The sequence below is a fragment of the Hemibagrus wyckioides genome, linkage group LG19 (assembly GCF_019097595.1).
Source record: "Hemibagrus wyckioides isolate EC202008001 linkage group LG19, SWU_Hwy_1.0, whole genome shotgun sequence".
NCBI classification, from domain to species: Eukaryota; Metazoa; Chordata; class Actinopteri; order Siluriformes; family Bagridae; genus Hemibagrus; species Hemibagrus wyckioides.
The window spans coordinates 12,623,182-12,695,270 of NC_080728.1; the positions used below are offsets into that span (position 1 = coordinate 12,623,182).

Consider the following 72,089-nt stretch of genomic DNA (forward strand, 5'->3'; position numbering starts at 1 on the left):
ATGGTTTATTGTCTTCAACACAACATAAACATCGCACAAAGTCACACTGTGTTTTTCTGTATCCAGAAGTTCCGTTTAGGTGATTAAGGGCAGGAAGCACAAGCTACCGGCTTTCTGTTGCCAAAAAGCTCAAAAAGCATAGGTGTAAGCCAATCGGGTTATGATAGCAGAAATTCAAAATAAGTATTCATTTAAGATTCAAACTAATTGTGAACTTTTATGTTACTTATAAAGTACTTATTAATATACAGTACATAAGCATTAAGAACTTCATAGGCTCAACATTGTTTTAGACAGATTATGATTATAGCTGACTAAAGAGGCTCTATGTGGAAATGCAGAGTTGAAATTGAATGACATTTCAGGGTGGTTTTATATTTTCTTTTAAAAATGTATGTTGAACAGCCTATAGTCTCAACTCTACAGACATTTGTTTCTAAATATATTTGAACAATAAATTAGTTAGTATTCAGAGTTGAAGAGTTCGTGTCTGCTTTTCATGTCCAAACAAGGGTGCTTTGGCTTTGACACATAAACATGACTCAGGCATGCACTATTTGTTTATGTATGTCAGGAGAAAAGTACCCAATGACGACATAGAGTGTGTCCTCTAGTGGATTCAGTTCAATATGACTGCACGTCCCTCCAGAAAGGAAAAGTCCTAAAGGCGTGGCTTTATCGTTGCTCAGACACACACCTGCAACCAAAAGCCATTAAGGACGCTGCTGTAAGTGACTCTGCAAAATAGATAAATATATATATTATTTTGATTTAAAAAATGTGCAAATGAATGTAATAGCTTAACTTCTGTTTGATAATGGATATTTGTGTTACAGGGCGGCGTCCATTTCAACCTACAACTGAGGTACGTGTTTATGTTGTTTCTGCCTTTGTAACCTGTTCTTTGTCAGCCAACACAAAGATGGCTGCTTGTCACACCATAAGCTGTTGTTCCATTTACAACATGCTGCTACATCAAAGTAGTGTGTTTATTTTGAGGCTGGCATAGAATTAGTGTGTTCAGTATGAACCTGGAATATCAGTATAAGACAATTGAATGCAGTTTGTTGAACAATCATTTTAAAAATCTTTTTTAGTGCTTATAGCAGGTTCTGGATGTAGGAAAACAACTACAAAAACAATTCCACTTGTAAATTACAGTGCGCATGGTATACGACATATTAAGAATTTTTTTTATTTTAGTGTGTTAGTTGGGGAAAAAACAACATGGACGAATGTGTTTATTTCATTTTTACTCAGCTCTGAACAGTTTGGCTGATTTGAATGTATATTTGCATTAACCTTTTATCTAGGAACACACGCGAACAAAAGGGTGGCATACACAGCATTACTCAATGTATTTACACTTTATAAAGAACACTTTTTTTAGGAATACTGTACTAAAAACTAGTATTAACACAGCATCAATTCTTCCTGGCATGGATTCCATGAGATGCTGGAAACATTTCCTTGAGATTCTGGTCCATGTTGACATGATTGCATCATGCAATTCCTTCAGGTGCGAATCTCCCATTCTACCACATCCCAAAGCTTTCTACTGAATTTAGATCATTCCAGTAACTGGGAAGACCACTGAAAAATGCATTGTCATGTTCATGAAACCAGTTTGAGATGACTTTGTGATATGGTACGTTATCATTCTGGATGTAGCCATTAAAAGATTAGAATTGTGGCCATAAAAGGATGTACATGCTCAGCAACGATACTCGAATAGTCTGTGGCATTCAAGCGATGATTGATTAGTATTAATGGGGCAAGTGTGGCAAGAAAACATTCTCCAAATGCCAACAAGGCAAAGCTGGTTCCATGGATTCATCCTACTGGCACCAAATTCTGACCCTACCATCTGTGTGCCTCAGCTGGAATCAAGATTCCTCAGACCAGGATAAGTTTTTCCAGTCTTCTGTCCAGTTTTGGTGAGCCTGTACAGACACAGTGTTCTATTCTTGACTGACAGAAGTGGAACTTCTGCTGTCGTAGCCCATCCGCCTCAACATTCGACATGTTATGCATTCTGAAATGCCTTTCTTCTCACTAAAATTGCACAGTGTTACTGTAGCCTTTCTGTCAGCTCGAACCAGTCGGGTCATTCTCTATTGACGTCTCTCTCATCAACAAGACATTTCTGTCCGCAGCAACTGTCACTCACTGGAAGTTTTTTCTTTATTGTGCCATTCTGTAGTGTTAAACTCAAGACATTGACGTGTGCGGAAATTCCACAAGATTATAGAAATATGTCTTGCTGATTTGACGCATTGCATGGCTGCCAAACATTTGGCTGATTACATAATAATTGGCGAATGAGTAAATGTACAGGTGTTCCTAATAAAGTGTTCAGTAAGTGAATATTGCCTAGAATTATAATTTAACAGCATTATATTCTTTTTTTTTTTTACATTTTCTGTGTATTTTGTATTCATCCTTCAGTTGTCATGAAGACAAATGAAATCTGACTGTTTATAACTAGTGTATTTAAAAGGAAAAGTAATAACAACAACACTTAATAAGGTGTGGAAAAGGGAACCTACAGTGGATGAGCTCATCTTTTTTACTCTCCACTTGCAACACAAAGGACACACCCAGTATGCTGAGGAGTCATGTGACTCTGTGTTTACATGGCGAGAACAAGTTCGTTGAAAGCCATAAAAAAAGTCAACCGCAAAGGGCACAGTACAACCCAACGTGGCTCTTAATCAAATAGCCACTTACAGCAGGTTAAAAGGAAAACAATGGAACTGATACACAACTGTAGGATATATAGATGCTGTTTACATACAAATAAAATATAACTTATTCTCTCTTTAGAATACAAAATGGTGGAACAAGCACTACAAGTGAGCAGTGCCATTTCCCCTCAGGCTGGACCTAGCGAGGTGGAAAACTACATTCTCTCCGAGATCAACATGAGGTAGGAAAAAAGAAAAATCTCAAAATCCATTTTACTCAGTTATATATTAATATTTTGCTTTCTTTAATGTTACAGATGGAGCAGATTGAAATTAATCCCTTATGATGATACAAATTGTTTGTTCTAGGAGAGCTACTCAACAAATTGGTCGTCACCTGGCTCAGATCGGAGACGAACTGAACAGCAGGTGGAGGGAGAAGCTCCCTCAGCAACGACACCTAGACTGGCAAGTTTATCCAAACTTACTGATCTGGAGAGCCATCAATGGGTAAGTGACATCTTTTAGGCATACATTAACTACTTCTCATTAGTTCTCATTTATTGAGAAGAAAAAACATAAAACAAAGTGTTAAATGTGTGATACAGGAGGATCATTGGCACCCTTCAGTGGTCCAAGATCATTTCGATGGAAAGAGCATCCAGGCTGGTTCCAGAGCTGCACACACAAGCTTGCCAAGCAACTATGAAGTGGATCAACTGGGTAAGCCAATGTACTATACATGAATATCAAGAAAATCAAAAGACCAGGGATACCTAGGAATGAGTGTAATGCTCCAATCTGATTGCCTCAGCTTGTTTATTGATTACCAATTTTCTATTTTCTCTCCACGCAGGTCAAGCCACACTTTCCTGGTTGGTCCTACAAGACAAAATGTCTTCTAGCTTCTGCTGCACTGCTGTTAGCTGCAACTGTCTTTACTGCAACTAAGATTTAAGGCACCATCCAGAAAAAAAGGCTGAGCGGGTCTTTGGCAGGTCTTCGAATGGGTCAAGAAGGATAATTACGTGTTCATTTTTTATATAATTTTATATGATTGTTTTCTACCCGAGTGCTGGTTCACAAGATTTTTGTAAGTTGTTTGATGCCGTTGTTGGTTTACCATAGGGTCTGTTGCTGGTTAATTGGGCCGTTTATTCTCTTACCTCTTCCTTTAAAAGAACTGCTATACTATTATAGGAAGCTGGACTTTCAATCTGATGTTTTCACTGTAATGCAAATAATAATAAAAGTTGTTGGATGGAATATTCAGTTGTGTTTTTTATTCCAGCGTTTGAAAAACATTATAAAAAACATCTTGACATTTATTTCTGTCTTTCTTCAAGTTAAATATTTCACACCATTTTGTCACAAATGCAGATAAACACATCGTAATTTAAACTGATAAGACTTCAAGAAGTGAAGCAAGCTAACAGACAATTTTAGTGAATTCTGAAAACCTAACAGAATGATCTGGAATATCCGAACCCGGTAAGAGAGTGCGGCAAATGGGAAAATCTCATTGTTCTATTTCACTGCCGTTTCCTAAATGTCTCAGTCATCTTGTGGAAGAGCCACATCAATGTGTGTGTAGTTCTTAAAGGCCTTCATGTTGCACTTCTGCAGCGTAGCCCCCAGTTGTCTCCCAGGTCCCACCTCATACGTGTGAGGAAATTCCTGGCCCCGTGTCCGCTCATAAATCTCATGCATTGTCTGCTCCCACTTCACCGGTGACACCAGCTGCTTGACCAGCTGCTTCTGCACATGTTTTTCTTGCATGTAACGTTTTCCGTCGACGTTTGAGTGGACAGCGATCTCAGGCCGGCGCACCTCTAACTGACGTAGCACGTCGCTCAGAGGCTGCACGGCCGACTCCATCAGGTCTGTGTGGAAAGCCCCGCTTACTGGCAGCAGCTTTGTCCGGGCAAAGTGCAGCTGTTTTGAGTTTTTCTGGATGTAGTCCAATGCCTAGGGAAAGCAGGAAGAGTCAGTTGAATCCTACTGCACTTTAATGCTCCTCCTAAAGTTGTTCCAGCTCATAAAGGGCTAATTCTTACCTCAAGATGCCCAGCAATGACCCTCCCATCTGGAAACAAGTAGTTTGCAATGGAGCAAACAGGATTCTGTATACCCAGAGACAGACAGTGCTGTCTAGCTTGAAGGCAGGCGTAGTTGTAATTGGCTTGAGGTCTACCAATTACAGATAACATTCCACTTGGGGTTGCATCGGAGGCTTTCTGCATGGCTTCTGCCCTAACTTTCACTGCGAAAAGGGCTACACAAAATTCTGCCATTAGTCATTATTATTAAATAACAATCATGATGCGGGTCAGATTTACATACAACATTGCAATTTCATTTTCCTGGAGAATAAACAAGCGCATGACTCTTACCTTCAGCAAAGTCCATTGCACCTGAGAATACCAAAGCAGCAAACTCCCCAACACTAAAACCAGCAGCAGCAACACAGTTCTCTATCGCCTGAGGAAGGACAGACGTGGTTACACCTGACTGCCATTTTCTCCATCTGTATTCAGATAAACCCCACCTATTCAGATAAGACTGACTATTCAATAGTTATTCTAGCTATTATTTCCTTTATTTCTATATAAAATATGAACTCCTTCCACCAAAGGGGGGTCGGGGCATTAACCAAGTGTCGGACATTGTGTACGAGGCAAGAAGCACGAGGAACCTGCGTTGTAAATGTAAAGTACCCGTATGTCATATTACCTAATCCAGGGGCGGGGCTTCAGCAGGTTACAAGGTGATATCCGCAAGCACGTGCTTATTACACGTACAGTATGACTTGCTTTGTACAGAGCAGAAATTTGGATGCTCATCAAATCTTTTATAAACGGTTTAAACTTTGTATAAATTGAATAATTAGTTTTAGACCCTTTCGAAGTTCACCTGCAATCAAAACAATGCTTTTTGCACCCGTGCTTTGGAGTTGTTTTTTGTATTACGTCACTTACTATAATAAACAATAATAAACTACTATGATTTCAAACACAGAGGCCGGGTGAGGGAAATAAAATAAAATAAAATAAAATAAAGGTTATTTTGACTACATTGATGTGTTTAAACACTTACAGCAGGGTTTTCATGATTCAGTCTTTCCACAGCAGCTAAAGAGGTGACAAATACAGCCGGTTGACAATGCACAGTCTTCATCAGATCCTCCTCGGGTCCGTTTAAGCACAGTGAGAGAAGGTCATAACCCAGCACTTTCTCAGCCACAGTGAACATGTCCTTCACGTTGCCATACTTGAGCAGTCCTCTGCCCATGCCCACGAACTGACTGCCCTGTCCGGGGAACAGCAGCACGGACACTTCCCCCGGGGGTTTCCTTACCCTCTGTCTCTCCTCCACTGCTTTCTCTTCTCTCGCTCCGGGTGACGGCTGAGATTGATCCGGTTTCTGAACATGATCGCTGAATTTTCTGCAATGACCAGCAGCTTTGCTACAGAAACACCGGACTGCTGCTGTCCTGCAGTTAACCAGAGCTACAAAACTCATGACAACACGCGTGGTTGGACAAATTAACGCTATACAAATCTCTGCGTTTATTGATTCATGTTAAACTCTTTCCTGAAACTTTTATTCTTTTAACAAAAAAGCATATTGCAAATTAGAGATAATGTCCTGTACCCTTTACTATCATTTTTGGAATATTTACCATGTGTATGATTTTTCTCTTTTTCTGTAGTTAATCAGCATGCACCAAACACACACAGCGCCCCCGCCTGGCCCGGATCCTCTTCCTGTTCTTTACTTAATCGTGTTGTGTTTTAATATTTCTTCCTAATAATATTATACCTGGATTACGTGTGTATGATGTTAGTTTAAACGAATCATTTCCTCCTATTTACAGGTCCTAAAAGATACGAGTTATCTAAGGATGGTGTACAGCTTAAAAACCTCCTGCACTCTGTCGCCCACTATTGGTCAAACTATGATATTTACACGAAAGAAAGAAAGAAAGAAAGAAAGAAAGAAAGAAAGAAAGAAAGAAAGAAAGAAAGAAAGAAAGAAAGAAAGAAAGAAAGAAAGAAAGAAAGAAAAGCCTAGCTATATTCGGATTCAAAAGCCTTGTATGCTGATCCATAGGGTTACAAGAAAATTCCACACGTTCACATGGTTCTATGGTTTACCTTTCCCAGCTCACTGATTCAGAGTCAGAGACTCACTGGCTGTATGACTGATTCATGTGTGTGATGAAAATAGATATAAAAGACATGGCTGTACACCCATCAGGTATAACATTATGAGCACAGACAGGTGAAGTGAATAACACTGATTATCTCATCATGGCACCTGTTAGTGGGTGGGATATATTAGACAGCAAGTGAACATTTTGTCCTCAAAGTTGATGTGTTAGAAGCAGGAAAAATGGACAAGTGTAAGGATTTGAGCGAGTTTGACAAGAGACAAATTGTGATGGCTAGACGACTGGATCAGAGCATCTCCAAAACTGCAGCTCTTGTGGGGTGTTCCCGGTCTGCAGTGGTCAGTATCTATCAAAAGTGGTCCAAGGAAGGAACAGTGCTGAACCGGCGACAGGGTCTTGGGCGGCCAAGGCTCATTGGTGCACATGGGGAGTGAAGGCTGGTCCGTGTGATCCGATCTAACAGACCAGCTACTGTTGCTCAAATTGCTGAAGACGTTAATGCTGGTTCTTATAGAAAGGTGTCAGAATACAAAGTGTGTGATGGCTGTTTTGGCAGCAAAAAGGGGACCAACACAATATTAGGCAGGTTGTCATAATGTTATCCCTGGTCGGTGTATGTACAGTATTATCAGACTCCTGAGGCCACAATGAAAGCCATAAAGAAGCCACAAAGTTTAAGCCAAGTGTAAATTACTGCAGTTTACCAGCCTGATTTGGGTTCTATTGAATGTTGATCTTTTGGTTTGTGTCTATTAGAATTAAGTTGTAATTTCGGTGCATATACAATGTGATAAAGATACATTTAAAGCAGTCAAAAATCTGACTTTGGCTGATTTTTTTTTTTTTAAAAAAAGTGATATAGTGTAAATCATTATGGAGCAAACAGTTATAATTTAATAGAAAAAAAGGCCACACCTCCTTTGGGGACTTTGGGGATTTTTGACTATACACACTAATAATAATATCTCATTTGTGTTAAAGGTTTATTTCACACCTTGCACACAAGTCCTGTCAGAAGTGTGAGATCAAAAATGTTGAAGACATGGATGACAGCAAGCTGAAAGTGTTCAGCAAGATCTGTGAGTAATACACATGAAATCTAACCCATCAAGGATGAAACCCTATGCACTGTGAAGGCCTTTTGTTTTGTATGTAAGCCAGACAGTCCATAATTCTTTTCACCTGGAAACATGCTGGATAGAACTGTGACTCTGACTAAGGAACAGGAATTAACACATAAGTAATTGTTTTGTTTCAAACATTTATATTTTACTGTTCTGATTGACAGACAGGTTTGTGCTCAACAGTGAAAGACACGGATGCCTACTTGTAAATATGTGAACTCCTTAAATTCTAAAACTTTAAGAGTATAAAATTCAGGAACAACTATGAATTATTTACAAGCTTCAGTAAAACTAGTAAGAAAGTATTGCAGTCTGGAAATCCCAAGGGCCAAACTGAGATGGCTAGACAACTGGATCAGAGCATCTCCAAAACTGCAGCTCTTGTGGGGTGTTTTCCGGTCTGCAGTGGTCAGTATCTATCAAAAGTGGTCCAAGGAAGAAACAGTGGTGAACCGGCGACAGGGTCATGGGCAGGCCAAGGCTCAGTTATGCACATGGGGAGTGAAGGCTGGCCCGTGTGATCCGATCCAACAGATGAGCTACTGTTGCTCAAATTGTTGAAGTGACTTTAAAAAAGTGTCCAAATCACTGCTGATATTCAATACAACAGCATTTTTATGATATTGCTTAAAATAAGCATGTAGAACATTATTATTATTGTGTGTTTGTACATCTGACTTCAGTGATATGTGTATTGTATTGCTGCCATGAGTTTTGTAATGCAGTGGTGGCCTTTTCCTGTTGCTCTTCTCTCTCATATGCTGGAGTCTGAGTCTACATTTCAGGGATTTGGCAGATGCACTTATACAAAGAGACTTACATTGTATCTCATTTTCTACAATTGAGGGTTAAGGGCCCAGCAGGTGCAGCTTGGTGGACCTGGGATTCAAACTCATAACCTTCTGATTGTTAGTCCAACACCTTAACCACTAGGCTACCACATTCACATGAGTCGCTTAGTCTCTTTTCCCAGCTCAGAATCAAAAGTGTGTCCCTGAGCCCACAACCCACGGTACCTTCCAGCTATGTAATGCATGCTATTCCTCACATAAAAGCCTTTAAAGCCTTTGATTTCCATGTCATCAGCGTCCAGCTAGTGTCAACTTTCTTCTCTTAAGCTATTCCAGCTAAATAAAGTAACAACAAAAGAGTAACAAGTGCCATGTTTGACTCTGATCTAGGAGAAATAAAAAGATGAAACGAAGTGTGTTAATGACTGTGTGTGTGTTACGGACTTCAAATCCAGCTGCAATTCCAGCATATGGGGAGAGAAGAGCAGCTGGAAAAAGGACACCACTGGATTACAAAACCACTGAAGCCAGAATGTGCAAACAATTAATTTTCTTCATGTTTAATTGAAGCAATATCACAAGAGTGCTGGTGTACACAAATTCAGCCCAGCAGTGATTCAGCTAAAGGCATGAAGCTGCATGTACCTTAAAACCTCTTGGTTTTCCAGACTGCAAATCTTTCTTACTTGTTTTACTGTAGCTATTAAATAATTCACAGTCATTGCTTTTAAGGTTTTCTGTTGAAGTCAAGATTTGAAGGTGGTCACAAATTACAGATCCGTGTCTTTCACGGTTCCTTTAAACACAATCGTGTCTGTGAATCAGGACAATAAAATAAAAACAGTCTGTAGTCAGTGTGACCGTTCTATTCTTGCAGGTTTTCACTGAACTGAATTATGGGATTGCTGGGAGCCTTATAATGTCTTCCAATGGGGCAGAACATATTTTGCTGCCCAGTAGAGAACATGCATGAGAACGATGATATTATTACATGTGAGAATCATTTAGAATTGTGCAACATCCATTATTCATTATTGTGAGATCATCATAAATTGTTTGGCAATTATCATGATATAAATTAAAAATAAATGTCAGCACAAGCTTAATGAACATGAATAAACACACACCCAACCACAGCTGTGGCTCTAATCTGACTAAATAACAAAGAAATATAAATAACATCATATTTCATCACACTTATTTGGAATATTAAATAGAAATTCAATTAAGAAAAAAGGCTTGTAGTAAATGTATGGTCGCAACATTATGGAAACCTCAATTACTAACTGGGAATAATGTTAATTAAGTGTTGTTTTTATAATAATACTAATAATTACACAAGTGTTTCCTTCGGGCATTGCATGAGTGATGAGAAGCAAGCAAGTTTCAGCACCAGAGGAATTTATGTTTCCTGAAAACTGATGATGTTAACGGTCATGGATGAACATGTTTCTAATAAGGATGTGACATGATGTATGTAAATGGTTGTGATAAGTGGGAAAAAAAGAAGTTAGACTGTGGCTATGCAGAATCTCCTGGTTGCTGAGGATTTGTCAAGACACTCTTTATGTAGACAGAAAGTTCTGGAAAAGAAAAGGTTTTCAGTTTCAATGATTCCCCTACACAGACAGAATGACGTCCATGTTATGTATTGTATTCAGAGATGTACACTATGTGGTCAATGGTTTGAGGCAGAACCATCCATATGTGGTTCTGCCACAATGTTGGAAGCACACATTTATATAGAATATATTTGGATGGTGTAGCATTAGAATTTTCCTTTACTAGAATTAAGAGACCCAAACATGTTTTCATAAAATTCATGCCAATGCCTCTGTGCACAAAGCAAGATGCATGAATACATGATTTGCCAAAGAGTAGAAAAAAACATGCCAGAATACATGTATCTGATGACCTCTTTGTGAATAGCAAAATAACTTATTATTCTTTACACTCAGTGTCCACCTGCACATTCATACAGTTATCTAATCCCACTATCATGTGGCAGCAGCACCATGCATAAAATCATCAAGGTCAAGAGCTTCAGTTAACTGAAAATCCGAATGGGGGAAAAAAAAAGAATGTGATCTCTGTGACTTGTAACTGTGGCATGGTTGTTAGTACCAGATGGGCTGGTTTGAGTTTTCCAGATCTCCTGGGATTTTCACACACAACAGTCTGTACAGTTTACACCGAAGCAAGATGTATTAAACAAAAACAGAGCAATATACTCAGAGCAAAATATCCTTAGCCAACTAAGAAAGGGATTCTTTGCGACAGAATAAACACCTAAACAGTGCTTACAGGTTCTATAGTTAACATACACTATATTGCCAGGGTCAGGGTCATGGGCGGCCAAGGCTCATTGATGCACATAGGGAGTGAAGGCTGGCCCGTGTGATCCGATCTAACAGACAAGCTACTGTTGCTCAGATTGCTGAAGAAGTTAATGCTGGTTCTGATAGAAAGGTGTCAGAATACACAGTGCATGATGGGTTTTGGCAGTAAAAGGGGGACCAACACAATATTAGGCAGGAGGTCATAATGTTATACCTGATCAGTGTACACTATACTTTCTTTAATTGACTCCAATAATATCTGCAGAAAATAAATTGACTGCTCTGTGCCTTTACAATTGATGTGGCACTTAAATCCACATAAAGAACCCTGTTTATGTGCTTTGCACGAGTGATCTATCAGGAAATTCAGGGCTGGAACAAAATCAGCATAGCTAGCTAATCAATAAATCATGCTTCATAAGAGAGGCTACAGGAAGGCTGTGATTATCCACAACTGTTCTCGCATCCCTCGTACTTTCATTTATCTATTTAAAGAATATCAATTTAACATCCATTGCTTTTCTTTTTTTTCCTCTCAGGCCCTGATCATGTATTGAAGCAACGGTGTCCGATCGTATCCGCAGAAGGCCGGTGTGGGTGCAGGGTTTCACTTCAATCAAGCAGGAGTCACATCTGATTCCACCTGTTTAATCAGTTCATGTTGGATTCCAGTAGACTCAGGTGCGGCTGCTGTTTGTTTGGAATGAAACCCTGCACCTTTCCGGATAAAAAAAAATTAGACACTACGGTAAATCACACATTTCTGTTCAGGGTGTCAGATTGTTGTTCATGCATGCAAGTGACATTAACAACAATCTCGACCTGACTGCATGCTTTAATGGACAAACATTTGTGTATTTATGTGTACACAAACAGACAAATTCTAATAATGAAGCCATCGTTTTGACATGCCCATTAAAATACTTCCAAATTTACTCGAATTTGAAGTCAATTTTCACATCTCTCTAGAAACATAATCTTAAAACAAGTATCATCATTAAAGCAAATGTTAAACTGATTTTATTGACAGAAGAACTGTGAAACAATACACAATCAAGTGGCAGAACTGGCTTCTTGCAAGCCCTTGCATGGCAATCCAATTTATTGAACTACAGACGCTCGATTATACAAAATTGCACCACTTCAATTAAGGCTTTTAAGTTTACATTTGGCCAACGATCCACCCTCCCACCCTCTTCCCCCGACTCTGTTTCACTTCAAATACTGCGGCTCTCTCACAGGTTCAACCTCACCGTGATTTTGTTTAAAAAAAGAAACCCCAAAAACAAAACAAAAAACAAACAGTATTCCAACAAAGCATTTGATTACAGAATCACCAGAACAAAAATCTCAATGTTAACCTTCATCACACGTTCGGCATTGTTTAACAGATTTCTTTTTTTTTTTTTAATCACAGTTATCTTTTTTTTTTTTTTACTGAGTGAACCTCTATAATGCATGCATAAAGCATCCATGGTGCACTTGGAGCCAAAAAGACACATGAATTTCAATGCTGGGAAAGACACAAAGGCTTGATGCCTCACAGTTCATCTAAATCTCATGAATGCTTTATGGACGCCTCATATGATTGCACGTGTTACAATAAGGTCTTTTTTAATTTTTTTTTTCTTCTTCCCGTTAAACTCTTGTTCCCTTTTCTCCCTGCTCAGTAAACACAGCGTCCCCCACCCCGACATTCACTACAGTAATTCCCACAGAAACGCAGACAAAAAAACAGTTCAAACCAAGTTTTACAAAAGTGAAACAGTCACTAACAGGCAAGGCGTATTATTATTATTATTATTATTATTATTATTATTATTATAATATATATATATAAAGTTTACTGACAGGATCCAAAATGATCAGTTGCATTCGCAGGCAAAAGGGAGGGTCAGGGGGAAGGTAATTACATTTAGAGAGAAGATCAGTAAATGCAGTGTAGACACTGATATTACTGAAAATTTTTCAATTAAAATCTCGATATTTTAGATGAAACCCATTTTTTATTAATCATTACAACTGTGCTCATAATTCTGGGTAAATTGGTAATGATTCCCTGTAACTCTAATAATGTCACATAATGCTCTAATGAAGCTCTGTAAATAATTCCATGAGAATACATAACCATGGTGTTGCTGTTCATTATGCTGTACTCCACAACCTTTATTTTTTATTTTTTTACTATTAACAACATATAAATAACTAATATGAACAATTCTAGAAATATGATTATTATTAAGCTCAAGGTCACTGCTCAGTGTTTCAAGTAAAGAGAATGTTTAAGTTTTATTTAAACAATTGTTATACATGTTACAGCTGCTTTAAATACTCAAAGCTAATCTTAGTTATAAAGGTTGTGTAGTACACCACGAGGCTTTATAACGAATAGCCGCAGCTGTGTTAGACGATTATGTATACTGCACATGATTAGATCTTTATGAAACATTATTAGCCTTTATAAAAAGAAATCATTACCGACTCAGCACAGTTGGAATAATTAGCCACTATGGCTTAATAGAAAGTGTTACCTTTAATTCTTTAAAATGTACTTCCTGTAGTAGTTTAGGAGAATCCTGTGAAAGGGATTGGACAGTTGATATTTCATAAACGAGAGATCACGTGTTGCGAAGCCGATTTATTACGTTTCGCTCTTTCAAGGTGAAGCGTGAATGTCCCTTTCAGCAGTGCCCCCCGCCCCATGTGAGCACCCCAAACTGTACAAATGTCTCTGTAAACAAGACAAGAAACCTGGTATGAGAGATCGATTAAGTTTTTTTTTGTTGTTGTTGGATTCACCTGGAAGGGAAAAAAAGGTCTAAATACATATTCGAAGGCATTTGAGGCTAAGAACAACATAATAGTGACAGAAATCATTATATTTTTTAATTTTTACACATACATGTATCCACAGGTTTTTCCTAAAGATAAAACTCATATCAATAGTTCATGTGATATACCATCTTGGCAGAGCAAAAAACTAGTAACATTTAAAAAGAGAAAATGCAGGAAGGAGAAAAAAAATTAGGATGGAAATAAAAGAAAAGAAAAGAAAACAAAAAAAGAACAAAATGTTACAAAAGACAAAATCTACAGAAAGAAATGCACAGAAACCAAGGAGCAAAGTTAGCTGTATGAAATGGACTATATAGGTGTCTTTGGACTTCCTCTCATCTCTGGCTAAAATAGTGGTGCTTATAAATATCGCATCATTGTAATTGCCATGGCAACGTGCACAGTCAGGTTCAACACACGCTCCTTACTTTTCCAACGGTGGCTGACTCCGTTAGCAATAACACTGTGTGTAGGCTCTGGGTTTTTTAAAAATTCTTTTTAGGACTTTATTCGTTTATCCACGGAATTATTGGTCTATTTTAGTTGCATACAGTTAGAATATATATTTATATATTTATAAGTAAAAATCTTTCTTGCAACTCTGGAAAGTGTTGATGGTTATCTATGTGCAAAAAATATGATACTGTAGCCTTGAATCTGTCGGTTGGTTTTCTTTAAAGGGGCATCACCACACAGGAAAGTCCATTCGATGTTAGGTTTTTAGTAACGTCGGAATGCTGGCACTGCTGACAGACACAGCAGCAAATCAGACCTAGAGACAGAGGAAGAAAAAAGAAGGATGGAAGGAGAGAGAATGTGAGAACTGACAGAACAAACAGGGGGGGGGGAATCTAATCAGATGTAAGCCTTTATGTATCCATATCTTGCATTCACTTGATTATTGGGTTTATTCTAATGATGAACTTAAGCAGGCAGAACTGATCCTGAATCAGCCATGAATTCACACACCCACTCAGTACAATCTGTTCTCTAGTTCTCACCTGGCTCAGAGCAACAGAACAGCTGTGTATTAGAGCAGCTGACAGTTGGACTTTTTGCGTGCCTTCCCAGGTACTGGGGTTTTCCTGTTGATTTGCCGGACCAGGTCATAGAAGATCTATGAAAGGAGAGAGTACAGGCTGTTATGCCACAAACACTTAATACAACACACACATTCGAAATAGAGTTGCGCTAATTTCCCATCTTTTCATCCAGTTACAGTGCCTTGCAGACGTATTCACCTCTAGCTCTGCAGGCAGAAATATCATCTCTATCAAAGACGGTAGAGATGATAGGTAGCTAAAACAGCCACTTGTTGCAACTGTGATGAGCAGAAAGGCAACTCAGAAGACACAACATGGCAAATCTTGAGGTAGATAAACTACAACAGCAGATGACCACAGTGGTTTCCATTCCTGTTATCCAAGAACAGGAATCTGAAACTAAGTAGAGTGGGGTGAGGCTTACCGAAACTGGACAGCTGAATATAGGAACCTTCAATAAAGCCCAGCTTTGTGGAGTGACCAGGTTATGCTTATCCTGTAAACAGCTTCTCCCATCTGATCCTGGATCTCTTCAGCCCCTTTGGTTGCTTCTCTGACTAATCCCCTCTCTACCCAGTCAGTGATTTAAACAGCATCATCTAGCATCCTTTTTTTTTTTTTAATTTAACAATGTGGGTGACGTTCAAAGTTTGTAAAACTTTTCCATAACTTTGTCCTTAGTCTTGTTGTGGTAGCTCCTTCATCTTTATCTCACTCTCTTTTTTTTGGTATTTTATTTAACAAACTTTGTGGTATCCATGAACGTGACAATATACACTTATGCGTGTCATTCAACTATTTTTAACCATTTTCAGATTATCATCACAAACAAAGGTGACGTAGAAGCTCAGCAATTAGTGCTCTGGACCTCTAATCAGAAGCCACCAAGCTTTCAAGGTTGGACGCTGAGCAAAACCCTTAACCCTTATCTGCTCAGAGAAGCCGAAGTGATAGAAGGGCAAATAAATAAATGCGGATCTCTTAGGTCTTTATCTCTCCGCAGGCTTACAGTGCCAGTGACCAAGCAGCATTAGATAAGTCAGCCATTGTGGTGAGACTTGCACAGACAGCATGATTGGCACCAGCAGTGGACAGCGAGTCTGCCCATAATGCATACACTCGCAGCACAGAGAAATCATCCCATTTGCTAATGCGGCTGCTTCAAATCACATCTGTTCCAGTCCATGTGGAGCTAACTGCTTTTAGTGGTCACTTCAGGAAAGCAGAAGGAATGATCAGTTGTCAAGTATTAGTTCATTTATAAAATGCTACTAATCATCCACAACAGTTACAAAACGGTGACTAGGTGTCACTGAACCTGTTGCATCTGAACAAGAGATGAGATTTAAAATGTAATCAAATTATATAGCAAAACCGTGACACATCCCAGAGGTGTGATTAAAGTTTCATATTCACATGCAAAAACTGCACAAGTGACTTGTGTAGTCATTTGCAAACATCACTTGCATTCTGAATAACTCAAAAATGATGAAAAATCCAGTTTTTATTAACTGGATTTTTGTTTTTTTTTTGTGAATACTTCATATCATTTTCTAAAGTAATTTCTGACTGAACACATGGAGGAGTGGTGATTCAGTAGAATTCTCGCAGCAGCACTTTAATTTACTCTGCATATAGATTTTTCTAAAAGCTTGAGACTAGGAACAGGGGAGGCCAACTGTGATCCTGAACATCCAGAGATAAGCAGTTTGGCGATGTCCTGCTTAAACACAGCTGATTCATCTCATCAGCTAATTACCAGTTTTAGCAAGTCGGTGTAAATGGGGGGGAAAAAAAAAAAAAAAAAAAAAGAGAGTAAACCATGCTGAACGTCTGTCGTCCTGGCTTCCAATTGTGCACCTCTGGCTTAAGAGACTAAATGATGATAATACACAACCAGACAAAAGCTCATCATGGCTACAGATACTCTTTAGCAGTTTGGTGCAAATTCTCTGAGGCTGAGAAAAGGTAAACATCATCTTTCCACTCCTAATTAAAAGCAGCCTGGCTGAAAGTCTTGGAGACATTGATTGATAGCCCTGCATTCCTAAGACAGCGAGTGTCTTGGAATAAGACCTCACTACAGCCCTGATTGAGATGTTGCAGTCTCTGGATTTTCGATTACAAAAAGCGACAGGTAGATATTAAGCGTTTTTTTTTCCTAATGCTGCCATTTTGACAGGAATGAATGAATCTCACGGCACAGATGCCACAATGATGATATTAGATCATTTCTTTCGGCTAGCACCATGAAGCGTGAAACCTACTCCGGTGCACTGTTGGGATTTCATATCATCTAGCGCTGGAAATGAAGGATACCAGCATTGTCTGAGTGATCAGATAAAACTAAGGCTTCATGCTGACAGAACACAAAACAGCACCATGCTGTCGAGTCAGCAGCGGCAGAGCCAAGGCCTTCGTTCACAGAGCTTCCTCTGTGTGTGTGATGCAGCTGACTGCCTGACATGGTGGCTATGTGACTATGGATATATCCAGTGACGGCACAGGTTGACCCCCGACACCATCAGCTGATCAGGAGAGCACTGTACACCCTAGCACATGGATTTTGTTTTAGGACATAATCCAATACTATTATCTGTTATTTATTCATGGCATGACGCAAAACAGGGATTGTTGACTGAACAGAATAGTGGGTGTGCTGCATTGTTCAGTCTAATACTTAAGCAAGGTACAGATAGACTTTTCAAGCTTGTCAAGAGCTGTGACAAAAAACAGAGGTGTTTGACAAGCAGAGCACAAACAATACAGTTGACAGACGCAAAATCTGCTACGGATAGAAAAAGTGTGTAAGGCTCACCTCATTGACGTTAATCTTGGATTTTGCAGAGGACTCGAGGAAGGCACAGGAGTTCCACTGGCGGGCCAGGTTCTGTCCCTGTTCCTTTCCCACCACTCTCTCATCCTCCAGATCACACTTATTCCCCACCAGGATCATCGGCACCTGCAGGATATTGGCGGTTAATGAAAAAAATTTCTAAGCCTTTCACTTCTCTCTTACTCATGAAAGAGAAACTAATAGTATATTGCATTTATGGACCACAGGAAGTTGCTTTAAGACTACATTGGAAGCATGGCTGCAACTAAAGGTTCATTAAAATGCTACAATGAAATGTTTTCCTATTTGTCAATCAATTTGAATTTGAACATCAATTTTGTTCAAATTCAATATTTTATCGAATCACTGAAATATCGTGCTGTCAATTAACACAATCGGTACTCAACAGACAACGCAGCCTGAGAGAAGATGGGATATTATGACAGAATCAAGTACACTGTAATAGACCAAAGATGAACATTTACTGGTCTCTCCTGAATGCATGGCTTCCCTGGGAAACAATGTGTTTATCATAATTGGGTTTAAATAGGGAAAATATTCTGAAATTTATTGGACAGTACATTCTTCATAAATGCTACTTATGGTGACTGAGAACTCTCAAATGGTCTGATCCTTGTAAACAAATGCCAATCACTGAAAAAGAAAAAGTAATGCACAAGACATTACCAAGATTTTAACATACCAATGCCAGTCAGTCAACCACAGACTCATATAGGGCTCAGAACTGTACTAGCAGTCAGTTTATTTCCCTAATAGCACTTTTACAGAGTTTTATACAGCATGCCATTTATTTCTGCATTAGAGAGTTTAACAGGCAGGCAGGCCATTACCCAAAACTGATTTAACGGAGGTCACTGAGGTTCTTTCAGCTTGGTACAGTAAAGTTGGTTAGCTTGATTGGTGCTATGACCATGCTCGTGTGTTGGTGTCCATATCTGCAAGACAGCTTTTCCTCCCTTATTTAAAAAAACCAGCAGCCATCACTGCAGTGCATGTTTTGCAGTTCATATGCAAAGAGAATTTGTAAATATTGGAATACTAACACCACCTTAAAGGTCACCCTGATTGACACAAGCCAAAACTTAAAGATAGAGACAAGAACTAGAGAAAACAAATATTTTAATACACAAAACCAACGTTCTAGGTTCTACAAATATCCTGTCCTTCCAAGTATTGCTCCAAACCTTACATGCACATTATGTGGGGATTTCAGATAAGCTAGTCTAACAGAGGCTGTTACATTTCCTGTTTCATTTGTAAGTCATTCAAAACAGCTGCTGGAAAGCCTGAGAATTTAACATTGAAAGTGATTAGAAACCCCCTGCTGAGCTAGACTGTGCTGACGTGGAAGAGGAAGATTGAAAAATTGAAATGAAAAGCTCAGACGAAAAAAACGTCCTCGACTAAAACTCTGTCGTCCCAATTCAGTTTTCGGTTTTGCTGTGTGGAGAAGTGAAACTATAAGACAGACTTGGACCTGGCTGTACAAAGAGCTTTTCTAATTCATCTATAATCAGGAAGAGGACTGAAATAGAGCATGCCAGAGGGGGCCGTGACACCGTCTTCCTTCTCGGAAACATTCTGAGCGAGCCTGATATGCGCATACACACATGCGCACACGCCTCTTACACTGGGGTTCATTTCCTGAATACGCACATATGCTTGTATACACACAAAACTGAACTTTGGCCTAATATGACTATGAAGTTAGTAAAGCTATAATTGTATCACCAGCTACAATGATATGGTAGGGATAATTAAAAGTAACAGCATGGTCAATGGTTGTGGACGATCTCACGTGTATGCCCTAAACATCTGCACTTTCTAACAGTTTATGCCATCGCTTTTAGTAGACAATCCCTCCCGGATACTATGAATTGGTACCATATAAGAATTACTGCTGTAATCATAAAGACAGTCCTGTACACACCCCAGGCCTCCCATCACACAATATTTTCACACTGGAACATCTTTTCAACACAATGTAATGTTTTCTAAATCACACTATTGGCTGGGTTCCCTCTGTTTCCTCTCAAGCTTTCTTCATGTTGTTTTTGTTGCTACTGTTGCCTTCAAGGAGCTACATCTTGATTTCTGTAAAGCTGCATTGAGATGATATCAATTGTAAAAAGTGCTATATGGATAAAACTGAAATTAACTGAACAATAAAATATTTGAAGAATGAAGATTTGATGTCAGTGTCTCAATGGCCTACAAAAAAGGGACACATATATAAGTATTGAATCTATCAAACAATCCTATGAGATTAAAGCCATCTAGAAAGGAACAGAGCCTGGAAGGGGTGAAACATGATGGGCCGCTGATAGAAAGCAGGGCTTTATATAAATGATGAATGAATGGCTGGATGAAGGGATAATGGACATGAGAACTCACATCATCAGTGTCTTTGACTCGCAGGATCTGTTCTCTCAAGTCCTGCAGGTCATTGAATGTGGACTGTGCAGTTATGGAGTATACTAGTGCGAAGCCCTGGCCGTTCTTCATGTACAGGTCCCTCATGGCTGTGAATTGTTCCTGTTTAGAAGGGGAAAAAGATATTGCAACATGAGGATTGTGAATGAAAACATCAATGTAAAGACAGTGACCCTAGTGATGAATATCTACTGTGGTCAATTTTCAAACCAGAACAATGTGAACTTCTAACAATGGCTTGCACACTAATAATTCAAATACGGTCTTCGTGAATCCTATTGTGATTAGACATAGATTTACACGAGGAATTTATATTTTGCACACACTTTCCAGACCCTGGCACAGACTCAAATCCTGGCTGTATTACAATAATTAATAAGACTTTTTCAGGCCAGAGAGTGGCAACGGCGTCTTAATTCAAAAAGGACGACAGGGAGTAGCCAATATTTATTAGTATCATAACAAGTAGAAAGCCAAAATGTAGCTTTAGCCCTCATAAATTCTGAATTTCATTTCTGCCTGCATACTGAGCTATTGTCCTATTCCGCTCATGCTGGGTGGGTGGTTGCTAAAGACAAAATATGAAGTATGAGAAGGCCACATAGTGGATATAATTACTTGTTTGCCCACAGGACAGGATTGTACTTGTATGGGCCTTGTGATTTACTCAGCAGAAATAACATGTCCATGTGCCCAGTCAGGCAAACAAACGTCACAGAGGCTGCGTGGTGAACAGTCATCTAGCCTGAAATAGTGCAGGCGAATGTGACAGTCATCAGGGGGTTTTACTAGCTTTGTTTTGTGCAATATATAGACTATTGCATACACAAAAACCTCTCTCTTTGCCCCCACCTTATCCTGTCCGGTGATCAGCTGGCCTCACACAGCCTGGTTATTATTAACTTAGTCATCTCAGCACTCACAACATGAACACCACTTCAATACATTTAGTATGCCTTTACTTCCACAGCTGTACACATTCTGGATTTATACTTCCACTATTGAGCGTCACCCTGAAGAGGATGGGTTCTCTTTTGAATCTGGTTTCTCTCGAGGTTTCTTCCTCATGTTGCCTTAGGGAGTTTTTTTCTTTATCACCAACGCCTCTCACTTGCACATAAAGGATGTAAATCTAATTCAGGATTTCTAAAAGCTGCTCTGTGACAACGTCTATTGTTGAAAGCACTATACAAGTAAAACTGAATTGAACTGAACTAACCGAATGTAAGAGCTGCTCTGTACTCAACAGACATACTCGTGACAGAGACTAGGGTTTCACAATCCATACAAAAAAAATAACTATTTTTTGCCAGCATTGCAATTTTAATTTAACTTGTAATCACTTTTCTTCTATTTTTTATTTTACACTAACTGCACTTTTTAACTGCAACACTTTTTAACTGCAACAACACAAAATTAAAAACTGCATATCAAATACGGACAAATAAACATTAATAAAGTTGCGATTTTTGATACTGTCTGAGTTGCTGGTATAGTTTTGTGGTGTTACACTGTTTATTGGTGTGTTTTGTAGCCCTGAAGTCCAAAATATTTCCAGATGTTTGAAATACAATTTTGTTTGGTTGTAAAGTAGTCTTTGCTTGTTTAGTTGGATTCAAATTGACTTGTTGGACCAGGCTTACTGCTCTGCCAAGCTGCTAAATAGTGCTTGCACCATTTACATGACGTCCTCTCATAGTTCAGCTAGGCTACGCATCACGTTTAGCTAGACCTTACACTGCCAGTCTACTTGTGTTTTGTTATTTAAGGGGTTGCATACTTATGTGGTGAATCAAACCATCAATCACACCTATTGCGGTGTATGAACTGCACTTTTAGAATTGCAATAATGATTAATCTTAGAGCCTTAACACTCGAGGTAAACCTTCTATCAGGTGCCTTTTGGGTCGTTTTGGCTTTAGCCTGTTTGACTGTGAAGCAATTCTGGAGCAGAAAGCCCAAGGACAGTGTTGGCCATCTGTTAGCCAGGGCTCTGGGGCTATAGAGCAGAGAAGTGGTAAACAGAAAACATGCCTTCCTGAGGCCCTTTCTACTCTATCTACACTTCCACTCTATCTAAGGAAATTCAAATACAGAATAGCAAAACTAAAAATCCCAACAGCAACAGTTGGAGGATGTTAACACTAGGAAACAGGAGCCTAAACGAATCTACTGATACGTCCAGTCATGCTTAATTTTATCAGTAGAATTCATATATCATGTTATTTCAGATGCACCATCAACTTCGAATGGCATTAATATGAGCATACAAATGCTGAAAACCTGCCTAAAGGAAGCCGGGGAAAAAAAAAAAGAACTGCGGATTAAATTGCAGGGTCTCTTACAGTGACCTCTGTTTCCTTGAGATAATCATAAGTTCAATGAGTAGTGTGCATGTGTTTGTTTTTGAGGTGATGTTGAGGTGTTTCTGTATGTACTATATAGTACATACAGTTTTTGGTTTTGCTGTTGTTGTTTTTTCTGATTTGTGGTCGAGTTTATGCTTCGCTGATGTTCTACAGGCCCCTATAGTTAACCACACATAATACTAAAACCTGTGTGCACCTACAGATGCATCACAATGACTAGATGAAGCGTACTCTATTCTAGGTGAACCTTTTTATATCAATCCAAATATGATTGTCCATATGTAAAAATAATAATAATAAGGTGCGGCTGCACTACAGTAAGTGATGTGCGGGTAACCGACACGGCAGACAGGAATCCATCTATAGTAAAGCAATAACATGCAGCATTTAGAGTGTTAGACAACTGGACTCTGAAGTGCTGAATGATTATTTCAGTATCGTGTTCTTTACCGTCCCTGCAGTGTCCAGGATCTCCAACATGCACTGCTGGCCATCCACCTCCACTTGCTGAAAAAAAACAGAAAGAAATGACTCAAGAAGATGCAAAACAGACATTAATGCTTTCTCTACAGCATGTTTAGACTATATAATGATATTGCCCATAAAACACTGCAACACTGTTATCTAACTTCCTGCTGGCATGCAAGTGATGCACAGAGCAACAAGCTGGCTCTGCTAACTGCTAATTTAAAGAAAGCCCACAGGGGGCCACTAATTCTCTCACAGGATTGTTCGGGGTAATTTGGCTAGTGAATTTTTATCAATCCACATGCATGAGACCAGGATCTAAATAAATCTCCTTGCTTTGGATGGATGGCAGTACTACTCTGGCACCTATCCAGCGCTGTACAGCATTCTGTCAGGACCGGTAAACCTCACCCACAGGAAGTGCCCCTGGGGCACCAGCGTGCAACGCAGCGAGGAAGAAGGGTGGTGACCCACATGGGACTTCCTGTTAGCATTTGGGAGAAGCTACATTTTTAGTCACAGCTGTCATCTCAGGGCCTTGTGGTATGACCATTAATAAACACAAATGGCAGTGAACATGACAGGAAGCAGATTTATGTATGGCCACGCTCTTTCCTTCCTCTCAGATCCATCTCATTACCCACGCAGCTCAGGTAAATCACTGCACAGGAAAAGAGAGTGCAGTCCATTGAGTGTGCCCCCAATGCATGCACAGGAACAGCACCGCAGATACACACACTCACTTTCTGACACATTACAGATGCAATGCCTAGTGACATTCACACGCCTGCAGTTGTTCTAAAAGGAAGTCGGTGTAGCACTGGGGAGAAAACAAACTGAAGCTGGGGTGTTTAGTGATATTATTTCCCTGGAGGAGAATATCCAAAAGCAGAACCAGGAAGACATCCAGCTGCTCATTTGTTAAGAAAAGTGACCACATATAGTGCAGGGGGAACACTGCAGAGTATGAGAATTAAAAGTGTATGAATTCACTTCAATCAAAAAAAATGACAGTCATGCTGTTCCTTTATAATCGAGAGCAGCATTACATTACTAATCAAATACCACAAAGATGTTTACTCACCTTTCTATACGAGTCTTCTATTGTGGGGTCATATTTCTCCACAAAGATCCCCTGAACAAACTGAACAGTCTAAAAAACAGAAGAAAAAAAAAAAGAGACAAACAGAGAGAGAGAGAGAGAGAGAGAGAGAGAGAGAGATTATTCAAACTGAAATTCATTTACAGCATTTAATATTTAATTAATTCCAAACAACACTGTTTATGTATTAGAATTGAGCTGTACATGTGAAAAGAGACATTGAAGCACAGGTTTTCCCACTAGTCCCACTTAATTTATAACATTTCATTAGCTATGTAAACTAGGAATGCAACTTTTAGGGCAGATGCTGCAACTATTTGTTCAGGTTTCAGCATTACACGGTAGCTCTTTCAGTATAATCCTGAGGGGGTGAAAAAAAACACTTCCTTCGATCAATGTTTGGGATGCTCCAAACAGACATCTAATAACTCAACAGGCAGCATAAGTCTGAGTGAACTGTAAACGTCCTCTGACAATTGGAAAGAGATCATCGGCGATGACTGACATTTTTAAACATTTAAGACTGTACGTAGATATGCAGAACGATCTGAATGATTAACAGTACGGACAAATTCAACTGTCCATTTTAAACACTGCTTTAAATTTTGCTACTAAGAATGAAATACACCGATCAGGCATAACATTATGAGCAGTGCCAGGTGAAGTGAATAACACTGATTATCTCCTCATCCTGGCACCTGTTAGTGGGTGGGATATATTAGGCAGCAAGTGAACATTTTGTCCTCAAAGTTGATGTGTTAGAAAGAGGAAAAATGGACAAGCGTAAGGATTTGAGCGAGTTTGACAAGGACCAAATTGTGATGGCTAGACGACGGGATAAGAACATCTCCAAAACTGCAGCTCTTGTGGGGTGTTCCTGGTCTGCAGTGGTCAGTATCTATCAAAAGTGGTCCAAGGAAGGAATAGTGGTGAACCGGCGACAGATTCATGGAAGGCCAAGGCTCAGTGATGCACGTGGGGAGCGAAGGCTGGCCCGTGTGATCCGATCCAACAGACGAGCTACTGTTGCTCAGATTGCTGAAGAAGTTTATGCTGGTTCTGATAGAAAGGTGTTAGAATACACAGTGCATGACGGGTCAGGGCTGTTTTGGCAGCAAAAGGGGGACCAACACAATATTAGGTAGGTAGTCATAATGTTATGCCTGGTCAGTGTAGCTGCTTTATAAAACAGCAGAGATATGTTCCTGTACCTGTCGGAACGGGATGAAGTAAGGACAGATAATAGACATGGTTTAAGAAAGGTGTTGCTGACTAATTCATCCCTGTGCAACTGTTTCTTAGAAAATACACTTATTTTAAGGGCAAAATTTGGCAATTTCAGCCTGATTTTTAATCAATCTTTTTTCTTTTCTTTTTTTTTTGTAAACACCATCATTTAGACCAATATGTCTGAACATAATACTTGGATCAATCTGAATACTAAGGGGGAAAAAAACAATGTGTAATTGTTTTGTCGTTGCTGTAAAACATTCAGACAAAACATCTGGAGGGGGGAAGCAGCACGAACCCACTCTCACAAATCAGCGATGAGACTGTAATAGCATTAGCGCTGACTTTAAGTGGATGCTTGTGTATATCGAGGCCGAGGACAGTTGATAACACAGCGGGGGGATAAGCACTTAGATTTGGATAATGACATTTCAAAGCTATAACTTGTGCTCTGATGAGAAAAAGATCCACCAAAGAGTGGAAGAAATGAGGAGAAAAATTCCATATTAGTGCATATTATTGATGTTAACTGCATCACTTGCATTGCATACAAAAACACTCATTTAATTTATATTGTTTAATGGAGAATGTAGGTAGATAAAAATTGTTGGCGAATTTACTTGTTGATAATCGTCAGACAGCGACATGCGACCCTCACAGGATTGAGCACTTCAACGTTTCCATAGAAACTTCTAGACTGAGGGAGTCGAGACAGTGTTGGAGACCTCTGATCGCTCCCTCAAACACGCAATAGCCCCCAAAGACCTCAACAGTGCTTTATTAATGACTGTAGAGCATTGATAAGTAGCTTCCCCCACTCACATTTAGAGCACTGCACAATAGAACAGTAATTAAGATGCTGATTATTAGTGGGAGGCCAAAACAGACAGCCAGAAAGAGAGAGAGAGAGAGAGAGAGAGATTAAAATATGCAATTGCTAGTGTAAGAAATTTTAAAAGGAAAATCCCCCTGAGCAACTTGCATGTTAATCTTTATAATTAAAATGCAATTCTGAGCTAAGTATTTTTGTTGACAAAGCAATCTATTTTCACTTAGGTTAATGGTTTCCCATGTTAACCACAATGCCATTCAACATTGTATAAGAGCTTCAGTCCTTAATTCCTCCTTGTCTATACACAGTGCCCATATAGATCTGCTCCCAAAATGCTGCCATCAACAACATCCGCTAACTGACCAAGCCGAGTCCTCTGCTGTAACTCGGCTCTCTTTCCTGTTAACCGCCCGAGTGTGAGAGACACCTGCTAGCTTCTCACAGAAATAAATAAAACAATCATATTTAATGCTTTTCGGGGTGACAGTATCCTTAAATGTTAGATAAAAAAAATCAAAATAACTAATCCAAAGATTAGGCAAAATTATATATAATACAAATGTACTCTGTCAGAGGGGAACCCTCAGGCACTTCAGATATCACACTGTGGAAAAGTCGGATCATTGTTTTATTCTGTACATAACCAGTAGAAATGAGTGACATGCAAGTATCTAATGAAATCCTAATGAACACAACTTCCAGCACAATCCCAGGTTCTAAGCACAGGAAATCATCCGTCCTCGATATCTGATTAGCATATGATCAGTGTTCACATGGTAATGGGGGGGGGATTGCTTCTAACAGGTGTTAAATCATGCAGTAGGTCTGAATGCAAAACCTCTTACAAGGCTGGACAAGAGCCTGAGCCACAGTGTGTGTGTGTGTGTGTGTGTGTGTGTGTGTGTGTGTGTGTGTGTGAGAGAAAGAATCGGGTCGATAACAGTGGGTCACTACATGGAGGTGATATGTGCTGATGCAGCAGGATCTAGCTGATTGATGCGTGAAAGGGGGTCAACAGAGAAAAACCATGTTCTGCATGTGTGTGTGACTTGTACACAACCTGCTACACACATATACGCATACACGCACACACAAGCAAGCATCCTAGTCTCTCACCACCTACTTAGCCAAGGTCAACAACTGTTAAGTAAACATACACTGACAAGCTGTCAGAGTGTGCCATATATGGCCAGAGAGAAAGAGAGAGAAAGAGAGAGAGAGAGAGAGAGAGAGAGCGTGAAAGCAAGAGCAAGACAGACAGAGAAAAAGAAAGAGAGAGAGAGAGAGAGAGAGAGAGAGCATTGTACACCAGGGGACAGAGCTTGGGTAAGAAAGCTGTGTGTGTTAGTGTGCACGTTGGTGACGGACATTGCTCTGTTCTGATTAAATCTTTTGCACACTGAAGGAGGAATCCTGTTCGTCTCGGACCACACAGTGTGGTTTTTTGGAATTGAATTCAGGTGACACATTTAAAAAGTGCTGTACCCATCCTCACAGCTCAATGAATTGGAAACATTTAAATAGATTAGAGCTGAGTTTTACACACACACACCCCTCTCTCTCAAACCCTCCACAATCATGCTCAGTGGTTCAAGTAGCACAACCTTCGAATAAGCCGCCTACAAATGATTCAGGCTAGTTGCAGGAGTTGTTTTTATTTGTGAAAACACACACGATACAGACCAGAGAAGAGGAAATCAGCATTTTAATCTACAAACGCCTATGTGCCAATTAAGACAAATCAATTTAATCTTCTGCAGTTTAGAGCCCTTATGGCTCTATTAGCCCTGATCTAATTTACAGCCGTAGCCACTGAAACTGAGCCACAGACGCAGCGCAGAAACGGCAACGTGCCCTCAAACATCTAACATGAACTGGAAAAGTGGACTGGAAGTTTCATAATTGCCCCAACCCAAACACACACACACAGGACTTGGCCTAGCAAGTTGGGTTCATGGTGGACGTGTCCTAGTCGTGTCCACACTGCACAAAACAGCACCTGACCAGCTAACTTCTAACTGAGGCCCACATGCTGCTGTTCCATTTACACAATCAGCATGAAGAGTGTTGAGCTATACACGCAGAGTGCACTATTACACTGTTACAGGACATGAGGTTAACCTGACCACGTAATGATCCAATTTTATAGATGGCCTTCAGCCACTGAGCATGAAGCAGAAAAGGGATTAATGCGAGTGCATTTACTCATGGAAAGCTTTTCACGCAGAGCTGCACAGAGCTCCAAATAGAGCTAATGGACAATAAAAGTCTGTGTACTGTGCACAGAGAGAACTCTGCCATCACTGGAGAGAGAAAGGCAGGGTCATTAACACGCCCTGCACAGACAGACACAGACTCACACACACACACACACACCCGCACGTAGGCACGCTTCTCGGTGGAGGTGACTGGGATGAGTCACTGTGGCAGTTTTCCAGGAATCTTCTATTTAAAATCAGCTTGTCAGAAATAAATTGGGTAGTGTTCAGAGAGGATAAAGTCCCCATGAACTGGCTTGAGAGCCACGGTTTGTTTCTGTATGTTGGCATTTCCTTTTGAAACAGGAAGTCAGAGTGAATGCGTGGTGCTGTGCTTGACTGATTTACACAACAACCAGTGTTCCAGGTCTGATACACTGCCATCTGATCTAAATAAACTTAATGGTAGTTTTAGTAAACTAGCTTAAATAGGAAGAAGAGTCAAAAGAAGGCTTTTTTTTAACTGACAGCTGCCTTCACCCACACCTGTACACCTAACAAAGAGTATCCCAAGTATCGAGATGCCTTGTGATTTTAGATGTTGCTGTAGATCAGTAGCAGGGTCATCACCATGAGGCATGTGATACATTTCCATGGAGTAGCTCTGATGGTGTATAAAGATGGAATTGCGTTCTCAATCCAAGTTGGAAAAAAACAAAACAAACAAACAAAAAAAATTCCAACTTCTTTGCAACAAAGGGATGGATAGAAAAGGGAATAATGTTTTCCTGGAAGGAAAGGAACAGAAGGAACTATAAAACCAGAACATCTCTGAAAAAGTTTTCTCCCCTAGATATATTGTCTGTAACACTGAGTAATGACAAATGAACAAAACGCTCTGAAACACCGATTTTTGATTTCAGAGGTGCTTTAAGGATGGCAAATCCGACTCCTCTATAATATAATGCTCATCGGGACACCACTTATTTTTGTTCAGCTATAACTGCCTTTAATTGATGTCAAGCTGCTCTCTTTTCTTTGAAAGGCAGAAGACTTGCTGCTTAATTCATGCAATTTAGATGAAAAGCTCTTGAGACGTATATTACTACTTCAGGTTTAAAGTTGCTGTTTTTACTCTTTAGTTGCGCTTCGTCGAAATGACTCAGAGAAGACACTGGCATTTCAGTGAAGGATGGCATACTATCTGCCTGCTGTGCCGTTACTATAACTCATAAAGAAGTGTACAGTAAGGCATTTGCAGAGTCATTCTGCTACTCCTCTGACTCAGCGTGGTGAGCCTAGACAGCAGCCAGCTCTGTTCTCACAACCTACTATTGACCCGGCTGAAGACCCGTTTCCTCCGGGGACACGCCCATTCCTGTGTGACGGTCAAATTCCTCTGCACTTCACACGACACATTTCTTAATCGGGATTTTGTGTGAAAGACAAAGAACTGCACCATGGCACTGAATTAAATGTGCTGATCTAGCCAGTAAGTATCCAGATGATTGCAGTCACATCAACTTCCGTTGGATGGATGTTGATGCATAGCAATTAACACGCAACAAATTGGAAAATTTATTTGCTGGTAAAATACAACGGTGGACAGGACTAATTAGATCAGACAGACATCTGTGCTTATGCATTAAAAACATGTCTGCTTTTTGTACATCATGCAAAGTTCATTGAATTTAAGTCTTCATTTAAATCAGTTCCATGTGGCTGAATGGATTAACAGCATCACAATTAGTTTTCATATATCCAACATGTATTGAGCGTATAGTTTCAAAGATGGACACCGAGCTCACACACGTGAACTGAGAATCAAACCCGCAGCGCTGGTGTTTTGCAACACAATCCCACTGCGCTATTCTACCATGCATGTTTAAAATGTAATACTATAGTTACAATTCCCATCTGTGCCAACATCCTCATGACATTTCCCAATATAACTGGTTTATGTTATGTTAACACTATGTGAATTGAACGCTCCATCATTTCATCTAGTAATTAGAAATTTGTTTCAAATTCGACATAAAACCTAGGTTTGTGATATAAACTACCAAACAAACGTTTCCTTCATCAAAAAAAAAAAAACAACAACAACAAAAAAAAAACACCTTTTGCAGCAATTACAGCCTGGGCATTCTAGCGGTCAATTTTTCCAGAAAATCTAATGAGATTTCACCCCATACTTCCTGGAGCATCTTCTACAAGATGGATTGGCTGATGGTGTCTTCCTCCGTAGCTGAAATATGCAAGTGATCCCAAACATTTGAGCGGTAGAGTATATAATATTTTCTGACCACATATTCCTTATTTTTCAGTGCAGGATATGTCTAGGAAAAAGAAAAAAGAAAAAAAGCACTTACCAGTGCAGACTTGCCGACACCTCCAGAGCCGAGGACTACTAACTTGTATTCACGCATCATGCAGTGTGTCCGTCAATCACTTAAAAAGAACAAACAGAGATGTTATTATCTTTACTATTTAGTATCAGAATCATACCCATATTTTTTATTTATTAATTAAAATGCAGTTATTCCCCATCATGTGTACACCTGGTCTTATGCTCTGGAATGAAAACTGAAAATCACATGCATTTCCACTTAAAATAAAACCCATCTGCTGTAACACAAATACTATGCAAAGTCGACTTCACCACAAAAATGCTGGAACGTTTTTCATTTCCAATTGTAAGATGCAAAAATGTGTGCGATTTTGCATGCCATCTTTTTTTAAATTTGGTATAAAATTGCCAATGTCAGCAGTCATGGGCTCTGTGAGTGTGTGTGTGTGTTATAATACAACATGCTGAGCAGGATTTTGGCTGGCAAATGTAGCTTGGAGAGACTTAATAGACTAGGAGCAAATGGGTTTAAATATGCTTTTAAAATTGAATATGGAGAATTTAATCCCAATACTGAAAATACCCAAAACAACCAGAGGGTCAAAGACACATTTTAGCCAGATGATGTTGTTAAAGCGATCATGGCAAACAAAACCCCTCCTAATTCATGACGCCATAACTGGTGCTGAGGAGCATGGATATTTTAATACTATAATATTGATATAAACTAATTTACTATCACTTAATCAGCTTATATGTGGCTTATTAATAAGAATGTGTGTAGAAAATATAATTTACAGTGACGTGCACACGTTAACCAAAGCAACTTTTGTTGCAGCACTGGTCTTTTGCATAAAACTGTTAATGGAGAACACCACAAAAGAAGGTGGTCAAGTTTTGTGATTTGATTAAGATAAGGCATACAACGGATTTCAGTCTGCAGCACCGGAGAGATTTTAACAAAAGTGAAAATGAGTGTGGTCAAAACATACCAGTATACAATCTTGAAATGAAAAGGTGTAAACGGTTTCACGAGTGAAAATATTCAATGCAGTAATATATATTTAAAGCCTTTGTTAAGTTTCTGCTTCAGAATGCTACCATCAAAGCTGCGGTTAGAAGCATCATGTATATGTGATGATATAAAGTGGGTTTGAAGTACGAAAAAGATGCAATCTATCAGCTATCAAATAGGTGAGGTCTGCTTCTGTTTTTTTCCAACGTGTTAACCTATCTGCTCTGAACTACAGCTGATGTGTGAAGTTTCCGCTAACACTGAGTGAGTTCTTGACTTTCACTACAAGCACTCACTAGCAAAAACCATGGCCTGCCCCTTGAGCTGCACCAGCAATACAGGTCACACATCTTGCAGAAATTCAAGTTAAGGCTTCAGGGGTTACTGAAAAGAAGGCAGCATCTTTACTAATCTTAAACACATCGCATGGGGAGTACAAACACCTCTGTTATGGGTGTGGTAGAGCTAGCTTACAAACACAGTAGACCACATGCATGACTATCTGGTGCTCAGCTGTTGTCTTATTTCTTACTTCCTTTATCTTATTCTCTATTTAGCAAACAGCTGTGGTAGTGCTGAGGATGCACTCGGCATCATGAATAAATGCAACAAATACGACTAATACGACACAGCCCCTGTCGCTTGTCTGAGCTGATTGTGCATGAGGGTAAGAGGAGGATCAGAGGAGAGGAGGCCTGCGTCAGATATGAGTGGCCTTTAGTGGGCATCAGTGTGGTGTCTGGTGCCAGACTGCCTGACACAGTACACTCAGAGATGGGCAATTAAAGGGACGCATACAGCACTCAAATGGCATTATTACTATTGCATTAAATTTGAGCAAGTCCCCCTCTATCTGTGTCCAGCCCCTTTAAGCAGGGCTTAAATCATCCCCAAACAAGGAACAAATCTTCTGCTGTCATCTAATGCTCTGCTTTCCATTTACATTGGCATGAGAAAGGCAGCGAATGAGACACGGGAGAGGGAGAGAAATGTGTTTGTTCAGGGGAAACGAGTTAAAGAGAATGAGAACTAGAATAAAATCTCTGTTGTGATATACACCATAAAAATGCTGAAAATGTTCCTGTAACAAGCTAGAGGCTATAATTGTGACAATGTGACCAATAGTCTATGTGCTGTGGTGAAGTCTCTCTCACACACACACTCTCAGGTGGAGGTGGTGTGATGGTGTGGGGAATGTTTCTTGTCACATTTTGAACCAGTTAATACCAACCAATCACTTGCATGCCACAGCCTATTTGAGTATTGCTGTTGCCCATGTGCATCCCTTCATTTACACGATGTACCCATCTTCTAATGGCTACCTCCAGCATGATAAAGCACCGTGTCACGAAGTCAGTCATCTCACACTGATTTTAACGTTCTTCAGTGGCCTAACCAGTCACCAGATCTGAATCCAGTAGACCGGTCTTGGAAACTGTATGATGTAATCACATCAACATGAACCAGGATTACAAAGGAATGTTTCCAACATCTTATACACTCCATGCCATGAAGAACCGAGGCAGTTTTTAAGAGCAAATCCTTACACAGTATAAAGCCTACTGTTCTTAATAAAATTTTCAGTGAATCTATATTATCCACTGTTGTCACAGGCAGGAGACTATGAGATAAATGCAGAACATGAAATCAGCTTAATAAAATTTTACTATAAAAGTGTCAGAGTTAATGCGTGGTAGAACCTTTTTTAAATCAGCAGTCAAGCTCTCTCAAATACCTCTAATAATAGGAGTTTGTTTATTAATGGTCATATTCCTCCCACAAAGGATTGAGGGTCTTGCTGCACAGCCAGCTTACAGATAATTTCGGCAATGTAATGAAAATGCAGTGAGAATTTTTCTCAGCGTTCTCACGTTCAGTTACTTGTGCCTTACGCATGACGAAGTTGGATCATGACAGGAAGAGGTATAAAACCACCAAATTTCTTGTGATGTATAAAAGCATATCAGGCTCTGCAGAAAATATAACTCATCGTTGAATGATCTAGTCAGAAACATGCACACTGTACACCAGCAAGAAACAAGTGTGTGCAGCTTATAACACAATCACAGAGTACTGATGAGGCTAGATCTGCATTTTGGGCCTGCCAGCACTTGAAATACTCCTTCAGAAGGCCTTAATCAGACTGTTCTTCCGAAATGAGACATTAGGGTGTTGGCTGTCCTTAGAGTAGGACTTTTCACACCACTCATGACTGCAGGACTCAAGACTGAAACAGACGATTCTGATGGCTCTGAGTGTTTTCATTCCATTTGAAAAGGCATCACCACACTCGAATGTGCGCTCTAGTCACTGAAAAATTCATGAGCACAATTTACACTGTGCAAGCCAAGCAGCAAAGACGCCACTGGCAGGAGCTTTTACCAAGTAACTACCCCAAATATTCTTATCTACGAGGAGATCTTGCTGGACCTTTCAGCTTCACTTCAACAGCTCTGCTTATCAGCTCTTAGATCAATGCATATGGGTCAGCCCCAGGTTATGGGAACTGGATCTAAAGCTACATAACAACAGTGGGTCATGTGGTTTTGTGCATGAAGTAAAAAAGTTTGTTTATTTAGAAGTATGAAGTATGTAAGGGGTGGAGCTGGGCACATGCTTAAGCAAACACTAGCTTAAGTTGTGAGGAAGGGTTTGGTTTCAATCACCATCTACTTGTCAAGACCACTCCCCGGTGCAGGAGGAGACAGCACTGTAATGGTTAGTGGGACCAGCAACCTTTGAGTCACAAGAAGGTCAACAATGGCCGACCATCACATGACCTTTTCACTGATCAGCATCTCAGTGCTCAACATGTTACACAAAATGTCGGCTTAATACCATGAAAAAAAAAAAACAACCTCAAACGCTTGTTCAAAAGATACCAATGATTTCTGACAGGCATTAGTCACTTCCTGATTAATCATTGCACTTTGCACAAGCCCTATACTCAGAAAGGAACTGCATCTTGGTGACCTCAGGACTCACAAGACAGCCAGAGTAAGAGCAGTCACACTTGTAATCACTGACCACCCGGACAAGGGACAAACACGATCCAGGGGCAAGAGTCAGAGAAAAGGATACACTACACTCAAATCAATCAGATAAGTTTAGGGAACACTTTGACATTTCTATATGAAATGAAGGTTTGCAAACATCGTAAAAGCGGGGCACTAGGACCTGTTTAGCCCTGCTAATAACTCCATCTCTGTAAAGGTCAAATAAAGAGGGGATCGATACAAAGTCCTTACACACTAGTCTGTTAGCAGTCTTGACACCATGTTGCAGTCTATCAGAAAGGGGGAAACCCAGGGAAAAACTAATTTAAAATCAACACAACACACATTATTTTCCGTTCCTCTTTACATCTGTATACTTTCAGGATTTATAATCGCATCTTGTGGCGTCACCCTAAAGACAATGGCGTCCCACCTGAGAACAGTTTTCCTCCTAATCTGGTCTTTTCCTTGTCACCATCACCTGTGGCTTGATTATCACTCTCGTTGTTGTTAAAATCAGACAAAAACGGTGTAAATGGTTTCTTTATTCTTTCCGGATACGGTTCCAGGTACTACGCACACACATTAAAATAACAAGGGGTTGAGGACACCAATCTTCTGGCTGTTTCTATAGCAACATTCTTGTCAGTATAGAGGGTAGACAGAATCCAAAATGGCTTCTGAACTACATGTCATACAAACTGAATGGAGTATAGCAGTAAGAGTTATAAACACTACACTATGTGGCCAAAAGATAATCATTCAGTATTTGCTCTGGGGCTAGGTTTACTAACTGGAGATCTCGCTAGTTTAGCTATTCTGTGTATTGATTTATGAGCCTATTTATTAGATAATGCATTAGCTATCACGTTACACATAATAGCTTGTGTTAAATTTATTGGCTGCTCAGTTTTCTCTCGCACTTCCTTACACATCTTGTCGCCATGAAGCTGGTCTTCTGCTTTAGGCGCAGACACAATCTAAAGAATACAAAATCTGATGAGATCTTTTGTAGCATTAGTTAAAATTCAACGCTTGTTGCATCAATGAGAATGACAAACCTGGCTGTTTTGTTCCGGCGATATTATTGCCAGACTTCCTGCAGTATCATATTGAGCGTTACATGTTATACCCTTCATATTTCAACCCATGAATAGTTTTGTCTCTAGATACCATGATTTTCTCTGCTGATTACAGAGTAAATGACTTGAGTTCAGGCGATAATCTCTCATTTTTATCTTTCCATCGCATTTCTGAGGGAGCAATGGAATAAAAAGATAATGTTGGAAATCTTGAGATGATTTAAGCTTTGTGCTATAGAAAAAATCACTGAGCACCATCTTGCTTTTTCTCCTCTCTCTCTCACAAACACACACAAACGCTCACATGATCAGATGGTCAATAAGTCCAGCAGAAGCTCAATAAGTCCAGCTTCAAAACTTGTATTAATATTTCCCAAAGCATTTCTTCAGTGAAAAGGATTTACATCAATAGACACAGGAAACCCAAGTGTCTCAGGTGTGTATTTCACAAAGCAGGAAAGCTCAGTCATCATTACAGTCTCTACAAGTAGTTGCACTTACTGTATATGAGTGATTCATGTCATACACAGTGCTTCACGCCAAACAGTGAACACGTCACTGCAGGTCTCACAATATAATGGAAAATACAAGCTCAGCTATGGCCATGATGACTTTATGCATAAATGTTAAAAACTTAACCACAAGCTGCTTAAAATGAATAAACCTTGTTATCTTTTAAAGGTGGAAAACTCACAATATTATGACCTACATAGTCATACAGTGCCAGTGTTCCATGTGTTAAACAGCATTCATGCTCATCAGGTCCTGTAACCACTTTATCTCACTCAGGAACGAGACAGATCGAGAGACTGTCCTGAAAGAAGTGTGAGCGAGACAGGAATCCAGCCTGAATGGAATACCAGAATGACACACATATACTCACACACATTCACACCGAGGTGCAAGATAGATCAGAGAAACGGGCTTGCTTTTGGGTAGGTGGAAGAAAACCCTGTCCTACTGATACAAGCAGAGGGACAACATACAAAACTCCAGAGAGACAGATACTTCGAGCTCAGGAATGAATCCGGGGTATGGGAACAGTGGGATACACATCATATCACTGTGCCCCCTATGTTAAAGATCATTATTTCTAATAATGAAATGCAATATTAAGGCATCCTGATGAGAGAGCTCACAACACAGCTGACAGGAAAATAGCAGTAGGCAGAGAGAAACAAAAAGAAAAACTTGCCATTTACCTGTGGATTAGATGGCTGGGTTTTTCTTAGATGTGCAGACATCATTATTAAAACAGCGAAGCAAACATCTGGTGTGACTTCTACTTAATAATAAGCAGCACCTCCATTTTTAATGACCAAAGAGGCCACAGTTTTCTATTGAATTCATGGGTCAAAGTTTACCTAGATGAAGTGTAAGTAACCTTGAGCAGAAGCAGCTAGCAAGATTTATACTGGCTTCTTCCAAATTCATTTAATTCGCATTTAGTCTGAGTAAGCAGAAACCCAACGTTTTTACATGCCCCCTATATAATATCCAAACCAAAGAATATGGCACCTCAAGGGGCACAACTTCAGAATATTTTGCATTTATACACATAGCAGATGTGCTTATAAGGGAATGACTTAAATTGTGCAAACAGCCAAAGATGCAGTGATGTAACACACACTATATTGCCAAAGGTTTTGGGACGTCTGTCTTTACATGCACATGAATGTAATATGGAGTTGGCCCTCCTTTTGCAGCTATAACAGCTTCAACGCTTCTGGGAAGGCTTTTCACAAAGTTTAGGGATGTGTTTTGGGGTATTTTTGACCATTCTTCTAGAAGCGTATTTGTGAGGTCAGACACTGATGTTGGACATAAAGACCTGGCTCGCAGCCTCCACTAATTCATCCCAAAGGTGAGGTCAGGACTCTGGAGTTCCTCCACACCAAACTCACTCATCCATGTCTTTATGGACCTTGCTTTGTGCACTGGTGTGCAGTCATGTTGGAACAGGAAGGGGACATCCACAAACTGTTCCCACAAAGTTGGGAGCATGAAATTTTCCAAAATATCTTGGTATGCTGAAGAGTTCTTTTCACTGTAACTACCCCAACCCCTGAATTCAATGATTTGGAGGGGTGTCCCAAAACTTTTGGCAATATACCGTATATTTAGTATCTGTAAGCACTAATTAACTCAAAGGCTAGAGACTACTGACGGCTTGTTTAAATGAGAGGGTGGCAATAAAATGATAAATAAATTCAACATAATTGTCAATCTAAAATTCAAAATAGTGAATAATGTCCAAAAAACAGAGGTAAAAACTGGGTTAATTTATATATTTATATAGTAACAATTTTACAAATTCTTTGGGTAGGCTGAACTTTTAAAATTGTTAAGTTTATACAAAGACAACTGTTCCGCCTACGCAAATTTTCAGGCTATAGCAAAAACTTAACTGTAAATCTTACACCAACACTCCCTGACTTTGATAAGGCCCCAAGGCATCAAAAACGGTATATCAAACAGCTGTGCTGCATTCATGTTTATGACCTACTAAACAGATGAGAACATTTCAGCCGGTTTTATACCTGAAAATTTGTTCTGCACACACACAATTCTCTCACACTTATATGAGTCTAAGAAAAAATGCATTTTTTTTTCCACCAAGAGCATAAACTGATTTATCGTAATGGCTGAAGGACACAGTATGACTAATCTTACCCACTTGATAATGCCAAGCTGAACAGAACAGAGCTCAGGTAACTGACAGCTAAATGTGACAGCCTGAAATCAGAAAAACAAAGCAACAGCCCCAGATGAAGCGATCACACAGCAAGCACTGAACAAGCTGCTCAGCTGACCGTGCCAGTAGTCAGCTGAGCTCTGAGGAAGAGGCACGTATTGGTGCTGAAGCAGCCTGGGCATGTGAAAAGGACTGGCATGAGACATTACCGGCATCATTGATAGAGACACAGAGAATTAAAATTAGACTGCAGCTCGGCTGTATGACCGCATGCATGCATCAGACAGAAAGCCAGAGCGAGAGAGAGAGAGAATGCAAATTCGGCGGGCTTAGACACAGGTAGGTAAGTCTGTAACCTTTTCTGGCCCTGACATTTCTCTGTGCCTTAAACTGATTGCCTGTGTCTTTGCCCTCTCCTTTATGATACTTAGTTACGGAGAGAGAAAAATCACCTAGGTGGTTTAATATCACTTTGACATGACTCATCCTGTCATAGAAACGAATTACAGTCATGCTTGGGTCACAAGACTCAGACTTAGTTATCCAACCAATGTGGACAAATCTCTTGCCCGGGCGTCTGGGTCAAGCAGTCTAGGCATTCAGGGTGCATTCATGTGCATGGTGGACAAGCAGGTTCAGAACACTGTTGATACAGCGGCCACTGGCACTTTTTAAATTCACTCCCTCATCAAGCTGACATCGTAAAAACTCCTTACTGACTTCCTTAAAAAAACCTATCATAATACTACAATAGATTCCAGATATTTCTCCGGGCTGTGCATGGAATTTTAATGACTAGGAATATTAATTAGCTTCTGTGCATGCTACAATATTTCCAGATTTAGGAATACTGAGGGATATGGAAACCTGAGTAAAATATAGTAAATTACACCACAAAAGCAATTCCATAATTCTAATGATGCTAATTACCTTGCATGCAAGTATCTCAAGGGAAAATGTAAAAGTTCCCGAACTCACAACGTGTCTTGACGCACGAAATGCCACAGCACTTCGACTTAGTGCTAGCAACAGACTTTCTGCCTTTTTGTCAAGGGTGCAACCAAGATATGCCATATCACTAGAGACTTTATCAGAAGAGGATAAATACCATGGCTACATGACGTTGCCCCTCCCAGTGATTCAAGTACTCGCTTATTTTCCGTAGTGTGTATTAATGTACATAATTAGCCTGTCGTAGTTAATTAGGCCTCTGGGCAAGCATATCATGGGACTGGGCTGCACTTCGACCTCACTTCCAAAGTGGGCTAGCTGCTTCATTTATAATTCGTCCATTCCTGTGCAACATAAGACAGGCAGAAATGTCAGTTATTGCAATTGTATTGTATATTGCAAAAAAAAAAAAGTACTGCAACCACATGATTTCCCAATATCTATTAAAAGAACCTGGGTGAGAAACAGATCATCTCTGCTGCACAAAATGCACAGACGCAGGCTGAAGCAAGGATTGACACAGGAAGTCAGATGACACCAGAGACCTCGTTCTCCCATCTTAAATTAAAGCTGTAAGAAGCTGATAGTAGCTGTCATTGATGGATTAGGCTGTAGAGGGAGGATGGGAAATGAAGGCTGGTGTGAGGGGAAAAAAGTGGGTGAGGCCCATTCTCACATTTCAGACCTTAGAGCATTCCCTTCATCAGCCAAATTCATTTAAAGACACAAACAAAAAGCTATAATAAACGGATTTGGGCTCACATACAGAAAGGCAATAGTGCAAAGCACAGGTCCTCAACCAGGGTCTTGGAATATCCTGTGTCCAGCAAATTTTCCAGCACACCTGAATAAACTAATTAGAACCTGCCGACTAATGGTCCTGCCACAGCAGGGACCGGCGGACTCTAAGCCATGTTGCACTTGTTTTAGGAGTAAACAGGAATGTTTCGGGATTGTTTACATTACATACAAACCATAAAAATACAATGGGGGGGAGCAATATGTACTGTGAGGTCAAGAGGTCATTCATTCCTCCAGTGAATCATTTGTTACAAAACAGGTTGAGATGGATAGTGACTCGTCCAACAAGACAGTTCTATATGACAGGCTCTTGTGTGCTCTCCCTTACACACACACACACACACACACACACAGAGTACATAGTGTCAATACACTGTAGAGTATACTAGCCTGCATCTCTGGCTAAAATAAAGAGGAATCCATATAGCATTTACCATTCTGTGCCCACTCTAGCCAACAACAAATCTGAGAAACGCCATCGGAGGCCCTGATTCCTAATCGATAATGCCCCGCCACTCTCACACTGGCCAACAGCTGAGCCCATTATGCTTTTATCATCCCCTCCATTTCCATCCAGCAGCCACTATTCCAGCAGTCCTTGCAGGATCCCAGGCAGCAATTAGACAAGCGGATGCTCACCAGGATGGAGGCTTTAGGCACAGGGAGATGAGAGCGCACCCTGCTGCTAGGAAGTCAACAGAGGCCAAGTCCCGCATGGCCTTAAAGACCCCCCTTGGTGTTTTCCGGCGCTATTGACCCTCTCACTCACAGTGCCAGAGTCTCAGAACGCCTCTTTAATGAGGGATGGGGAGGGCCAGCTGTTAAACCATCACTGCCTCAGGCCAGGTGGGGTGGTAATAAATATGCAAGACGATCATGGTCACTAGGCAACGGGAAGAGCAACAGGATTGGAGAAGGATGATCAGTAAGCTGTTTTGAAAGAGAGGAGGCTGGAAAGTAAACGAAGTGACCTCACAACAGGGAGGAGGTTTGAAGTTATGCCTTATTCACTGACTAAGGATCAAGTGCTCTCCAGGCGGCCAGCCTCTGCCTTAGCTCCTCTTCATGGTCTACCTATTAAAAGAAATGTTGCACAATGCACCTTGGGCTAGGCAAACTCACTGGATGTCTCGACTAAGAATGCACGCTTTACCACCATTAGCATCTGCAACACATCAGAATTCCTTTGTCTCCCATGTACATGCTCTATGATAACTCACTTGCAGTAGTTACATCCAAAATGCATCCAAAATTTTCTCCTACATTATCAACAACTGTCCAGTGTCCCCCCCCCCTTTTGTGGCCGTAAAGAGACTCACTCTACCCAGCAACTCAGACTCATGCCACAAATGAGATATGATGCTCCCTAACCCCATAACCATTTGTCATGTCCACAGAGACAGGAGTTGTCTGGCGTCAGGAAAATGAAGAAAAATGCACAGGCATACCGTATCAAGTAATATACAAGTCAGGCCAATAATGACAAGACTAGCAAACACTACACCAGGAAACACACATGGAAAGTAAATTCTAGAAGAGTTAGCATTCCTTAATATTTTTGCCGATTTAAAAAATAAGAACTGGATGCAAGCCGCAGCACATAAGTCAATTTTTGAGTAACATTATTAAGATAAGCTCACAAGCTACATGATCACACTGGCATTATTATGTTATAAAGATATTTATGTGATAAAGTTCCTATCAGTCAGTACATACACAATACAGACAATATGGTAAATTAATAACAAAACAAACACACCAAGGCAGTTTCTCAATGTCAGAAAAATGACTACATTCGCAACTAGCCAAAACTGTCTCGCTGTGTCATCTGGGACACTGGTAAAGGCAAATGGGTAAGGGCGGTGACTCAGTATGACAAGCCTATGTCACAGCAAACGTGTGAATTCCCCAGACAGTGGGCAGCTACATTTTCCTCTCGGCAGACATTCCAGGGCCTGACTCCATCACCCACACCAAAAAACACGTGGGGTCTGGACTCCTGAGCTCCTGTCAAAGCAGCTAGCGTAGGCACAACATGATACGGCATCATACAACTCGACAGGCGCCGTTTAGGTTCACTTTCACTTAGCTAAAGTCACTTAAAGTCTTTTTTTTGTGTCCCTGAATACATGTCGATGCATGCTTCCACCCAGTCGACCACCTTTACGTTCATTTCAATGCCTTGTGTTGGATTATTTCAAAAGGTGATTTGCTAACACTTATGCATACTGGTGTGAAAGTAATAGCGCAGTTGTAGTTCTCCCACACACTATTAAAAATGCTAATAAAGAAGCCCATGAGACAAGCGGCGCAAATCCAATATTCAACACAGAACCTAAGCACCTCTCGCCAATTGTTGGCTGAAGTGAACTGAGAAACTTTTGTACAATGGAGATTTAATTCACAGCTCTGCTCCTCCGCCTTGCTTGAGTGTGGTCTGATAAATATCCTCCTATGTACTAAAATACACATTCACTGAAGTGGAGAGGAACAATACCTGCTACGATTTTGTTTTTCTTAGGCCTGCTCGCTCTTGTGCTGGAGAGGATGAAACTGCGCTGTTGGAATGTAGTTATTCACTTTTATTTCATTTTTTTCCAAGTTATTAATGCATGCAAAACAAAAAAGAGAAATGGCGCTATAGTATAGGACTGTCTTGAGGGTCTTCCATGAATGAGAACATGGGCGTCGGCCACCCTTTGGCGAGAGGAAGTCTGAATGACGACATGCTCAAAACATTTTTTCCAAGTGTTTAACAGTGGGGGAACAGTATTAGTCCTGAGAGTGTCTGAGTTTAGATCATCTTTGAACAATAAGAACCGGCAAAACAGAAAAGACTGAGAGAGTAATTCACTCCCCAGTATTAAAGAGCTTATACTCCTGATTAAGAGGATGCTGCTCATATGCAAACAACTCACGCTGCACATGCACGGTATTTATTAATGAGCAACTGGAGAAATTTGATCACCACTGAGCGAGACTGCTATAATCACGTTTATCGAGTTAATAATGCACCGTGCCGTGTTCCTCTAGGTGGCTGCAACACATTATCCTGATGAACACAAACACAACCAATTGTACCTTGAGAAGCTTATCCATCACACATAATGGAAATATATACACAAAATGGCTTGATTTGTTTGTTGATGATGTAAGCCTTGGGGAAACCCTAAATGTAAGTGTTGCAGGACAAACACATTGGTTTTCTGGAAGAGTGAAAACTGCTGATGAAACTAAAGTGCAGATTTATCAGCAACACTTTTTCCAGTGTTTTCAGCGCCTGATAAAGATGAGAGCAGGCTGCTGCTCACTAAGTGCTCAGGCACTGCTCAGTTATAAACAGCCTGCAGCAGCTGAAGAAGCATGCGCAGTGCCATGTTGTATTACTGGCAAAATGAAACATTACAATTGCCTTTTCTATCTAGTGTTACGTGCCTAAATTAAAATGGTTTAATGTTATGCTTTCTGTCTGCCTTCTATATCCTCCATCAGTCCCTCTCTCTCTCTTTGTTTTGTCCAGTTAGATTAAACACAGCAAAATGTGTTCTTTTAATGGAGACACACACTTGATTGTTACCTAGGTAAGACAATTCACATAATTAGATTTTGACAGCAAATATCTGTATTTTTTACAAAACAATAATTTAGGGTGTATAACCTGCCATGGAATCAGCAAGGCCAGACAAAATAGAAAAGAATAAAATTCTGCAGCAAAATTTCATTAGCAATCAAATGATGGAGAATTCACAAAAGCACACCTAACCAGTGGCCCAACTAAAAGATCAATGCAGTGATCGTGGATATTGGGGTCATAGTTAATTTAAGGTCTTTTGCTTGGAAAAATCACTGCACCCTTGTATCCTGTTGGTCAAAATTATGCCGCTCCCCAGCCAATATGATCAATCAACTCAGGGCCGAAAATACAAGCTATTAATGTTGCTTTGGTAAGAAGGAATATTCAGCCATAGCAGCATTAGCAGATACTGTATCTTCTGGGGAAAAAAACACTGGGATTAGTTGATCCTCAGTTGATGTGACATGCAGTGTAAATACCTGCAACTGCAACACTGAGGCTTATTAAGAGGAGCATTCAACATTTGTGGTTTATTTACAAAATTCTTTCTGTTTTCCGCTTTGGAATCCCGGGATTCTGTCTTTGGTTAATGACCATGGGAATGACTAGACTTTAACTCTGGGGGAATTACATTGAGAGAGCCACAAAAGGGCACAGATATTAGCTCTTTACCATGATGTTTGAGTGACATCCAGAAACCATGTTTCCAGTATGGCTTGATTTAGACTGATTTGATTAAATGTGTGTGTGTGTGTGTGTGTGTGTGTATGTGAATCAAGAGATAAATTCAGCGGCTTGGAGCCACACGCATGTCTCTACATGCAGATAGAGAAACACCCTCCTGCACAAATCACAGCCTGCAGAGAAAAGTTTAGGATCTCTAGCCATGCCGTTTTAAAACTCGTTAAAACAGATACTAGCTGACTTGTTTGGGCAAAAGAGGAGTTGAGGGCAGGGAGGGAATCTCTCAACACAGCAGCGAAACATTTGACTCAGTGAAACTATAGTTTTGTACAAACTCCAGCCTTAGTGACCTTTTCCAACCTCCTGTACGAAGCTCTCTAGGAAAAATAGAAGACGACAGTGAAAGGAGGAATACATCGTCCCACACTGGGTTTCAACATGAGGCGTGTGGTTTTACAATTGGACTCAAACAGCCAACATACTTTGGGGGGGGGGGGACAAAACCCTACACACTTGACAAAGCACAGATTTCCTTCTACAGGAACTTGCGCCATCAAACTCCCAGCCTCAACTTTAAATCTTCAATGTCTCAAAAATAAAGCAGGGGGTGACCAGATGTGAGAAGCAGCCAATACACACACACGAACACACAAACACACGCCTCTTTTACAGCATACGTCAACTCAGTCTTGTGACAACCAGGTGCAGGAAGACACAATAGAAGGTTGTGGTCAGAAAAAAGATAATGCACACAACAAAGAGAGTACATTCATAGAAACATAGACAATGAGGACAACAGTGGGGCTGGCCAGTAAACCTCATTTTCAACAACCTATTCCTGAATGTCTTTTGTTTCCAATGAGGAAAAGCAGCAGAATAACTATGTGCAATTTAGGAAACTGGTGAAACAGCACATCACTACGATGAACCCAATCTGTCTTTCCTCAAACCAAATCAGAAAAATGAAACATTAATGGGTAAAGGTATAGAGAAAGGATGTAAGGTCAAACAGAGCCACCGTCCAGAGTGCTGCATGTTTTGATTGGCTCGAAATCAAAATCAGAAGAGTAGAAAGTGAGGTTAAAATGGATCAGGACTTTGAGTAAGTCAGTTATAAGAGCCTACCAATGTCAGTGTCTATCAACTATCAGTTTCTAAAGATTCTGTATTATTATAAACATAGAAGTTCCTAATAATATGTGGTTAGTAAAAATACTCGTCCTTTTCCATAATAAAGACATAAAGGAAAAACTCTATAGTTTGCACTTTACACTTACCTTAGGCTTAACCTGGATGCTCGTTTTATCTATTTTAGTGTAAATAGATGGAATAAAAATTGTAACACATAGCCTGTAGATAGGGCTCGCCTAACTTCGGACACAAGTTGCTGCTTCATGTTTCTTACAGGGACACAGGAAGCTTGTTCAGGTAGAGATTAGAGTCTTAGGCAGTCTCCATATGTTAGGCTGCCCTGCAGAAACGGAAACCACACAGCCCTGCCTAATCAACAACTAACGCCTTCTCTGATATGTCTGCTTCATTGTCACATGGGCGGTTAACATCTCTGTAACACAGCTGGAAGCTGATGATGAGTTTGCATGTACTCCTTAACACTCTATACACCCAGAGGAAACCACAAACACAGTAACATCTCATCTATCAACAGGCAGTGCCACGGCCTTAAAAGTATGCTGACTCAAGGAAAAGAAAGAAATATATATATTTTATATATATATATATATATATATAGCTATAGCTATAGCTATATCAAAACTGCACAGAAAAACGACAAAAATAAATGGACTCTAAAAGTACAGCGTTTGTGGGGATGACCCCTCTGTGTGCGGTCACTGTGCTCACAGAGAACTAAGGGAGTTTTCACATGTGGTTTAAATACTTGAGACTCAGGGAAGGGCGTCATCGCTGAATAATTTTGTCAATCGGAACTGTAGGTCAATTGTGCAATTTCAAATTTGTGATGGTATGGTGTGAGAGAATGTGTAGACCCTCATACTGCTTTAGTCTATATTTTGATTACTGCTTTATTATTATTATTTAGGGTTTGGTTTACAGTTTTAGTACAGGATTATAATTATATTGTAAATAAATGATTAACGAAAATTGCTTTACACAAGCAAGTGACTTTTCCAAATGAGAAATAAATGAGAAATAGTAGTAGCCAAATTTTAACACAGTATACAATTTATTTATACTGTATTAAAAAGCCCAGGTGATTTATCAATCTTCTAGCAAAATTTTCCCAAAGGTTTTGCTAACTCTCGTTTTCTTTGTACTTAAACCGGCTTTGAATTGAACCAAGTGCGTTCACGACACAGCTGATTCGCATTTAGTGACTCTGACAAAAGCCAGTGCACACAGAGCACTTCTTAGGTGTGGTGTGTAAAATCTTCCAGTAATGCAGCTCAGCCATTGCAGATCTTCAGCTACCATAGACTCACAACTCCTTTTATAAAGCACAATTCTGTTAGTACTATTTGCTAACAGTCTTGATATTGTAATCCATGTATAGAATTGCAGTAACTCAGGTGAATTAAATGATCGATGGAGGGTCATATGAGTAAATCTCCCCCTGCATTAATTTAACCTCAGGAGATCTTGTAAAAAGTATACATTTGCTCTGACTGGATTTTCATGCATACCACATTTCTTGTGTAAATACTCCGGTGAACAATTTCCATACTATATCAAACTTTCAGTGCATGTGGCTCCAGGCCTAAAAAAAAAAGTGCAAGCATGAAAACACCCTGAGATGGTGAAGTGTCTCCTCCCTCCACTGTCCTGAAAGCAGGTGAGACGAGTACCATTTATTTTTCCCTCCTCACTGGAGTATACAGGGGAAATCTCTGGAGCCTTACCTAACTGGAAGCCTCTGGCACTCAGCCAGGCCACATAACACACTGACCTGAAGAGTGTGAAGTGAAGGAGGTGGCAGGCAGAGTGCAAGAGAGGCGGGGGGGGAGAGAGTGAAACATGGATGAATGAAAAAAAAACAGAATGAACAGGACAGCTCATGTCTGCGTGCACTTTGTTCTGTCTTGCTGTATGCTGCTGACACCCGTGTGTGTGTGTGTGTGTGTGCGCGTGCATGTGTGTGTGTGTAGGAGCATGCCAAACATAGCAGAGCATGTACACACAAATCTCTAACATGATGTCATCAGAGGGAACGTGATCATACACGTGATCTCTCAAAAGCTAATCCTGATTCAGATCCAGGTCAGAGCATTCACATTCTCAAACACACACACACGTATGCATGCATACAGACACACACTTCAACTCTGAAACTCAAATCCACTCAGACAAGAGATGAGCTCGGTAATCGATAGCCCTACAGTGTGCTGCGTCTCTGAGGAAAGCAAGACACCTTGCCGAGGACAGTGGAGTAAAAATACTGAGAAGGTTCCATGCAGAGGTAAAGGAACCAGGACACACGGAAGAGTGAGACTTTAAATTAGCCTCCTTAAAATTCAAAAGGAGCTGCTCATAGGTAATGAAGGGTTTCTGACTCATTCTGCAGTGTTTTACATCGATTTCTTTTCACATCACCACGTATAATTAGCGGTGTTTAATTTCCCTCATTTCCTAGCACTTCATTTCACTTTAGGGGTCTGACCAAAAAAATTATTATTTATTCCACTTTAAATGGATTAAAGATTATATTATTCTTTCCTAAAATAGTCAGGTGTGGAATACAGTTTGAGCAGGAGTTCCTCATGCTAACAGCGACATGAAATATCTCACACACACTTGGGTCACACTAAATTCATACAAACTGAAGGCATATACTGCTGTGATTAGCGATACTACACTGGAAGCACGTTATCTCTTATGGGAAAAGCCTGCAGTGATCTGGTCTGATTAAATGAGGATTTGAGGACCTCATCTTGGCAAGTGACATTCTAGAGTGGCATTTTCACATACACCCTGATTAAGTTAGCCTTCTGCTGAGCAAGATAATGAAAAGATTCTGTTCGAAGCTATTAGAGAGGACTAGGGATTAATAATGATCAACTTGCCGTAAAAGGGCAGCCATATTGAAACTTTAAAAACAGTGGTCACAATGGTTTCTCCTGTACGTACTTACACACGTTTCTACTTTTTCAGAACTATGCCACCAAAAACATATGTGAACATACTTAAAAAATTTTTACATCATGTCTCCTCAGTGGCATAACGAAAAAATTTTGCCATTGGAATCCATTAAATACTAAATAAAGTAGACATCTATAGCTAGGAATCCAAGATGGTAAAATTAACCGTGATCTCCGGGTGGGAGGGATGGTGTTCCTGCCAATCTGAGGGACACTAGGAAATCGTGGGCATATGTGAGCTCATCTAAGAAGCAGCGTCTGGCTTTTCATGTCTCGGAGGAAGCGCAGTAGTCGCTAGCCTTCGCCCTGCCGAGTTGGTATCTGTAGTGTGATCAGGAAGAGCTAGTGGGTGGGTCAACTGGCAAAGTTCCTGAGTTTTTATTCTCAACAAAGTGTTCAAACCTAAACACTATTTTTAGGCTTTGGGAAAACCAAAAAAAGCATACCATAGTAGTTCCATATATTCCTCAAGACCCCTATAAGCACTCAGGTCATGGCAAAGGTATATAAAATACTAAGCCTGGTGTGTGGAGTGTAAAACAAACACTAAATGGACTCCCTAATGGTTAGCTTTGGGTACTGAGAGATAACTGAAGACAGGCGTACAACTTCATTTCACTCCTTATTCTAGCCTTCTTTATACGCTAAAACTAAAAGCCAGACGCAATAATAGAACTACATCGATGCAGTGACTTTTGGCAGATCTAACCAAATCCAATTATATATGATGTGACTTATGAGAAGCCAAAAGATTTAAAACATGAATAGGTGGCAATGTTGAAGCTATTGGTTCCAATGCAAAGCATATGCAATTATTTACTTTGGAAATAGCGCAACCATTGGAACTGCACACTCAGCATCTGGTATATTTTGAAAGTCTGACTTTCCCTCCCATTTATAGCTAGGAGTCCAGAGACGAAGGGCTCACTGAAGTACTGAAGAATTAAATGAACACACACCAGCACATCATCTTTAAGTCAGAAAGCCACAACAACATCAGCAGCCTGCCAAACACCAAGACGATAAAGCCAGAGTAAGGAAAATTTGAACTTTAAGTTTGATATGTTATAAAGCAATATTTTCACAAATTAAAGGGAAAAAAACATATATTCCATTTGAAAGGAAGACAATTAAGTATGAACTTGCCTTGTGTTTGAATAGCTACAGAAAACAATGGTTATAATACATACAATTATTAAATGTCAATGAGTTACCGTCAGTGCAGCTGGAATCAGAAGAAAAAAAAATTAATATGACTGATACAGAAGGAACAGTATGTTTTTCCCCCCTTAAGAATACAGGAATGATTAGCTCACTGCTTGGATGAACTTCTCATAAACCTCCCGAGTGATGTAGTAGTGGGAGTCTCTACACGTCACTGTAAGAGAAACTCAACGAAACAGTTTGACGGGCTGGGCGACGTTTGAGATAAAACATAGGTGCATAGTGTAATGCAAGCAGACATCTTAATCCCCCCAATGGATTCTTGTGCCTTGGAAGCCAACACAACTTCAAGCCTTCAAGTAATCACTGTTAAAGAAAACACCATCCTGAAACCCATTAAATACATTGATATTGAAATGTTTGTGTATGTAGTGAATCTGGTGCTAATAAGTTGTATTTTCCTTATTCCTCTGACATGCCAGTAGACATCGCAGAGGGACGTTGCTAGCTACAATGCAGTTACGATGACTACGTTTCTTAAGAAATACCAGTCAGGGTTCAACAGCTTCTATGCAAGTGCAGGACTCAAAGTTCCAGAAAGCAATGCAGCTACATTGCATGAATGCATGAACCCAAGCAAGTGTACAGTACGGCGCTAAGACAATCGGAAAACCTAAAACATTAAAACACCGCTGCATCACTCTCTTCAGGTAAATGTGTATTCCCACTACCACCCCTATAATTGGGGAGTTGAACACAGCACATGGGAAATTAAAGTAAACCAATCTGTTCATGAAACAATTTTAAACCAAAAAAGGAAACCTAGAATCGAAACGTTGATTATAAAGACTGCTATGCTGGATTTTTCCTTTAAGAGAATACAGAGAAGGTCTCCCAAGTGAGAGTTCGAATCCAGATGATGCCACAGGCATCCGTGGCTTGAGTCCAAGGGAGCAAAATTGGTCGTGTTTTTAGGGTGGGAAAAAGAAGATATACAGAGAAAACAAGCACAACCACAAGGAAAAATAAAATCTATGAACTTCCCAAGTGGCTTTGGGGGCACTTGGAATAGTCTACTTCCCAAACAATAATAACGCAGTCCTGTTAAACAGACACACTGAACATCTTTACCTGGTTTATGTTTAAGACTAACAGAGACCGCTAAGCAAAAAAGATCCAGTGGAAAGCAACTTAAGTGAAACTACAATCCACTTGAATCTTGTGGAATCAAAAGCATCCATATTCAAGCTTACATATCCCTGAGGTCACAATGAATACCTCTTTAGCAGAGTGGAAACACAGCAGTGGCAATTCACACAAAGACCTTGATAAAGCCAGCAGCCAAAGTGCACACAGTGTGCCACACAATGGTACGGATTGGCAAAAAGGATATGAAGCTTGCTGGGATATTTTTAGAATTCTTGTTTAAATGACAATTCGCAAAAAATAGCATGAAAGGGCAACCAAGGAAAAGGTTCATAAAAAGCATCATGATAGAATAAATATTCCTCTCTTCATTTTGGGTTTCCCACAGTATCATTCACTACGATTCCACTCCTCAGTGTAAGTCTCTAGGCTCTTCATGTTTTCACCCATAGCCTGCTCTCTGACCCCAGCTTAGCTCTTTAGCATTCCAGATGCTCTTACTCTAAACATCTCTATACCTTCAGCAGTGAGACCTCCCAGGCTTAACATTTCTAACTGTGGATTTTTAGAGATGTTCCTGTAGAACTCTGGCCAGATGAAAAGCATGAACCGAGTATTACAGTGTGTTTATCTTTCGTTGGATGGCAGAACTCTCACCACAAAGCCATAAATACCACAGATTCTGCGTAATCTGACAGGGAAAAAAGCAAGTTAAACATTCCAAAAGCAGAAAAATCAACATTAGAAGCGCATGATCTGGCTAGTCAATCACAAGAAGCCATTGTAGAGAGGGTGAATGACTTCCCATCTCCACCTAGAAACAACAGCACAGTCAGTAAACTAGCGTCATTCAAATTCCTCCAAAGATCTCAAATGAGAAATAAACACAACAGAAAATTCAAAGTAAAATCAGCATCTTATCCAAGGATGTTGTGGTAACAATCTCTCAACAAGTACTGTCCCATTTCTTCAGACAGCCATCAATAACCTCATGCCTCAGCTAAGCCCCTTTCTGCTTGAAGACCTGAGCACAGCAGAAAGGCTGACTGGTCAGAAGCAGCTTTGAGTTTCATCAGGAGAAAGAAGAGAACTTTGGGGGGGGGGGTATCCCCACACACACTGTTTCAGAAACTTTCCTTAGGTAAACAGCACCATTCCATGAGAACCAGTACCACATGGCATCTCAACATTTTCCCAATGCCCTGACCTTTCCTTATCATGTAGTGTTGAATATGGTCTTTGTACGCGTTCATTTCTCCATAATCATGTCACCTACCAATTCTCACCCAGAAGCCAGTTCTCTAATCTCATAAAAACAACCATCAGCTACCAAGCAGGGAGGGTGATCGCTAACACATACTTCCCCCAAGACCTGTGAAAGCAGGCAACCACAACATGTGCTGCATCTCAGGACAGGGTAAAACACTCAGAGGAAAGCACTTGTGAGCAGGTCACTTGGGAGCACAGAGAGGAATGTTGATGACCGGTTCAAGGGGGTGACTGGTATGAATCATTGCATTTATACTAAAAGATCTATCTAAACATGAAATGGCTACCAAAATGGAAAACTTTCACTAAAATCCAGTACTCTACATCCAAAGGCCATTTGGTTAGAATCTCCTCCATAAAACAAACCGAAAGATCTGTTTAGAAAAAATGCGCTGAATAATAAATAAGGGGAACTGGCCCGGTGAAACCGGACAAAAAAAAATACAGGAAGTCAACTACAGGCACTATAATCAGTGATTCTGGACAATTTATCAAAAATGAAACAAACCCTTGCCTGTTATTAATGCAACCAGAGCAGGACAAAAACTACAGCATGTTTGCTGCCAAAGAAGCCTTTTCTTGAGCTCAGGTGTAGCAGAGACCATGTAATCATGTCAGGGTAACACGTGCCAGGGCCATTATATCAAAGGTAGACTGTTGGTAAGAGGCACAATGACGTCTATCACCAATCGGATCTTGTTTTTCACTCCTCTAGTGAACTCTGACTGGTTATAGCATGCGGCTGTCACAGAACATTAGTACGGTTGGATTTCTTCTGACTTCAGGTGAAAACTGAGGCTCTGTTCACATTACAAGCCTTATTGCGCACATCCAATCATTCTGCCTCGTGGCAGTTGGTATATGGAAGTGACACACATTTATCTTAAGCATGAGCAAAATGGCACTTTTGAAACTGCAACATCAGGACAGATTGAGCTACACGGGTCATGAAGAGAAGCAAATATCACATCATGAAACAACCAGTCACTGAAGAAGTAATACAATGAAGGCCTCAACACAAAGATTATTTTCTGGAGGTCGGCTGACAACATGTCAGCTGGTCATGATTAGGGCGAGAAGGGGAAAAAGACCAGATGCGCAGCTATTACTGGCATTACTGTACAGAGAAATGTGAGAGGAAACAGGAATTATATTTGCATTTGCGGTAGTGTGATTTGAAGAGGGGAAAGAACAAGAATTCCAATCTGACTGACCTCGTTTCTGATCAGTGCGTTATCAAGGGTCATTCACGGACATGTGATAGCAACACAAGTGAGAACCACGGTTTATGTTTACACAGCGCTGAAGAGTTTAATATCATTTACTGCATCTTTAATACAAATTATGACATTTTATCTGCTATTGCATATGAGACAGCTCTGTTGCCGAGTCTCAATTATGGAGGGAATGGAAATGTTTTAAAGCCATCAGGATTTGGGCTAGTCTTTTAAAAGCAGCTTAGTCTGAACTTCATAATTACCTTAAGAAAGGACATGGGAATTCCCGACTGGAAAAAAAAAAGTTTAATCAGTGTCTGTACGGTTGTAAAATATTGAAAAGTAACAATAAGTCCTGGAATCACTTGTAAATTTGCAAAGATCAGATCAGTGTGATACAGCGTATAGCAATAGTAGCATTAAGGACAAAAGATCATTTGCTTGGCTCCATGATAATGTTTTGGATGTAGCTGGCCTACAAAGAGGCCAACTGGAGCAGTTGTATGAGTCTCATTAGCCCCAGCATGACCACTCCAGCTCTGTGTCAAAGCACCCATAGATATAGACACCCCACTTGAAAACACTCAACACACACAGGCTCCCATTTAAACCTGATCAGCGCTGAAACACACCTTCGTTACAGGGGAAACAAAGAAACCATTTACATATTCATCACCCAGTCCAACTTTTGCTGTGGAATGATATCATCTTAAACTTTCCCAACTGGTCAAAAGCACACACACTCAGCATGTCATTTGCAAGTCAACCAGCTCACCTTGGCTACAGGTTGTCAGGGAGAAAACACGTATAAAGCAATGCTCAGGGCGCCACGCAAGTTTCACATTTCCACCCAAACTGTTTTGGCTCTAAACAATGCAAATGAACAAAACAAATTAGCCTCTGCGGCAGGAATCTTATACCCAACCTGCACGAGAATCTGTGCATGAACTACAAAAAAAAAAAAGGAAAACAAAATAGTCATCTCTTTCTGAGAATTAAGATTAGAAAAACCAATGAGTTAATCTGAGTAAATCATTTAGAATGAGTTTCATCATCATCATCGGTGTGATGTTTAAGGGATTGGGAAAAAATACGCATTTTAAAACTTTACTGTGTAAAAAAAAAGTCTTCATTTCTGTCTGGATTGGACTAGCTTTACATGAAGGGGTGGGGTAATTCTTAATAAAGCACTTCTGAGATTTTAGTTCAGTCCAAATCAGTCATGTCAGTCATTATTATAGACTGTGTGTGGAAAAATCTGTGAAGATTACCACCTATAAAATGACCTGTAGAAACTCTCTGGGTAATACCCTGTCTGAAACAGCATGTGAGTAAAGATTCCACTAAAACCTGTGGGAAAAAGAGCTTTTGTGCTTTTTTTTAGTATCAGTAAACTCCAGGAAATTTCACAAGTTTCTTTTCTAACATCTCCCACCGAAACCAAAATGGCAGAAAGCAGAACTTTAAAATAGAGATGACGCCCAGGGAAGCAATACTTCTGACTTCCTAGCACAGGTACAGCCTACAGATTACCTAGAAGAGCCGTGTGGCCACAAACCCAATGAGCACTTATAATGGAGATCAAAACTATCAGTTTCTAGAACGGAAATTTTAAAGTGTATGCCATGAAGACATTCACTCTCAATCGCTGTGATTTATAAAGAGATGGCTTATCCCACGCAAATCGATCATAATTACTACAAGCGTCTTCTGTGTCTGGAAATCTCATTCCATCCAAACGGTACTTAACAAGCGCTTGTTCTTTCAGAAGACTCCAACTATGTTTTTTTAGGGTTTCTGTTAACAGAAAGCTACTGATGCTCTTCACATCTGCTTGTTTTCATATCAGAAAGAAGGCAAAAATATGTAATAAAAATAGAGAAAAAAATAAATATATAATGAGGGCACGGTAATGGTGACAGCGCATCGCCTACTCACCGCCCACAGCAGACCTGCTTCTGCTCGCCTACAGGTTAGTGATGTCCAAGACAATTATATAACTTGTCTAAAATGACCAACCCCCTCCACAATCAGCACACACCCACAGTGCACAGCTACACAGCATTTTCCAGGTGAAAACAGTTTTTTGTCAAGTGCCTTCAAACATGCAGCATTATTTGATGTGCTGATGTAATCTGCACTGAAACAGGAAGTCGGGGTGGGACAGGTTGTGTGGCCACACCCCCTTTATTAATAGTTGAAAGAGTTCCGCTTACCTAAATACATCGTACTAGCAAACATCCCAAACTTGGTCACAAAGCCGTGAGCTGGCACAAACAGCTCCTTCTTCAAAGTGAATGAATTGAAGCCACTTCCTTCTCGACCAACTTACAGTTGGAAAAAATGAACAGCACAGGCTCATTTGAACAACCTAAGATCCACTGATAACACGGGCTTGCTGATATGATCTCTTGCACTCGACAACTTCAACAAGGTGATCACTTCAGATTCTAGAGAGCATGTCTACAAAAAACTGAATCTGACATTTGCGATGACTTTTAATGTCTTTTAAATGTAAATTTTGGCTCCCACTAGCTGATAGATAACCTTAAGGCTAACGTTCACAAACTTTAACTTTGATTTCATATGGACTATATGAGGCTGAGACAATGCTGTGGTGTCCAGCACTGGATGCGGTGAAAAGCCTGGAGATGAAGCGCTGATTGGGATGCAAAAATAAAACAGGAGGAAAATGGGCAGCAGGAAACAGATCGATAAAAACGGAAAACGCTCTGTGTCAAATGGCAGGGCACCTGACCTCGCATTATGGATGGATCGCAGGAATTAGTTTCTACATGTATGACCTCCACAAAGGCAGCACATAACCCAAAACTCAAACATCAGCATCAGAACTACAGTTTAAGCCAGACTTTACTAGCTGTAATAACCTGTTTTCACACACCACTGATTCTAGCACTTTGTCACATCACCAACTTGTGTGACATTTAAGGTGCTCTCACACATGAGCAAACCTGCCTAACGACGAATTAGAGAAGTTTCGATATGACAATGAGAATCAATATGAGCCTTTTTTTTAAAAAAAAATCAAATACATAGTATTTTTCTCCATGTTTATGTAGTTACAGAATAATAAACCTTATGGCTTAGAAATGTAAAGGCGTTCAACAGAGAAGTGTCACATACCCTGATGGAAAAGGCCACAGAAATGCCTAAATGTAGACAATGATAATAGTAAACTGCTTGGCTATTTAAACGATAGTGTTTTTATGCAACTGTAACAAACCGTAAAGCTGATGCCATTGAGTTGATAAAGACGGCTGTGTGTAAGATACTGAATGAAGCAAACTGTGGCAAGCAGGTCAGATATCTCTTGGTGCCTTCAAACGTATTTGGTTCCCTTTAGAGCAACCAACGTGACCAAATAAAGGAAGGAAAGAATGACAAGGCCACCAGGTTTCACAAGGCCCTTTGGCCTAAAGAGGAAGTGAGCCAACCCCCACCACCATCACCTCTTTCCCACTTTTCCTCCCAAGGGTGTCTTCTTTCCTTTTTACTCCTTCTGTTTTCCTACAATTCCTCAACTCTAGGTGAATGTGTGAATGAATACAGAGACGTGCGTCTTAAAAAGTTTAGTAGCCTATTTGTAAAACGCCACAGATAGCATGTTTGTCTAATTTTAGGTTTCCTAAATATCCCAAGTGTATAGGTTCCTCTGACAAATGTGAACACAGAAGACCAACCAAGCCTGGAAATTAATTCCTTGTGAAAATATTAATCACATTTCACCATTCGACAATCATAACTAAATGAAAAGAATAACATTCAAACTTTGACACAGGATCCAACTCGGGGCACAAATCAAGGGCGTCCCTCTCCGAAAGGAAATCGGCGGCTCTTCATTTTGTTTTTCCAAAGGAGCCTCTACAGCGGCATTCCTGTGTGCCCAAGAGGGCCTACTATCACAGGGATTTCCTTCCTCCCTCTCTCTCTCTCCAAGGGGGACAGCACTGGGGTCACACTACGGCAGGGCGAGGCAGTCCCACCGGCTCTACTACTCAATGATCAGCTGTTATCAGCACGTCACTAGCATGGGATGGTCTTTCAGACATGTGCGCAAATTAATCGAACTTCTTGAAGAGTTTACACTGCTTTTAGCCAATGCTGTACAAACAGAGCGCAATATCAAAAGTGATAGCGCAAAAAAAGGGCGAGTCTATGAGCTCAGGAAATGGCAGGGTTTGTGTGAAACTATCTGCCTTGAACACCGATCATCACATTATCTCACACACTTCCTTGGTTTTTAAAAAAAAATAAAAACATGTCCCACGACAGAATGACAGAAGTAACAAGCGTTCCGTTATCTGTCGCTGATTATTAACCACTGTATTAGCACACGACAACAAAAAAGACAGCACTTCCAATCTCAATAAAGGAGACCTGCAATATCTAAACAGTTCATTTAAACCCCCACAGACTCACAGCCTGCAACCATAAAGCAGGGCGACATTAAAAATAAATGAGGAGGCAACAGGATCCTGCTGACCATCTTAAACACTTTTCATACTTCACTGACACTTTCATATGCTTAAGAAAGAAATATCACTGGACCTTTCCTGGTCACAGAGGTGGGACTTTCAGGGGTACGTATACCTTCACCAAAAAAAGGTGTATGTAGTGTACCTTTAAAGACTGAAAGGTTTTATCACAAACCAATAGATTAATTTTTTTTGTAAGTACATTCTTGGTGAAAGGTAGATTTTAAAAGATACACTACAAGCAAAAAGAAAAGGCAGAGTTTAGTAGCCTTTTTGTTTCCTAATATGTCCAACAGCAACGCATAGACACTCTAGGGTGGACTGCAACATAGTATTCACACCAACAAGATCTACTGAGGGATTCTTGGAAAGCGATAAATTAAACAAAAAAGAAGCCTTATTTGTTTGGTTTAAAAGCCATATCCTTTAAAGCGTAATTATGGAGCAGAATAGCTCGATCTCTGTCTCTCTCTTGTCTGTAGAATAAACTGGACTTCGCCTGAGAGCTGAACTAGGTGGGGCCGCTAATCAGACACACTCAGAGAGCAGGACACTGCGTTAAAGGGAAAAAATAACATGAAATAAAACAGCTTTCACCACCACCCACGACTGAAAGACGGTTATAATGTGATTATACACGCTTCTGTAATGTAAAATAGGATATTTCGCTCGCTGACATGTAAACGTTGTGAGCCCTCACACGCCCAGTTTCCCCCTCATTCGTACAACTTTTCCATTTCCGCTATAACTTCCACACAGCGACGGGCAAAAATAAATGCCGTAAACAATTAAAAGCCCGTTTCTTCACACAGCACAGGCACGCTGCCGAAACTCCGCTTCACACGGCGAACGCGCGGTGAAAGCCGCCCGCGACTCACGCCGATACAACGGCGTCTAGGAGAAGCGTTAGGAGTTGAATTGTTTCACTCAAGCTCCGCCATGTTCTCGCCGTTTGACCTGCTCTTCCGCAAACCGCGCATTGGTGAGCCGGTCTCGCGCGGCGAGCTCGCGCGCCTCTAACGCACGCAGCGAAAAATAATAAAAAAATAATAATATAATGAAGGCCCGCTCGGTACATCCGCGTCTGTCGCTACAAAATTACCCATTCGAGTCCTCTTGGCAAAATACAAAGTGACACATTAGAAAAGCCGACGAATCCGGTACTCACAGATTAGCTCCAATCCGTTTGCTCGCTCTCTCTCTCAGTCAGTCAGTCAGCCAGCCAGCCAGTCTCTCTCTCTCTCTCTCTCTCTCTCTCTCTCTCACGTTCAGGCGTCTGACGGGTTGGAAGTCGACGTGACGTCACGGGCCCGCTCTCGGCCCCGCCCTCCTATGAACCGTGCCTGCTATTGGATGCGTGGCGGGAAATAAAACCTCAGTACTAAGGGCGCTCTCAGGGTACTAGGTAGATTCTGTATTAAATATTCTTTCAGGATCATCATCTAACAGCAGAACAAACACAGATTAAATTTGTTTTTGTTTTTTTATTTAAACAGAGATGTAAAAAGCAGAGTATTTGCATTTTTTTTCTTTCCCCTCCTCCTCCTCCTCCTCCTCCTCCTCCTTCTTCTAATGCTAATTAAAAAACTGCATTTATTATATGATCTTTTATGAATACAGTCTGATAGAAATGCAATGTGAATGTAAATTTCCCTTTGGGATGAATAAAGTATCTATCTATCTATCTATCTATCTATCTATCTATCTATCTATCTATCTATCTATCTATCTATCTATCTATCTATCTATCTATCTATCTATCTATCTATCTATCTATCTGTAGCTAAATAACTAATTAGTTTATAAGATTTCTCCGTGGTTTCTTTTGTCCATATGCCTGTCCACCTTATGCCTAGAGTTACGTGCACGAAAATGAAATGTCCCTTCACCCTGTAAAAAGTACAGAAATCCTATTTATTCCAACTAATGGACATGCAGTTGTTAAAGTGATCAGTAAATGTTAATTCTGTTTCTGCACGATTCGTTAAATGAATGTATCAGTTGCTTCAGACTTCTATTACAAGCAAGTTGTTCACTGTTTTCTCACTGCAGGGAAGTATGCAGGAAATTGTGCCAGAATGCTACAGATGCCATGGATAATGAAGAAACACTGAAGTGTAGGCTATACCATACAACGGTACTGCCTAGTACTGTATAGTACAGTGTTTCAAGGGAAATAACTGCACAGTTTCAATGCCTTCAGGTCCCAATACACCAAATCCAGCTCATCAGCTCATCTAATTACTAAGCCCCCTCATGAGGAGGGTCAGACATATGTTTGGGGAGTTAGGAAACCTTGAATCTGTGAAAGACCGAGGTTGAGAAAACCTGCTTTAAATATGGCATCTAACTGAGAGCAACCCTTAAAACACTAACTCCTACCAAAATTCATTTCAAGAAGTCAATTTGTTGCTGTGTGTTTGCTGTGTGAATGGTCTCCTGTTCTCTGCTCATAGCATTAGTCATTTCTTACAGGCTTAGAGGGAAACGAGTGAAGAAATCAAACAGCTCATTGAGAGGGTCTGCAAGCAGTAAGGAATGCCAAACATGCTCTCTAGCATCAGGAATGTGAGTCCGCTCCCTACTGTAAGCCACCATCACTCACAGCTCTCAGCAATCATGTGGCACTCAGCTGTGCACACTCAGATGTACAGGAGTATTGGTGTAAGTTACACCAATGCATTTTTCTGCTACTCCAGTGAGTAAAAGATTTAATCACTGAGTTGTAACTACACAAATCTGGAACGCTGCTATTTAAATGCCAGCTGATGTTTATCATAAAACTCACATAATCTGTGAAACTATATTACACAACCACAATCACACAAAAACAGCTCTGCCCTGCCCTGCCAGTTAGCATCATCATATAATCACTTCTCCATGACAGAAAAGTTTACAGAGTATACTGAGCAAAAAATATTGACATGATTGTTCCAAATAGCAATGATAGGTACAACCGGACAACCAGGGAAGCTGTTCCAGGTCCGGGCTGAGTGAGGGGTACTAGAGGGTTTAATAGTCATGCAGAACAGGACTGTCTGTCTAATAAAACTTGATGATCGTAGTGCATTTATGCATTTTTTTGCAACTTATTGGAAAAGTTAATACTTTCCATATATTTTATATGGTTTGCTGTGTTATTCATGGCAAAAGCTTGCATAAGTGCTGAAACATTTGTGGCTAATTACAAACATAAAAACTACAGCTTTTGTTTAAAAAATTAAAAGAACCAAAAGATTTCTTTTCTTCCTTCCTTTTTTCCTTTTCCAATAGAAGAATATTGTGAGTACAATATTGAGTACAGCTCTCAAAAAGAGTTTTGCATTCATAGCAAAGGCACAACGTTGTGTTTAAAGGTTTTATGCTGTCTAACACCATTAGGATTAATCCAGAGCCCTTCAACAGAAACTAGTCTCAACATTGCATTGCAATATACGTACTGTACATAGACATAATTTAGTTAGAAGTGATTACTGTCATGTTGCCTGAGGCCTGTGACATACTTACTATGTCCCAATTCAGGGAAGCTACAGTATAAGTCCTGATCAGATAGAGCCTACAGGAACTCCCGTGTTTGAGGGCGGCTGGAAAGTCATGGACTATTCTTAGCTTTGTTTTCCTGCCTGGGTGGGGTTTCACAGTTTCTTCATGACGATTGCGCACCAGCAATTGTTTCCTCACAAAAAGATTTCACATGGGGTCAACAAAACCAAAAAAGGCAAAAAGATTGATGACAGTTTGGGAAGCTGACCGGGAGTTAAAGTAACAATGAGCCTTACTGCTGATGCAGAGCCAGTCAAAAGCCAGAGTGACTCATTTAAAGGTCCAACACATTATTAGGCAGAATATAGAAATACCTTGTCAAATGTGTCAGGTAAGTGAGCTGTAACCTGAGCATTTTGGCCTCATCTTCATGCTATGGCTTAACAGAAATAGACTGTGGCGCTCTTCTTGACAGCACTCGTCTCATATGAGTTGAGAGATAATTTAGGTTAATGGGAGGATCTGAAACTGCTCTGGGTGTGCTCTCACTTTTAAACATACATGCATACACACACACACACACACACAAATTTCTGGGCCTATACAGGGCAATGATCACTTGGTTTAATTAGCTACTGCAAGTGACCCAATTGCGCAATTCATGAATGAGGAGAGCTCACTGCCAAAATCATCTGCCGCATGCTTCTGGAGTCATGCATCTATGGAAACCAAAGCAAATATTAAATCTTTCCATAGGGTATGATTATGACAATGCAGGATTTCATAAGAAAAATGTGGTTAGAGGTCACAATGTTTTTGTTTTGTTTGTGCAAAATCCACTAGACAAAGTGGTTTTCCCCTGTAAAAAATAGAACAAAGCAATATACATAGTACATGCCATTGAAGGCCTAAAACCATGTTTAACGAACAGAACACAGTGAACAGCAAGCTTGAGAATTCAGGGTCATAGACTGTTTATTCTATAATATAGTATTTACAAAGAATTATCATATGGCCGACTTTGCCAGGCAACAGCAAAAACACAAGATGACACATGAGCTGTTTGTCTCAGGGATACATTCAAGGTTTCTACACACACATTTCAACATGAGCACAGTTTAGGTAAATGCTAAGATACGAGGAAAAAAGGAAGACGCCCAAGACAGTAAGGCTATTATTGTTGTACTTCTAATAGATATATCGGAGAGAGGCATACAGTAATTACACTCATAAAATGACCGTGACTAGAGAGTATGTTTGTTTCTGTCTTCAAGAGCACAGTGTGTGGAGTAATCCCAGGGAGTCAGGGAAATTCTCACCTCATCCCCATCCCACACACACACACAAGCAAGAATGACAGACGAAGAGGTGATAAGAGCGACTGGAATATATTTAACTTGAGAATTAAAAGTGCTGCTTAGTGGTTATTATTATCTGTGAGGAGTTTTGCATGTTCTACCCATTGGTTTGCCTGTGGGTCCACGGGTTTCCTCTAATCTCCCAAAAACATTTAAGTAGGAAGCAAATCTATAGTGCTTGGTGTGAATGAACGTGTTAATGTGTATGCATGATGTCCTGAGATGAACTAGTGTCCCATCCAGGATGTATCCCCCGCCCCCCACCCCCAATGTTTAGAAAGGGCAACTGAGGAAGATATGTCTTTAATAATGAAATTTATTTGGAGCCTACACTACCGCTCAAAAGTTTGGGATCACTTGCATATTTCAGCTTGATTTCAGCTACGGAGGAAGAGTCCATCAAGCCAATCTTGTAGGAGATGCTCCAGGAAGCATGGGGTGAAATCTCATCAGATTATCTTGAAAAATTGACAGCTAGAATGCTCAGGCTGTAATTGCTGCAAAAGGTGTTTTTTTGATGAAGGCAAAGTTTGATGAAAACATTCATTTCCATCAAAATCATTATTTCTAACTCTGACATGTCAGCATGTCCTGTTCTTTTGCTATATTTTCTATTTTCCTTTGGGCCCTTGAGCAAGGTCCATAACCCTCCCCCTGGTCTAGAGGCACTGCATAATGGCTGTGTTCTGACCCCCAACCCTCCAAGAATGGGATATGTGAAGAAAGAATTTCACTGTTTGCAATCTGACAAACGAAGGCTAGTTAAAAAAGGGAGTTTTCTAGGTGAACAAGCACAAGCCAGAAGAGAACAAAGTGTTTTTTATTACTCACATGATCATAAGGAAATCATGAAATGACAGGATCAAATAGATAATGATCATACAACATATACACTTTTCTTCAGTAACCGTTCAACACTAAAGCAGCTGTGGAAATGAACAATTTAGTTAAATAAACGTCATACTGTGAGCCTACAGCTAACAGTGATCACACACAGAGATAATGCTGTGGTCATCGAGAGAATTTGAATAACACAAAGACATGCAAACATGATTTTTACACCGTGTCACAGAATCACTACCACTGGATTAGGATTCATTGGCTTGATGTGTTTTATTTATTCAAAATGCAGTCCAGGTCAGATGTTAAGCTTGAATAAAAGTCTACAGTGTGTATGAAAGAATAAGGTCTGTGGAAATGTGAACATTGTGTACGAAAAAGCAACAGTCTATATTTCCAAAACAAAAGGTCATGTGAAAATCTCTTACCTTATGGCACAGTAACAGCAGAATAGTATAATGCATTTGGATGGAAAATCTTTCATTGTAAGGCTCTGAAAGCCAAAAGGCAAATTCATAGGCTGTCAACAACAACAACAACATCATCATGTCTCTCTATTTTTTCATGAGTCTCCATTCATGAGCCAGCCTTATAAAAGTTAATAGAAACACTATCTCCCAACAGCATAACAGGTTTGACAGTTCTTACTGTGTGGCAAGTTAAAGGAGAGATCCGCCCTCCGAGGTAAGGGGTTCGATTCCCATCTCCGCCCTGTGTGTGCACAGTTTGCATGTTCTCTGTCTGCTCAGAGGTTTCCTTCCCCAGTCTAATGTAGGCTGATTAGCATCTGTGTGAATATGGACTGGGTTTTCCCTACCCTGTGTCCCAAGAGGCTCCAGCCACACCATGACCCTGTGTAGGATAAGGGGTTTGGAAAATGAATGGGTGGATGAATTAACACCATCTTCAGTGGCAAACAAGATTTATTTTGTAATGAAATTTGATTTGTTTAGAGTCTAAATGTCTTTCCTACATTTTTTTTTTACACAATTTCCTAAACACGTTCCTTCAGTGCCATTCAGCTACATGCTAATATAGCTAATACCAGTCGGAACTAGCTCTGGCTGTATCTCTACCTAAAGAAAGCACTGTTTTAGCCCTTTCGCCTGATTGCCCCTTTCAATAGCATTGTAATCTGATTATGGGGGATGTGGTAGCTTAGTAGTTAAGGCAATGGACTACTGATTGGAAGGTTGTGAGTTTGAATCCCAGGTCCACCAAGCTACTATAGGCCCCTGAACAAGTTCCTTAACTCTTAATTGCTCAGTTGTACGAAAAATAAGATAAATTGTGAATCACTTTGGATAAAGGCATCTGCCAGGTGGAATCTCAGATCTCTAACTAGCTGTGCTGAGTCTCTGTTATACAACTTGTCTACACTCTATCTCTGTACTGTATATCTAAACTGTATTTTGTAACTTTAAGTCCAATGTTTACTGTCTCCATGACTCCCATGTTCTCTTATTCTAGGATCTCTTATTAATATGATAGGATCTCTTATTAATATGATCTTCAATGCCGTTGGGAAATGATGAGTGACAAAAGAAGTTCTGCTCTTTTGTTGTTCGGGATAAAAGTGAAATCTGAGTGAGGTATCACATATAGCATAGATGGCTGAACGTGTTTCCCTAGTAAATGCCATTGTAACTGAGCTAGCAGTGTCCACCTGTGGCATCAGCACAACCAAAAACAGCTTCTTAAATCTTATTGAAATCACAAAAATACAACCAAAGAAATTATTGCCAGACTCACTAAGCACATGAAAAAGCATTTCAATGTCTTTTATTTAAAGTCTTTCATGGTGAAGTTTTGCTTTAAATACATAACCCCGTACAAGATAAAGACACGATGATAAAGATTTTAAAATCCTTTTATCCCACACATCTTCACCACAGAGAGAACAACATACCCTATGCTTAACAGGTGTCTTTAGGCTTTGTTAACCCACTGCACAGACATCAGTGAACACCCCTCAGTACACAACAGAGTGGTGTGTTTTCTAATTGTTCAGATTTGCTCTTACTTATTCTGCGATTATGAATTCAAATCTCATCTATTGTCCTGCTCTCATTACCATTTCCTGTTAAATTACCATATCAAAACCCACGTGAAGGAGGGAGCTGTGGGATAGATGAAGGGAGTGGAAATGAGAGGTAAGGTATTGTTCAGCTAATGAAAGGTTACAGATCGTGTCAGTGTGGGTTTAAGAGGGACAGCATAATGTCTGTCATTTTATGCTGGCTGAACCGAGGGCAATATCTTCTATGTGATGCAAACACCAGAGTACGTAGTAATGACAAATCTATACATCAAACCACAGAAAGGAAATGACAGAAATTAATTAATTAGTAGTCTTGAGTTCAGAAAATGATACATTTACAAAAATGAGGGGTTTTTTTTTCATTTATTTTTTAAAGATGGGTTTTATTGTCATTCTTCCATATAGCCTTGTAAATATACTTCTTTAGATCATAAAGCACAACACAAAAATACAAGAAACAAGAAAAATTATATCTTACAACAAATGAGCTTGACTGTTATACCTCGTGCACAATACACATGAACATACACCGACCAGGCATAACCTGCCTAATACATTATTGGTCCACCTGCCTAATATTGTGTTGATCCTCCTTTTTCTGCCAAAACAGCCCTGACCCATCATGCAATGTGTCTGTTGAATCTGACCACATGGGCCAGCCTTCACTCCCCACGTGCATCAGTGAGCCTTGGCCGCCCATGACCCTGTCGTTGCTTCACCACTGTTCCTTTCTTGGACCACATTTGATAGATACTGACCACTGCAGACCGGGAACACCCCACAAGAGCTGCAGTTTTGGAGATGCTCTGATCCAGTCACAATTTGGTCCTTGCCAAACTCGCTCAAATCCTTATACTTGTCCATTTTCCCTGCTTCTAACATCAACTTTGAGGACAAAATGTTGACTTGCTGCCTAATATATCCCACCCACTAACAGGTGCCATGATGAGGTTATTCACTTCACCTCTCAGTGCTCATAATGTTATGCCTGATCGGTGTATCATTTACAATACACTATAGTACAGTATGAGACAATTTACCATACATATACACTCAGTGTCATTTGCCACTGTCATGTCACTTCTGTACATGTGCATGTTTCATTAAATTTGAAATAAGTAAGGAATAAATCATGATGAGTTGCGCTGTTGGAAATAGGGTGCGGTGGTGATACGGCCTAACATTAAGCTGAGTTACTCTTACTAGCATAAAGTTGTTTCCTTTACCGCATGCCTGCAAGTGTGGACGGAAGCCTCTATTTTTCATTCTCTTGCAGTTAACAATACAAAAATAACACAGCTTGTTATGTTCCTCAAACACATCTGGCAGAAAAAAAACAAAGCTGAGTTTTTTTTTTTTTAGAGTATCCTTCCATAAATATTAAATAAATATCAGCGCTTCTGTATTCGAAAATAAATCCCAAACCAATCAGATTTGAGAATTTAACAGCTCTGTGCTATATTAAAATAGAACTTAATACAACCATGCTTTAATTACATGCACAACGCATGAATACATATTGTAAATGTTAGTGACAATATAACACCTCTAAACATCTGTTGTTGCATTACCAAAAATTCCAGCTGCAACGGTTCTAGTTTGGGGGCTTTTTTTGGGGCCCACAGCATTTTTTTAAAATGACTGTAGTCATAATTGAACACATACATATCAGTATATGCAGAAGAAGTGAGAATGCGGGGGGCAGAAGTGTGTGCGCGAGAGAGAGAGAGAGAGAGAGAGAGAGAGAGAACGTGTGAGAATATTTTTCATCTCTTTTTTTCCTATCTTGCTTTTCAATACATGTGCTTTAAACAAAATTATGAGCAATTAAATAATGGTCTACACAAAGGTTAGGATGTTGTTGACTTCTTTTGGCTCTTTTTATGCCGTAGTGAGACAGCGACCTGTCCTTCATTTGGCCCTTCCCCCCCTCACTGAAACACACACACACAGCTCATACGCAAAGCACTGTTAATCACACACAAGTGTACACTCATTCATTATATGGGATTTAGTGCAATGACGGATTCCCGTTTTGAAATAGTGCGGCTCTCGTGTTTACATTTATCAGCGTAGTGAGACAGCAACCTGTCCTTCAGGTTTATCTAAGTATCATCATCAGTATATCAAAGCTTTTGTTGCCTGGAGACAGCCAATACACTTCTAAAGCATTTTCACTCTAATTACTTGCTGCTAATTAGCAGGGTAAACAATTCCCTTTGAATAGGTAAAATCTCATCTTCATCAAGAGACGTATATTGGAGCGTCTGAAGGCAGATGTGATGCGAGTTAGAGGCTCCTTAAAAACAAGATCATCTATAAGTGTGAAGCTCTGTGTGAGTCACGTCAGGTGTAAGATGTTTCTGAAGGCGTCCTAACATGAGAAACCTGATTATCGACTAAGCATAACCGAAAGTAAAATTCTCTGCCAATTATGTCATCCACCCCCATATCTTATATGTGAGGGTATGGGTGTGTTCATTGTGCTACCACTGGCTACTGACATTGAATGAATTAATGAAAGTTTGAATGAATTTGCATTCATTATACTTTACAAGTGTCAACACTTGACTGCTATGATTGTAATGTTCTGAGAAAATACCACTTATTAAATCTGGACACTTATGACGGTTGATTTGTTTACAGCACGTTGTACTAGTTTCTCTATTATATACATCTGCATTCTTGCCATTCCTTTTGAGATTGCTGGATAGCTTTCTCCTATTAAATGCAGAAGTAACTGCACTAGTAATGCCCTCCTGTTATCTAGACCACTACATTACCACGTTCTGGATAAAACACGGTCCCTGAACAACACTCTGTATGTTTAACTGGTGTAACAGCCCTGCTGTTTAATCCCCTACTGCACAAACATCAGTGAACACCCCCAGTACACATACTGCAGTGTGTTTTTAACTGTTTAGTGTTGCTTTTACTTACACTATGATTGTGAAAGCAAACCTAAGCCACTGTCCTACTCATATTACCATGGCTTTCCTTTAATAGCTCATATACCGATCAGCCTGAACATTATGAGCACTAACAGGTGAAGTGAATAACACTGATTAGCTCCTCATCATGGCACCTGTTAGTGGGTGGGATATATTAGGCAGCAAGTGAACATTTTGTCCTCAAAGTTGATGTGTTAGAAGCAGGAAAAATGGACAAGCGTAAAGATTTGAGAGAGTTTGACAAGGGCCAAATTGTGATGGCTAGACCACTGGATCAGAGCATCTCCAAAACTACAGCACTTGTGGGGTGTTCCCGGTCTGCAGTGGTCAGTATCTATCAAAAGTGATCCGAGGAAGGAACAGTGGTGAATCGACGACAAGGTCATGGGTGGCCAAGGCTCACTGATGCACGTGGGGAGTGAAGACTGGCCCGTGTGATCCGATCCAACAGACGAGCTACTGTTGCTCAAATTGCTGAAGAAGTTAATGCTGGTTCTGATAGAAAGGTGTCAGAATACACAGTGCATGATGGGTCAGGGGGACCAACACAATATTAGGCAGGTGGTCATAAATAATGCCTGATCTGTGTATAATAACATGCATTAAACAGCACTGCTCCCACACTGATGACAGTAGCCTAAGGCTTTCCTGTTTTTTTAATTCAAGTTTAACCCATGCCAATAGCTATGTTGCTTTGAAATTGATTGTAATTCTTGTGTTAATGCATGTGAATTTAAGACGCTGTACACAATAGGATTAGGTGTCCCTGTAGTGCACATGCGCGTATCAATGGACGCCCCAACCGTCACTATGGCGACCAGCGTCCTAACTGTAACCCAAGTCTCTCGCGCCTCGCCCAGATAGACAGCGTGTACTCCACCAGATTTATGAACACAACGCCTGCTTTGCTTTAAGCTTGAAAAAGAAGTCCTCATCAGAGTTAAAATGACTGTCCATTTCAAGGTAGGTCAGTTCCTTCATTTAAACGCAGTGAGCGGAAATTACGTGCAGAGTGCAGACACAAGCTGCAAGCGGAACTTGCTCATTTTACGTCACTGGGTTTAAAGTAAAAGCTCTAAAGCTCATGAGCCTGCGGTTGGTTTCGGTTTTGTCTGATCCAAATAAACTGGAGTGAGTCCATGAGGGGTAAAGTAGTTAATATTGCTTATTGCTTTCGTAGATATTTTATTGTTTTTTTTTTAAATCCGCGTGTTTTATATAGTAAACACTGGAGAGATTTCCATCATGCACAAACATGGCTATCGTGCTGTACTTCGTTTTCTGTTTACAGTGCATGTTGTAATAACAACAATGCATTGCCACAACAACAAAATATTCTTGAAGCTAATGCTCAGGCGCTGGCACGCAAATAAGGAAGCTTCTAGAAAATCTTTTAAGTAGTTGAGTTAGGCTAAATATGGATTAAAGCTCGTGACACAAAAAAATCCCCCTGTACTGCGCCAGGTGTGGGTTAATCAGGTTCAACACCGTTTAGTAGAAGCAGTGTAGTCATGTCGAGCAGTTCAGTACTGAGCTGTTACTTTTGTGTTTCTAACACTACACAGGGCATCAGCAGGCATCAGAGTAAACACAAGGCGAGGCGAGTGAGAGGCGCGTCACCACAGAGAGCAATGCGATTGGCTGGACTGCGCTCTGACCAGCTGGGTGAGACATCACACACCACTGAACCACTCCTCTCTGTCCCTAACAATGTCTGGATCATAACCTACTCCCTATTCCTTATGTATTCTGGGTATTCTGTATCCTCCTTATCCAGTATCAACAGGTTCACAATGCCGAAATGTTGTGAATATCCATTATGCGTCATTTACTTAACACCATATTGCCAAATGCTTTGGGATATCCCTCCAAATCATGGAATTCAGGTGTTGTTTTTCAGGGGTTGGGCTTGGATCCTTAGTTCCAGTGAAAGGAACATTTAATGCTTCAGCATACCAAGACATTTTGGACAATTTCATGCTCCCAACTTTGTGGGAACAGTTTGTTGATGACCCCTTCCTGTTCCAACATGACTGCACACCAGTGCACAAAGCAAGGTCCATAAAGACATGGATGAGCGAGTTTGGTGTGGAGGAACTGACCTCATTCCGATAGAACATCTTTGGGATGAATTAGAGCGGAGACTGCGAGCCAGACCTTCTCGTCCAGCATCATTGCCTGACCTCACAAATGCGATATTAGAGGAATGGTCAAAGATTCCTATAAACACACTCCTAAACCTTGTGGAAATCCTTCCCAGGAGAGCTGAAGCTGTTATAGCTGCAAAGGGTGGGCCAACTCCATATTACATTCATGTGCATGTAAAGGCAGATGTTCCAGTTTTGGAATGGCTCACAGTCTCCGCTCTAATTCATCCCAAAGGTGTTCTATCAGGTTGAGGTCAGGATTCTGTGCAGGCCAGTCAAGTTCAGCTACACCAAAGCTACATCCATGTCTTTATGGACCTTGCTTTGTGCACTGGTGTGCAGTCATGTTGGAACAGGAAGGGGCCATCCCCAAACTGTTCCCAGAAAGTTGGGAGCATGAAATTGTCCAAGATGTCTTGGTATGCTGAGGCATTAAGAGTTCCTTTCACTGCAACTAAGGGTCCAAGCCCAAACCCTGATAAACAACACCTAAATTCAATGATTTGGAGGGGTGTCCCAAAACCTTTGGCAATACCCTATTGAGTGGATATGGCTACATTTATTCAATACTTTTAGATGACAGTATAACATAGATTAGGTTAGGTCTGTGGACAAACCTCCCAAGTGTCCTTCTCAACTGCTCTGATTTCAGTTGAGAACCAATTATATCTGCTTGGAATTTTCTGCCACCGCTTTTTTAGGACGTCTCTGTTCGTCATATTGAATTTGACAACTTGAGATGCACATAAACATCACCTTCTGAATTGACAGAGGTCTGGACCTTGGTGTCAGACACAGTCATGCCTTTAGAGCAGATTCTCAAAATTCATAAGAACCCTGCTCAAACACCCAGCAGTAGTAGCTAGGTGGTAGCAGGATTTAAACTCACAACCTTGCGAGCAATAGTTGAGACTTAAACTGCTTAATTTTATGATAATAAATGAATAGATTAATTACTTTTAATAGTCAATAAATATATAACAATTGGATCACTTTAAAATCCTTGGATAAAAGCTAATTCTGATGTGTTTGAATGCATAATGTCCTGATTAATGTTAATTCAGTATGTAATCACACAGTATGCAGATGTTCTGCTCAGGTGACACAGCTGTGCAACAAGCCATCATTAAGTCATGCCAATTTAAACAGACGCTTCAGTGAACAAGTGCATCTTATCTGGCAAATACCTTTGATCCCTCTGTTCTCGTTCCTTTCATTGCATCCTCTGATGGAGG

At 40.3% G+C, this 72,089-nt stretch overlaps 4 protein-coding genes across 12 annotated transcripts in view; 2 read left to right on the forward strand and 2 right to left on the reverse strand.

Annotated features, from left to right (window-relative positions):
- The first annotated feature begins 630 nt into the window (after positions 1-630).
- Positions 631-3,870, forward strand: bik (BCL2 interacting killer). Of its 2 annotated transcripts, XM_058417766.1 has the most exons (6): positions 631-727; positions 837-865; positions 2,827-2,929; positions 3,057-3,197; positions 3,296-3,410; positions 3,544-3,869. In XM_058417766.1, exons 3-6 carry the CDS (start codon positions 2,835-2,837, stop codon positions 3,643-3,645), a joined length of 453 nt encoding a protein of 150 aa, XP_058273749.1. In that variant the 5' UTR covers positions 631-727; positions 837-865; positions 2,827-2,834; the 3' UTR covers positions 3,646-3,869. The 2 variants fall into 2 exon arrangements, with proteins under 2 accessions (XP_058273749.1, XP_058273750.1); XM_058417767.1 differs by lacking the exons at positions 631-727; positions 837-865 and adding an exon at positions 888-2,735 and having other exon boundaries at positions 3,544-3,870.
- An 85-nt stretch (positions 3,871-3,955) lies between these two features.
- mcat (malonyl CoA:ACP acyltransferase (mitochondrial)) lies at positions 3,956-6,423 on the reverse strand. Its single transcript, XM_058417765.1, has 4 exons — positions 5,784-6,423; positions 5,081-5,168; positions 4,745-4,962; positions 3,956-4,655 (listed from the first exon to the last, which is right to left on the reverse strand). The coding sequence occupies exons 1-4, from the start codon at positions 6,207-6,209 to the stop codon at positions 4,242-4,244; spliced, it is 1,146 nt and encodes a 381-aa protein (XP_058273748.1). The 5' UTR covers positions 6,210-6,423; the 3' UTR covers positions 3,956-4,241.
- Positions 6,424-12,106: 5,683 nt separating this feature from the next.
- On the reverse strand, positions 12,107-59,349 carry rap1b (RAP1B, member of RAS oncogene family). Of its 2 annotated transcripts, none has more exons than XM_058416614.1 (8): positions 59,203-59,349; positions 30,855-30,933; positions 24,205-24,273; positions 23,103-23,159; positions 20,245-20,385; positions 17,812-17,955; positions 14,952-15,067; positions 12,107-14,722 (listed from the first exon to the last, which is right to left on the reverse strand). In XM_058416614.1, exons 2-7 carry the CDS (start codon positions 30,912-30,914, stop codon positions 14,981-14,983), a joined length of 558 nt encoding a protein of 185 aa, XP_058272597.1. In that variant the 5' UTR covers positions 30,915-30,933; positions 59,203-59,349; the 3' UTR covers positions 12,107-14,722; positions 14,952-14,980. The 2 variants fall into 2 exon arrangements, with proteins under 2 accessions (XP_058272597.1, XP_058272598.1); XM_058416615.1 differs by lacking the exon at positions 59,203-59,349 and adding an exon at positions 59,137-59,155.
- A 10,183-nt stretch (positions 59,350-69,532) lies between these two features.
- The window catches only part of mdm1 (Mdm1 nuclear protein), a 16,584-nt gene continuing 14,027 nt past the window's right edge, over positions 69,533-72,089 (forward strand). For 5 of the 7 annotated variants that reach the window (XM_058417634.1, XM_058417636.1, XM_058417637.1 and 2 more), the window contains exons 1-2: positions 69,533-69,670; positions 70,273-70,372. In XM_058417634.1, the coding sequence (XP_058273617.1) occupies positions 69,653-69,670; positions 70,273-70,372 (118 nt within the window). In that variant the 5' untranslated portion in view covers positions 69,533-69,652. Of the gene's footprint in view, positions 69,671-69,732; positions 69,854-70,272; positions 70,373-72,089 lie in introns of those variants that run through there. The other 2 variants (XM_058417638.1, XM_058417639.1) reach the window with 2 other exon arrangements.

What these genes read in the sequence shown, in the direction of transcription:
- bik (XM_058417766.1), top strand. Translation starts at nt 2,835, where the DNA reads ATGGTGGAACAAGCACTACAAGTGAGCAGTGCCATTTCCCCTCAGGCT. An exon ending in CTCTCCGAGATCAACATGAG is followed by an intron (nt 2,930 to 3,056) that starts GTAGGAAAAAAG and finishes TGTTTGTTCTAG; the next exon opens with GAGAGCTACTCAACAAATTG. An exon ending in ATCTGGAGAGCCATCAATGG is followed by an intron (nt 3,198 to 3,295) that starts GTAAGTGACATC and finishes TGTGTGATACAG; the next exon opens with GAGGATCATTGGCACCCTTC.
- mcat (XM_058417765.1), bottom strand. Translation starts at nt 6,209, where the DNA reads ATGAGTTTTGTAGCTCTGGTTAACTGCAGGACAGCAGCAGTCCGGTGT. An exon ending in TGAATCATGAAAACCCTGCT is followed by an intron (nt 5,169 to 5,783) that starts GTAAGTGTTTAA and finishes GTCCTTCCTCAG; the next exon opens with GCGATAGAGAACTGTGTTGC. An exon ending in TGCAATGGACTTTGCTGAAG is followed by an intron (nt 4,963 to 5,080) that starts GTAAGAGTCATG and finishes AATTTTGTGTAG; the next exon opens with CCCTTTTCGCAGTGAAAGTT.
- rap1b (XM_058416614.1), bottom strand. Translation starts at nt 30,914, where the DNA reads ATGATGCGTGAATACAAGTTAGTAGTCCTCGGCTCTGGAGGTGTCGGC. An exon ending in TAGAAGACTCGTATAGAAAG is followed by an intron (nt 23,160 to 24,204) that starts GTGAGTAAACAT and finishes GTTTTTTTTCAG; the next exon opens with CAAGTGGAGGTGGATGGCCA. An exon ending in CCAAGATTAACGTCAATGAG is followed by an intron (nt 15,068 to 17,811) that starts GTGAGCCTTACA and finishes CTCCTTTCATAG; the next exon opens with ATCTTCTATGACCTGGTCCG.